This window comes from Lithobates pipiens, unplaced genomic scaffold (genome assembly GCF_037356315.1).
Source record: "Lithobates pipiens isolate NorthernLeopardFrog02 unplaced genomic scaffold, aLitPip1_a1.2 Scaffold_13, whole genome shotgun sequence".
Classification (NCBI taxonomy): Eukaryota; Metazoa; Chordata; class Amphibia; order Anura; family Ranidae; genus Lithobates; species Lithobates pipiens.
Genome location: NW_027507718.1, coordinates 514,434,914 through 514,507,002, shown reverse-complemented (window position 1 = coordinate 514,507,002; position 72,089 = coordinate 514,434,914). Strand labels below are relative to the sequence as shown.

Here is a 72,089-nt window from a genome sequence, read left to right as displayed (position 1 = left end):
AATTTTTTGGTCTTTTTTTATTTATTTATTTTTTATAAAAAAAATAAAAAACCCAGCAGTGATTAAATACCACCAAAAGAAAGCTCTATTTGTGCTAAGAAAATGATAAAAAATTTAATTTGGTACAGTGTTGTATGACCGCGCAATTGTCATTCAAAGAGCAACAACGCTGAAAGCTGAAAAATGGCCTGGGAAGCAGGAGGGGGGTAAGTGCCCTGTAGGCAAGTGGTTAAGGGTTAATAAGAATTAACTTTAAATTATTATTATTATTTTTTTTACTTGACAGGTTGCTTTAAACTGACTTCATCTGCATCTTCATCCCTTTGATCTGTAGATGAAAAAAAAGAAAGATACAAAAAGAAACTATGTTTCTTTTCATAGTGTTTTAACAGCTGAGTAATGTTGTTGATAAATATTTAACAATTCAGCTGTCAACAGGGGAGCCCCACTGACAGCTGACTGAGTCATTGGTTGTTAAGGACACAGTGGCCCTGCTCCTTAAAGAGGAACTGCAGTCTGCTCACATACATTTGTAATAAAAAAATCTTTGCCATTCTGAAGTTTCCCTCCAACCACTTTACATATTATTTTATATATACTGTGATTCAGTACCTGCCAAATATGCTGCAGAAATCTCCCTCCACTGAGTCTGGCTGCAGCCATTTTAACTGTCGGCACCTGAAGCTGCTGCCTGTTCACTTCCTGGATTTACACAGAGACACGCCTCCAGCTCTGCAGCTCTCATTGGCCCTCTTATGACTCACCCCCTTCCTTTCCTGGCAAACTCTAATGAGAGTGAGAGAGACTTACTTTGCCAGGAGATAGACGTCCGCCCCTTTGCTCGCTTCCCTTCCCGCGCACCCTGCAGGGCTTGTGCTGTGATCACCAACTTAATGAGACTCGGGTGATCACAGATCGGAGTAAGGGGTCGATTCCGGCCCCTTACCACGTGATCAGCTGTCAGCCAATGTAAGATCTGTAATTGTTTATTTTTCCTCCTCACGCTGATAGCGCGAGGAGAAAAAAAAAAAGCAGATCACCAGCTTCTGTGCAACGGACATCGTTCACGAAGAGAAAGAGGAGAAGCCGCCTCATCCAGTACCGTCTACCAGTGCCCACAGTGCCACGAATCAGTGCTGATCAGTGCATAAGTGCCAGCAATCAGTGCCACCTATCAATGCCCATGAGTGTCACCTTTTAATGCCCACCAGTGGTGCCAATCAGTGTCACCTAGAAATGCTGCCTATCAGTGTCACCTACCAGTGCCGATCAGTGGCCATCACTGCCACCTATCAGTGCCCATCACTGCCACCTATCAGTGCCCATCACTGCCACATATCAGTGCCAGCTGTCAGTGCCACTTATTAGTGCCCTTCAGTGCCACCCATCAGTGACACCTCTTAGTGCCCACCAATGCCATCTATCAGTGCCCACCAGTGGCACCTAATCAGTGTCCATCAGTGCCGCCTATTAGTGCCCATCAGTGCTGCCTTATCAGTGCCCATCAATGCAGCCTATCGGTACCCATCAGTGCAGCCTATCGGTGCCCATCAGTGCTGCCTATTAGTGCCCATCAGTGCTGCCTTATCAGTGCCCATCAATGCAGCCTATCAGTACCCATCAGTGCAGCCTATCGGTGCCCAACAGTGTAACCTCATCACCGTACATCAATGAAGGAGAAAAATTATCTGTTTTTTAAAATTTATTAACAAAATCTAAAACGGTTTTGTATTTTTTTTTTTCATTTTGGTCTTTTTAATTTTTTTTAACAAAAAATAAAAAACCACAGAGGTGATCAAATACCACCAAAAGAAAGCTCTATTTGTGGGAAAGAATGATAAAAATGTATTTGGATACAGTGTAGCATGACCGCGTAATTGTCGTTCAAAGAGTGACAACACTGAAAGCTGAAAATTGGTCTGAGCAGGAAGGGGGTTTAGGTGCCCGGTAAGCAAGTAGTTAATAGATGGAAAGATAAAAAAATTACTGAAGGTTTGCTTTAACAACCGATAATTGGCTGCTTTTTTATTTATTTATTTTTTTACATTTCAGCTGTCAGTGGGGGAATCCCGCTGACAGCGCAAAGAATTGAGCCTGAAAGTATCGGTTTCACAAGTCAATGCTTGGTATCGGCACCAACACCAATACCAGTATCTGTTTTTGGGCCACCCCTAGTTAAAACCCATTTTGTTTTTCTCGTGTCCTGAGATTCCCAAATTTAGAGAATTGTCCCCCGAGACAATTGTCATTAAAACAGTAGATGTTCCCCGACCTCGGTGACAACTGTAAAATGCTGGGTTTCCCATCATTTCCTGTTGCCAAGACAAATAGAGAGTCTCCGCTGGTAAGTCTCCCCTATGGTGGGTACCCAGAATCCGACTCCATCGTGTAACGCCACAGGAGCGCCAGGCCAAGTGATGAAAAATTGCTTGAATGACTAATGCCCGGTACACACGATGAGATTATCGGACGAACGATCGTCCGTTTTTTTTTCTTACATGATCGAATCTGATGAGTTTACTAAAGTCACAAAAATTCCCGTACCGCTGAAAAAAAAAATCGGAGGCGATGTCATGCGTTGTAATGCATTTGCATTGCATTTTTTCGAACGATAGCTGTACTGAATAAACTAAAATCGCACGGTCTGGCATCGTACAAAAGAAATTTTTAGCTCTTGTCCGATAGAATAATATCGGATGAACTGTCATGATCGGCTCTCGAAAGCTCTGGACTAACGATCCGATTATCGTACGATCGCTTTGAAATCGGTATTTTACGTACAATTTTCTCACCGTGCGTACGGGGCTTTGGACATTGATCGGACATTCCCACAACACAATCCATGGGATTTTTTTCCGACGGTTGTTGGCTCAAACTTGTCTTGCATACACACGGTCACACAAATTTGGTCAAAATTCCGAACGTCAAGAACGCGGTGACGTACGACGAGCCTCGAAAACTGAGGTTCAATAGCCAGTGCAGCTCTTCTGCTTGATTCCAAGCATGCGTGGCACTTTGTGTGTTGGAATTGTGTACACACACAATCGGAATTTCCGACAACGGATTTTGTCGTCGGAAAATTTGAGAACCAGATCTCAAATTTTGTGCGATGGAAATTCCGATGGAGAAAGTCCGATGAAGCCCACACACGGTCGAATTATCCGACAACACGGTCCGATCGGAATGTCCGACCGTGTGTACAAGAGCTTAAAGGGGTTGGAAACCCTCGTTTAAGAAAATAAAAATAAATAACAAACATGTCATACTTACCTCCACTGTGCAGTTCGTTTTGCACAGAGTGGCCCCCGATCGTCCTCTTCCGGGGTCCCCCCTGGCGGCACTGGTAGCTCCTCCCCCTCGCAACAGGTGTCCACATTGGAGAAGCGCCCTCCTTGGTGGACACCCATGCGGGAGCGCTCCCGAGTCCTGCTTCTGAGTGTATTCACACAGAGAGCGGGACTTGGCCCCGCCCCCTGGCTCCCACATCATTGGATTTGATCAACAGCAGCGGGAGCCAATGGCTGTGCTGCTATCAATCTATCCAATCAGGAGCCGAGACAAGGGGCAGAGAGCAAGAGCGTGCCATGGGAATGAACGGGCTCAGGTCAGTAATACGGGGGTGGGGGGCCGGTCAGTGTTAGAAGTTTTTTCACCTTAATGCATAGGAAGGAGAAAAAACACGAGGGTTTACAACCCCTTTAAGGTCTGACCTCGTATTATATGGTTTTGGTAAATCTGAAGACAAAAACTGCATCAAAAAAGTGTGTGATGGGGCCTTGCACTACGATCACATAAACAGTCGACGCGTTTCAGGAGCCAGCGCACTCCTTCGTCAGGGCTTGGTAGAGAGTGATAGGTGTCCCAGAAGCTGCACTTTAAGTCAAAGCCTGCTGTGTGATAGTGAATGGCTGTCTCAGCCTGAACCCCTGCCGGGCCACGCCCCCCCCAACGCATTTCACTCTGCCCAATGGAGCTTACTCATGGCGGTGGGCCCTTCACCAGGGCTTGCTGTCAGTGGACCCAATCAGACAATGAGCTTACTTGTGAATAGTAAACACTGAGACACTCGTTTTACTTATATTCCACGAATAAGAAAACTTGGTGTAATGCAGATCTGTCTGGTTACTCATTGGGGTTTATTTGCTAAAACTAGAGAGTGCAAAATCTGGTGCAGCTCTGCACAGAAACCAATCAGCTTCCAGGTTTTATCGCTAAAGCTTAATTGAACAAGCTGAAGTTAGAAGCTGATTGGCTACCATGCTGCACCACCTTCTACACTCTCCAGTGTTAGTAAATAGGTGCCTTTATTCTTACTATCAGCATCTCTCAAGCCCCTCCCCTAAGCCCAGACCATCCTAGACCTGCCTCCAGCCTGTGACTGGACAGTGAAAGAAGAAGCAGCTCAGTAATGATCTCCTCTCTTTGTCACTCAGCTCTTTCCTCCAATCAGCGTGCTTCATGTTGGCACGTGAACTGATTGGCTCCCTGTGCTGCTTCTTGCCTCTCACACTCCAGCCCTGCTGTGCAGGGACTGCAAAAGGCTGATTCCAGGTCCGATTTGTCACTCTCCAGTTTCAGTGAATCCACCCCTATTGAGTCTACTGAACCCAAGCCCTGATGAAAGGGGCCCCTGAAATGCGCTGATTGTTTTATGAGATAATATTATAAATAATTAAAGTGCATTGAAATCTTTCACTAAATCTTGCACGACTTTCCGTTCATGCTTTAACTGGTTGCCGCCCGCCCACCGTCATATGACGGCGTCCCAGAATGGCCGCTCTCGTGTGCCCGCGGGGGCCGCGCCACGTTGAAAGCACATGGCACGACCCCGATTTGTGGAAAGAGCCACGTCCACGGCTCTTTAAACATGTGATCGGCTGTGTTCAATCCCAGCCGTACACATGTAAACACGGAAGTGCCGGTATTTGGAGCTCCTCGCTTCACACTGACAGAGTGTGTGGCGAGGAGAGCCAATCAACGGCATCTCCACGCAGGGGCACATTTAGGAATGTAATCAGGGCACTGATCATCAGTGCCCTGAATACAATAATGAAAAACAGTGTCATAAATCAGTGCCCACCAATGCCAACAATCAGTGGCAGCAATCAGTGCCCACCACTGCCCACAAGTGCCACCAATCAGTGCCCATTAGCGATGCCAGTCAGTGCTGGCAATCAATGATGCCCATCAATGCCCATCACTGCTGTCGATCAATGCCCATCAGTGTCACCTATCAGTGCCACCCATCAATGCCCATCAGTGCCCATCAGTACCACCTACCTATGGTGCTGAGGATCACAGGAAAAAATATGTATTTCCTATGATTTACCACAGTAGAATTAATTACAGCAGTAGAAGACATTGGAGTTGATTTACTAAAACTAGAGAGTGCAACATTCTACAGCTGTAGCCAATCAGCTTCTAACTTCAGCTTGTTCAATTAAGCTTTGACTTAAAAACCTGGACGCTGATTGGTTTCTATGCAGAGCTGCACAAGATTTTCCACTCTCCAGTTTTTGTAAATCAACACAGTAGTACTTTAGGCTGGCCATACATTATACAATTTTCTTCTATAGATTTCCTTTAGATTTACCAAAACCATATAATATGAGGTCAAATCTGAACACTTTCAGTTTGTGTGCAATCAGGCAGGCCCTTGTACTGCACAGTTGAAGGTAAATCTAAAGTAAATTGAATAAGATAATTGTATGGTGTATGGCCAGCTTTAGTTGTGATGTAGTGAAAAGTAGTCATAGTCTTGACCTCCACGCTGTATAGGTGGATGAGCAGTAGTATATTAGCAGATACTATTGACATAGTGAGCTGTAGTAGCAAAGATTAAAGATTTAATATATAGCAGAAGTACATGTGGTAGTAAAAGTATTAGTAGTGAAGCAGTATTTATAGCAGCAGTAAGAGTGTTAATAGTGTATCAGTATATATAGCAGTAGTAAACGTGGTGGTAGTAGTAGTATTAGTATTGGAGTAGTATATATAGCAGTAGTAATAATATTAATAGTGTATCAGTATATATAGCAGTAGTAAACGTGGTAGTAATAGTATTAGTAGTGGATCAGTATATATAGTAGTAGTAATAATATTAATAGTGTACCAGTATATATAGCAGTAGTACATGTGGTAGTATGTTAGCAGTATATATAGCAGTAGTAAACATGGTAGTAATATTATTAGCAGTGTAGCAGTATATATAGCAGTAGTAAACATAGTAGTAATAACATTAGTAGTGGAGCAGTATATATAGAAGTAGTACACATAGTAGTAGAAGTATTAGTAGTGAAGCAATATATATAGTAATAGTAAACGTGGTAGTAGTAGTAGTGGAGCGGTATATATGTAGCAGTAGTACATGTGATAGTAATAGCATTAGTAGTGGAGCAGTATTTATAGCAGTAGTACATGTGGTGGTAGTAGTAGTATTAGTAGTGAAGCAATATTAATAGCAGTAGTAATATTATTAATAGTGTACCAGTATGTATAGTATTAGTAGTGTACCAGTATATATAGCAGTAGTACACGTGGTAGTCGTAGTACTAGTAGTGAAGCAGTATTTATAGCAGTAGTACAGGTGGTAGTAATAGTATTAATAGTGTACCAGTATATATAGTATTAGTAGTGTACTATTATATATAGCAGTAGTACATGTGGTAGTAATACTATTAGCAGTGTAGCCGTATATATAGCTGTAGTACACGTGGTAGTAATGGAATTAGTAGTGTAGCAGTATATATTGTTGTAGTAAACATTGTAGTAATAGTATAAGTAGTATAGCAGTATATATAGCAGTCGTACACATGGTAGTAATTGTATTAGTATTGATGTAGTGTAGAAGAAGGGGTCTTTGTCATCATTTTACATTCTGTGTAATCAGGGGTAAGAGTAGTAGTGTGTAGTATGATGTAGCATGGGACAGTAATTATTAGTAGTGAAAAGTAGTAGGAAAACATCAATCTTGTGTCTTTCCACCTCCAGGCAGAGTAGAGAGAGCAGGGGTATACACAGTGTGGTGTAGTTGATTACGAGCTGTAGTAAGTGTAGGTGTAGCAGATGTAGTAGCTGTATTAGAAAAGGTGTATTAAGATACATGAGAAGTACAGCTGAAATAACTTAGTGGGGTATAGCATGATATAGTACAATAGCAATAGATGTCATCGTAATGAGATGTAGTAAAGAGCAGTGTTCTAGTGTCACCCTGTGTCCAGGCAGTGTCAGGGAATCAGAACTAGGATGGGCAGTATCATGTAGTGCTATGTAGTAGTAGCAGTAGTTGCTAGTCATGGTGTAAGGTAACTGTATTAAAAAAGTTGTACTTTTATAGAATTGTAGTTTTATATAGTACCAGAATACTAAGGGCAGTGTTAGTATTAGTTATTAGTAGTGATACTGTGGGACGTAGGAAAAAAAAAAAGCTAGGCTATATTGCCTTCTTTTCTCCATGTTGTGCTAATGGAGGAGAAGAGGTCCCATGCATAGTAAAGTAAATGTACGGTAGTTAAAGTTATTAGTAATTTTTGTACTAGAGCTCACCTCTTCTCAACTCCTTGTTGTTTGGTTAGTAGCTACTAAGCAGGTAGAGTGCCCACTAGCACCGCTTTAAGGGGTAATTGTGGTATATAGTAGTTTTAATAAGAAGGTAACATTGTAGTAGTAGCTCTCCACATTGTCCCCAACCCTTAGCATTGAAGAAAGAGTAGTAGGACTGATAGTCAGTAGTAATCAGAAGTACTGTGAAATATAGTAACAAAGCCCCCAAACAGTATAGTAGAATTAGTGGTCTCTAGGAGCAAATTATCTATGTACATAGATATTTAGTTTTGGCCTTTAAGTGTTGTACCCCTCTGATAGTGTGAGAGGGTTTAGTAGTGGTAAACAGTTGTAGTACTATAACTGGTATATGGATATGTAGTAGGAGCCCTGAAATGCCTGCCCCAGTAGTATATTAAGAGTAGTTATACTGATATGTGCCAGAGACATACCCTGTTTCCCCTAAAATAAGACCTAGTGTGATTGTCGGTGATAGCTGCAATAAAAGCCCTACCCCCCAAATAAGCCCTAGTTAAAGTCCTTGTAGGTCTTCTTTTCAGGGTAGGGCTTATTTTTGAGGAAACAGAGTAGGGCTTATTTGGGTGGTAGGGCTTATATTGCAGCCAACACCGACAATCACGCTAGGTCTTATTTTAGGGGAAACAGGGTAGTAACAACTCTCTCGAGTCAACACACTTCCAGCACCATATTAGGGGGAATAGTAAAGATATTTAGAAATAATAGTATTTGTTAGAAGTCTTCCAGTTGTGTATACTGGTGTGTAACTATGTTATTTAATAGTAGTGGTAGTTGTTGTGAGATGTTCAGAGGGATAGAGCAGCAACTCTGTAGAGTTCCCCTGTCTCTTGCAGTGAATTAGGTGTAGTAGTATTAGTTGTTATTGCCAAAGTATTGGCAACTATTAAAGTATATTTCCATCTGTCTGGCTTCAGCAGTGCAGTGATTTTAGTAGTAGGATCTCCCTTCCCTCAAGGTAGGCATTAGAGGTAGTAATAAAGATATATAGCAGTATTTTTAGTTTGTGTCAGAAGTTCTGGGAAATGTAGTAGTAGTACCTACCCATGTTCCCCCAACTCTAGCAGTGTATAGAGGGTAGTATTGGTGGTTTCTGGCAGGAACTATAATTGGTAGAAGTTTGGGGAGATATAGTAGCAGCTCCTCACCTCTGTCAGTGTATATGAGGAAACTGTTGTGATATCAGACAGATTTGTGATGGTCAGAATTTCAGGGATATAAAGTAGCAACTCTCCAGGGTCTCCCCTCCCCAGCAACTCCTGACAGAAACCACTAATACTACCCCAGATGTCTACTGGAGGTGGGAGAACATAGAGAGCTGCATCTCCCTTAACTCCTGACAACCAATACTACTACTCATACTGCTACCCCTTTTTTGCCTAGAGGTAGGAGAGCATACAGAGCTGTTACTACATGTCCAGGAACATATAATAACTACAACCACTGCCAGCTACCACTACCACTCCAACACACTTTTAGAGGTGTGGGACATGATGATTAGCTTTTACATCTCTTTGACCCTCTGACAACCAATACCATTACTACTACTACCCCTAATATATTCCTGAAGGTGGGGGCAGTACAGGAGTTACAGTAGTTAGAAGTTCAGGGATAAGTAGTAGCAACTTTCTAGAGTCTCCCCACCTCCAGCAAGATATTAGGGGTAGTAATGGTAGTATTGGTTGTCAGTAGATGCAGTAGCAGTTTCATGTTCCCCTGTCTCCAGTAGTAGTGGTATTGAGCACTGGTTGTAGTTGGTAGAAATTGAAGTAGATTTCCATGTTGCAGTGCAGGGAGATGTAGAAGTGACTCCCTCTGTCCCCCAACCTCCAAAAGCATGTTGAGGGTAATAGTGGTATCTGCCATTTGTTGTAGTTGGTATAAGTTCAAGTAGATGTAGTAGAAGCTCTCTATGACCCTCCCACCTTCAGAAATATATTATGGGTAGTAGTAGTGGTGGTATTGGTTGTTAGAGGGTCAGGGAGATGTAGAAGCTAATCTCCATCTCCAAAAGTGTGTTGTGGTGGTAGTGGTATCTGGCAGTGGTTATAGTTATTAAAAGTTTCGGGAGATGTAGTAACGGCTCTGTATGACCTCCAAACTAAATATTAGGGGTAGCAGCATTAGTGGTAGGGTTGGTTGTCGGGAGTTCAGGGAGGTGTAGGAGCAGCTCTCCAATTCTCCCACCTCCAGCAGTCTATTTTTAGGGTAGTAGTATTGGTTTGCAGCAGGAGTTGTAGTTGATAGAAGTTCAGGAAGATGTATTAGCTGCTCATCAAGGTCTTCCCACCTCCATCAGTATATTATGGAAAGTAGTAGTAGTGGTAATATTGATTGTCAGAAGCACAGGGAGATGCAGTAGCAGCTTTTAATTTTCCCCCACTTCCAGAAGTCTACTGGGGGGTTGTAGTAGTGGTATCTGGTAGGATTTGTAGTTGGTAGAAGTTCAGGATGTAATAGCAGCTCATTGAGGTCTTCTCACCTCTATCAGTATATTTTGGATAGTAGTAGTGGGAATATTGTCAGAAGTTTAGGGAGATGCAGTAGCAGCTCTCCATTCCCCCACTTCCAGCAGTCTATTTGGGGTAGTAGTAGTGGTATCTGGCAGTGGTTATAGTTGGCAGAAGTTCACGGAGATGTTGTTGCCGTTATCCATGTTCCACCATTTCTAGCAGTGCATTGAGGGTAGTAGTGGTGCTAACTAGCAGGTGTTATAGTCAGTAAAAGTTCAGGAAGATAACAGCAGCTTTACATGTCCCCCCATCAGTCTTTTGAGAATAGTAATAGTATCTGGCAGGAGTTGTAGTTGGTAGCAGTTAAATAAGATGTATTAGCAGCTTTTCATTTTCTTCCACCAGTCTGGGGTAGAAGCTCCCCAGTCTCTCTGTCTCAAGCAGTCTATTGGGGTTGTGATAGTAGTGGTATCTGGCAGGAGTTGTAGTTGGTGGAAGTTGAAGGAGATACATTAGCAGCTCTTCATGTTTCTCCCCCAATCTATTGGGGTAGTAGTAGCGGTATCTGGCAGAGATTGTAGTTGGTAGAGGTTCAGAGTGATATATTTGTAGATATTCATGTTTCTCCAGCCCTCTAACAGGGGGAGTAGTAATGTTATCTGGTAGGATTTGTAGCTGGTAGAAGTGCAAGGAAATATAGTAGCAGCTCTCCATGTTCAAAGGGGCAGTAGTGGGCTCCTGAAGTTCAGGGAGATGTACCCCACTTCCAAAAATGTGTTGAATGTACTAGTGGTATTTGACAGTGGTTGAAATTGGTAAATGTTGATGTAGTAGCAGCTCTGTATAGTCCCCCATCTCCAGGAAAATATTAGGGGTAGTAGTGGTAGTAATGGCTATCAGAAGTTGATGAAGATGTAGTGCAGTTCCCCCACCTCTAGCAGTTTTTAGGGTAGTAGTAGTGGTTTCTGTCAGGAGTTGTAGTCAGTAGAAGTTCAGGGAGATGTAGTAGCAGTTCCTCAGGGTCTCCCCACTTACATCAGTATGTTAATGGCTGTGGTAGTATTGACTAGAAAAAGCACTCGACTAGAGATAAAGATGAGCAGAAACTACTAAACATTGCAGAAAGTTAGAGATCACAGTATATCATTTTGGTTAGACACATTGAAACATTGTAGCAAAAATACTATCTTAGATCTACAAATAATGCTTTGTTTTTTACATTTGATATAGTATTGCTACAATGTTTCAATATGTCTAATTAAAATGCTACACTGTGATCTCTAAGTTTATGCAATGTTTAGTAATTTCTGTTCATCTTTTCTCTAGTAGAGGGTGATTCTTTTTTCTTCAAGCTATTAGTTTAGGAATTGTGGAGCACAGGCTCATTATTGTTGCAATAGAACTTGTTAAATTACATAACTGTTTGATGTTGCAACTCTTTCTTGAGTGAAATAATGGTAGTGTTTATGGTCAGAAGAAGTTCCCCTGCTCCCAGCATGACATTGGGGTAGTAGTGGTATTTGCCATTAGTTGTAGGTGGAAGTTCTGAGAGATGTAGTAGCAGCTCTCCATGTTCCCCCACCGTTACCATGTATTGGGGGGGGGGGGGGTAGTAATAGTGATACTTGGCAGGAGTTGTAGTTTATAGCAGGTGGTGTAGAAGCAGTTCTCCGTGCCCCCCCCCCCCACATCCATCAGTGTATTGGAGGTAGTAGTAGTGGTATTTGACATGAGTTTTTAGCTGGTAGAAGTTTAGGGAGATGTAGTAGCTCGCCATGTTCCCCTAACTCCAGCAGTGTATGGAGGTTATTAGTAGTATGGGGCAGGAGCTGTAGTTGAATGAGGGGTTGAAGTTAATGGAGATGTAGTAGCAGCTTTCTATGTTCTAGCAGTATATTGGGGGTAGTAGTAGTGGAATCTGGCAGTGGCTGTAGTTGGTAGAAGCTGAAGGAGATGTATAACTGCTGCTTTCCATGTTCCTGTAGCAGTCTAGCAAAGGTAGTAGTTGTGGGATCTGGTAAGTGGTTGGTAGCAGATGAGGTAGATGTAGTAGAAGCTCTCTAGGTTTCTCCAGCAGTATATTGGGGTAGTAGTATTGAGATCTGGCAACAGTTGTAGTTGTTAGAAGTTAAATCAGATGTTAGTAGTAGTCGGATCTGGCAAAAGTTGTAGTTGGCATGAGTTGAAGGAGATGTAGTAGCAACTCTCCATTTTTACCAGCAGAATATTGGGGTAATAGCAGTGCTATCTGGAAGGAGTTGTAGTTGGCACAAGTTAAATGAGAACTTGTAGAAGCTCTTTTGAGTCTCTCTGTCTCCAGCAGTGTATTGGAGGTAGTAGTGATATCTGGTAGGAGTTATAGTTGGTAGATGTTAAGGCAGGTGTAGAAGCTGCTCTCCATGTCCTTCTAGCAGTTTATTGGGGGTAGTAGTAGCATCATCTAACAGAAGTTGTAATTGGGTGAAGTTAATGAAGATGTAGTAGCAGCTCTCCCTGTTATCTAGCAGTCAGTTGTGGGTAGTAGTGGGATCTGGCAGTGGTTATCGTTGGAGAAGTTGAAGGATATGTAGTAGAAGCTCCTCGTGTTCTACTATATTTGGCTATATTTGTGGTAGCAGTGCTGGGATCTGACAGTGGTTGTAGTTGGTAAATGTTGAAGGAGATGTAGTTGCATCTCTCCCTGTTTCTCTAGTAGTAAAATTGGAGTAGTAGTGATGATATCTTGCAGAAGCAGTACTTGGTAGACTTTAAGGAAGGTGAATTAGCAGTTCTCTATGTTCCTCTAGCAGTAAACTGGTGATAATAATAGTGCTATCTGACAGGAGTAGTAGTTGTTTAAAGTTTAGGTAGATATAGAAGCAGCTCTTCATGTCCCTCTAGCAGTGTATTGGGGGTAGTAGTAGCAGCATCTGACAGGAGTTGCAATCGGTAGAAGTTGAAAGAGATGTAGTAGCATTTCTCCCTGTCCCTCCAGCAGTCTGCTGGGGGTAGAAGTAGCGGGATCTGACAGTGGTTGTAGTCGGTAGAAATTGGTAGATGTAGTAGCAGCTTTCCCTGTAATATATTGGGGGTAGTAGTAGTGGGATCTGTCAGTGGTTGTAGTCGGTAGAAATTGGTAGATGTAGTAGCAGCTTTCCCTGTAATATATTGGGGGTAGTAGTAGTGGGATCTGTCAGTGGTTTTAGTCGGTAGAAGATAGTAGATGTAGTAGCAGCTCTCCCTGTAGTATATTGAGGGTAGTAGTAGTGGGATTTGTCAGTGGTTGTAGTCGGTAGATGTAGTAGCAGCTCTTCCTGTAGTATATTGGGGTAGTAGCATCTGTCAGTGGTTGTAGTCGGTAGATGTAGTAGCAGCTCTCCCTGTAGTATATTGGGGGTAGTAGTAGTGGGATCTGTCAGTGGTTGTAGTGGGTAGAAGTAGTAGCAGCTCTCCCTGTGGTATATTGGGGGTAGTAGTAGTGGTGGGATCTGTCAGTGGTTGTAGTCGGTAGATGTAGTATCAGCTCTCCCTGTAGTATATTGGGGGTAGTAGTAGTGGTGGGATCTGTCAGTGGTTGTAGTCGGTAGATGTAGTATAAGCTCTCCCTGTAGTATACTGGGGGATAGTAGTAGTGGTGGGTCTGTCAGTGGTTGTGGTCGGTAGATGTAGTAGCAGCTCTCCCTGTAGTATATTAGGGGTAGTAGTAGTAGTGGTGGGATCTGTCAGTGGTTGTAGTCGGTAGATGTAGTAGCAGCTCTTCCTGTAGTATATTGGGGTAGTAGCATCTGTCAGTGGTTGTAGTCGGTAGATGTAGTAGCAGCTCTCCCTGTAGTATATTGGGGGTAGTAGTAGTGGTGGGATCTGTCAGTGGTTGTAGTCGGTAGATGTAGTATAAGCTCTCCCTGTAGTATACTGGGGGATAGTAGTAGTGGTGGGTCTGTCAGTGGTTGTGGTCGGTAGATGTAGTAGCAGCTCGCCCCGTAGTATATTGGGGGTAGTAGTAGTAGTGGTGGGATCTGTCAGTGGTTGTAGTCGGTAGATGTAGTAACAGCTCTCCCGAGTCTCTCCGCCTCCAGCAGTGTAGTAGGAGGGAGGGTGGGGGGAGTAGTGAGTATCCTCCCCTCCTCTATATATAGCAGAGTGTTGGTACCTGGAGCTCACACACTGCTGTACTGTACAGGGATGACTGACGCTCCGCTCTGCCTCTCCTCCAGGTGCTGCTGAGCCCGGCTCCCTCCTCCTCCTCCTCCTCCTCCTCCTCCTCCCGGCTCCGCTCCCCCGGCCGGCTCGCCATGCTGTTTGATAGCTTTGATCTGGTGTCGGTGCTGACCACCCTCGCCGCCTGCCTGGTCTCCGTGGCTCTTCTCCTCGCCGTGTCCCAGCAACTCTGGCAACTGCGCTGGGCGGCCACCCGGGACAAGAGCTGCAAGCTGCCCATTCCTAAAGGCTCTATGGGCTTCCCACTGGTGGGGGAGACTTTCCACTGGATACTGCAGGTAAGTCATCCTGCACCCCCTGTCATGTATGTCACCCTGCACCCCCTGTCTGTCGCCCTGCACCCCCTGTCATGTATGTCACCCCTGTCCCCACTCATGGAAACTTTCCCTGCACCCTCTGTCCTGTTTGTCACCCCTGTCCCCACTCATGACAATGTCTCAAACACCTTCCCTGCACTCAGGGTCCTGTCTATTACTTCTGTCCCCACTCATGGAAACTTTCCCTGCACTCAGTGCGCTGTCTGTCACTTCTGTCCCCACTCATGACAATATCTATGAAGCTTTCCCTGCATTCAGTGTCCTGTTTATTATTTCTGTCCCCACTCATGACAATGTCACTCAAACTTTCCATGCACTCAGTAGTAGACCTCTGTCATGGAAACTTTTCCCCCACACTCACTGCCTATCACCTCTGTCCCCACTCCTGAAAAATATTGTTCCCCTGCACTCAGTGTCCTCTCTATTACCTCTATCCCCACTCATAACAATATCACTGAAACGTTCCCTGTACTCAGTGTCCTGTCTGCCACCTCTGTCCCCACTCAAGACAATGTTGCTCACACCTTCCCTGCACTCAATGTCCTGTCTGTCACCTCTGTCCCCACTCATGGCAATGTCACTCAACGTTTCCTGCACTCAATGTCATGTGTGCCGCCTCTAACCCCACTCATGGCAATGTCACTCACACTTTTCATGTGCTCAGTGTCCTGTCTTTTATTTCTGTCTGCACTCATGATATTGTCACTCAAACTTTTCCTTCACTCAGTGTCCTGTGTGCCACCTCTGTCCTCACTCATGACAATGTCACTCAACTTTCCCTGCACTCAGTGTCCTGTGTGCCACTTCTGTCCCCACTGGTGACAATGTTACTCAAACTTTCCATGTGCTCAGTGTCCTGTCTTGTACTTCTGTCCCCACTCATGACAATGTCACTCAAACTTTTCCTGCACTTAATATCCTGCCTATTACTTCTGTCCCCACTCATTACAACTTTCCCTGCACTCAGTGTTCTCTCTACTACTTCTGTCCCCACTCATGGAAACGTATCCCTGCACTCACCTCTGTCCCCAGGGAAACGTTGTTCCCCAGCAGTGTCCTCTCTATCACCTCTGTCCCCACTCTTGACAAAATCACGAAAACTTAAACTCAGTGCCCTCTCCATTACTTTCTTCATTCATTGGTGACAATATCACTAACACTTTCCATGCACTTAGTGTCCTGTCTGTCACCTCTGTTCCCACTCATGAAAATATCACTGAACCCTTTAACTGTCTGCCACTTCTATCCCTATTCATAACAAAGTCTCTCAAACTTTAGGTGTGCTGTCTGGCACTTCTGTCCCCACTCCTGACAGTATCACTAAAACCTTCCCTGCACTCAGTGTTCAGTCTGTCACATCTGTACCCACTGGTGACACTATCACTAAGACTTTCCCTTGTACTTAATGTCCTGTATGTCAGTTCTGTCCCCACTCATGACAACATAATTTCAAGATTTTTCCTGCACTCAGTGTCCTGTCTGTTGTCCCAACTCATGACAAACGTTCCCTGCACCCAGTGTCCTCTCACCTATCCTCACTCGTGATAATATTACTGAAAATCTAGCCTGCACACAAGCTGTCCTTTCTGTAACTTCTGCCCCCACTCATGACAATATCCGTGAAACTTTCCCTGCTTTCAGTTTTCTGTCTGTCATTTCTGTCCCATTCGAAACAACGTATCTCCACCTCCCCTCTGCGTTAATTGTACTGTCTGCCACTTCTGTCCCCACTCATGACAATATCGGTAAAACTTTTCCTGTTCTCAGTGTCCTATCTGTCATTTCTGTCCCCACTCATGACAATGCCATTAAAACGATTGCACGTTTGTGTGTCATCATGCCAATGCGTTTTGATCTGCCTCTGCTGTCTCTGCCTGCTCCCTCTGTGTTGTCACTCGTGATCGCTTCCACAAACTTTTGCTTACTTCTTCTAAAGAGTGAAATGATTGCCCTTGTACAGTCAGTTATTGGTCACATTGTCAGTGTTTTAGCCCACTGGTGATATTATAACGATTCCTTACACTGGCCACCAGTAAGGTCCCTCTTGATGTTATTCTGTCACCCGTGAAATTGTCACGACTATATTTGTAACTGCTTATGGAGTTACTGCTGGTACTACTACTTTGTGCACTGAAATGCGTGAAATCACCACTGGTGACATTGTAACGAATTGTTTTTGGTGCCCCGCCTGTGCCTTCTGCATATTGTACCGGTAATTGAGAATTTTATTTGTACTGACACCCCGATCCCTCCTAATGCCCCCTCCCTCCCGCCCCCCACTCGTGTTACTATCCTGTAGCTTTCCATTGCTCTATTACGTGAACTTTATGCCACTCCTGCTCATATCACTACTATCTGTGTTCTGTATTTGTATTTTGCTAACTTTATATATATATTTGTTGATTAGTAATGTTTAGTGTGTTTTGCACGCATGAATTGTCACTGGTGAAATATCCGTACCTTACTGTATACTCAGTGTGCCGTCACTGGTGACATTCCACGTCTCCCTCTCTCCCGACTCTTATAATATGTCTAGTAATGACCCACGGAGTCCCCTGATATTGTCAGCCCTGTCCCCGGTACTGCACAGCAATTGCCAGCAGTGACCACTCCTATGTTGGCCCCACTGGCGATTTTATCACGGACACCCAGTAGACAGGGCTTATTCTTTCTTCCCTGTAGTTTTTTTTCATGTGGTATTAATTGTTATCCACCCGTGCCCCCCTCTGTCACTAGTGAGATTCCCTCCATCCTCCTCATTCCCCGCGCGTGTCCGTGCTGTCTGAAATAGCGGCTGTACACTGTGGGGTTGTCCCCAGAGATGTCCATGTCGTACTGCCTTCCCTGACCCACTTCCCTGCCTCTGCCCCGGGCACTGTCACCCCTTGCCCTGCCTGTCACCCCACTGTAACTCCAGGCCCCCACCCGTGTCTGGAACATTGATGTGACTGACATCTGCAGAGTGGACGGAACGTCTTCATCCAAAACCCAGATTGTTACATTGTATCAGCTCGTGTATACCTACCTGTGTGATATCGGGGGAACCTACCTATTTATCAGTGTGATATCAGGAGACCTACCTGTGTTATATCAGGGGAGCTACCTACTTATCTGCCTACTCATCCATACCTGCCATTCTACATCGACTTACTATAAACCATATAATATATATACCTACCATATATCTGTCCATTTCTCTCTCTCTCTCCCTCCCCCCCCCCTCTCTCTCCCCCTCTCTGTCTCTCTCCTCTCTTTCTCTCTCCCTCTCTCCCCCTTCTCTCTCTCTCTCTTCTCTCTCTCTCTCCTCTTCCTCTTTCTCCTCTCTCACTCTCTTCTCTCTCTCTCTCTCTCTCTCTCTCTATCTCTCCCTCTCCTCTCACTCTCTCCTTCTCTCTCTTCTCTCTCTCTCCCATCTCTCTCACTCTCTTCTCTCTCTCTCTCCTTCTATCTCTCTCCCTCCTTCTCTCACTCTCCTCTCTCTCTTCTCTCTCTCTCTTCTCTCTCTCTCTCCTCTCTCACTCTCTTCTCTCTCTCTCCTCTCCCTCTTATTCTCTCTCTCTCCTCTCACTCTCTTCTCTCTCTCTCTCTCACTCTCTTCTCTCTCTCTCTCTCTCTCTCTCTCTCTCTCTCTCTCTCTCTCTCTCTCTCTCTCTCTCTCTTCTCTCTCCGTCTATCTCTCTCCCTCCTTCTCTCACTCTCCTCTCTCTCTCCTCTCTCTCACTCTCTCTCTCTCTCCCCTTCTCTCTTCTCTCTCTCTCCTTCTATCTCTCACTCTCTCACTATCTTCTCTCTCTCTTTCTCTCTCTCTCTCTCTCTCTCTCTCTCTCCTCTCTCACACTCTCTGCTCTCTCTCTCTTCTCTCTCTCTCTCTCTCTCTCTCTCACACACTCTTTTCTCTCTCCTTCTCTCTCACTCTTTCCTCTCTCACTCTCACTCTCTTCTCTCTCTCTCTCACTCTCTTCTCTCTCTCTCTCACTCTCTCTCTCTCTCTCTCTCTCTCTCTCTCTCTCTCTCTATCTCTATCCCTCTCCCTCTCTCTCTCTCTCTCTCTCTCTCTCTCTCTCTCTCCCCGTCTATCTCTCTCCCTCCTTCTCTCACTCTCCTCTCTCTCTTCTCTCTCTCTCCTCTCTCTCACTCTCTCTCTCTCTCTCTCCCCCTTCTCTCTCTCTCTCTCTCCCCTTCTCTCTCTCTCCTTTCTATCTCTCACTCTCTCACTATCTTCTCTCTCTCCTCCCTCTCTCTCACTCTCTTCTCTCTCTCTCTCACTCTCTTTTCTCTCTCTCTCACTCTCTGTCTCACTCTCTTCTCTCTCTCTCTCTCCCCCCACCCCCCCTTAGTTACAGTCAGCCTGCAGTAGGACCTCCTGTCTATTTGTGGAATGGAAGGTAATTGGTGTTTGATGTTGGTAATGACATGTGAATGATGTGAGAGTTTCCTAGAAAGATCCAATGGAATGAAATCCCCACAGATCAACAGTGCAGAATATCACACAGTGTTCCCTGTTGGAATGTAAGCTCCCTGGTTCAGGGATCTTCCCTTGGTGGGGGAAGACCATTGGCTGGCAGTGCAGGGCCTGTTTATGGGCACAGCTGGTACACAGGCATGCCAGAATGTGTTTTTGGTCCAGACTGGGTGGTGGCAGGAGTCAGGAAAGGGAAAGGGTTAACACCCCATCTACTACTTGTAGTAGTAATAATAACAACAATGATAGAAATATTATTATTATGTCTATGATTGTTGTTGTTATTATTATTATTATTATTATTATTTATAATAATAATAATATATTATTATTGTTTTTATTATTATTATTATTATTATAATTAACAATAATAATAATAACAACAACTATAATAATAATAATAATAGACGTAGTGACATCAGGCCAGCTTGGTGGGCCCCACACCCCATAAAGCAGTCAGTCTGGGCAGCGCATGCGGCGGACAGCTGGTGTTGAGCGATGGCCAGGCTGCTTGGCATTGCTGCTTTAAGGCCCAGTGAAGGGGTGTGAGTGGTCCGGAGGCAGGTAAGAATCAGGGCTGGCGAGTGTCTGAGCTCCAGGCTGGGGAGGGATGGATTGCCACCTCTGGGCCCGGCCTCCTCCTCCTCCTCCTCCTCCCTGGACCTTCATCAGCCCCAGTAACCCTTCATCACCCTCACCTGAAGCTGCCCTTAAAGGGACTTTCTTTATAGAATGACCCCCCCCCCCTTTTGTTATATTGCACCCCTTCTGCACAGATCAGTATTCCTGTAGAATTTGTAAAGTGCTTTCAGGTGGGATTAGTTCACTTTTTTTACTTTTTAGGTGACATTTTTTCATTTTGGCACCATCCTATCGCAATTGTGCGTTCAAATAGATTATTTAAAAAAAAAGGCAGTTCGGACATTTTTTGTTTCTTCCATTCCATCAGGACACCGGACTGGCCATAAGAAGGGAAGGTTATTCAACCCTTGCCCTGCCAATCCATCAAAGCCTTTCTTTAGAGAATGACCCCCCCCCCCCCCTTTTGTTACATTGTATCTCTTCCCTGCTTTTAATAAAACAAATGTAACAAAAAAATGGCAGTTGACTTTCTAAAGCTCTGTGTATCATAAACAAATGAGAATGTATTTATAAATAAAATGCATGTTTTTTTTTTTACCTTAGTTGCATCTTTAGTTCACACTGCCGTGACTTGGGATCCGACCTACGACACCCCAAGTCGCATGACATGTGAAATGATTAGTCAATGAGAGCGGTCTTAATTAGCTACTGAAGTCGCTGTGACTTTATAAAACTACTTCAAGGCGACTTTTATCTGACTTGTGCCCATAGGGGGTTATTTACAAAAGGCAAATCCACTTTGCACTACAAGTGCACCTTGAAGTGCAGTCGCTATAAATCTGAGGGGTAGATCTGAAAGGAGGGGAAGCTCTGCTGATTTTATCATCCAATCATGTGCAAGCTAAAATGCTCTTTTTTATTTTCCTTGCATGTCCCCCTCGGATCTACAGCGACTTTACTTTCAAGTGCACTTTCAGTTGTAGTGCAAAGTGGATTTGCCTTTAGTAAATAACTCCCATAGACTTTAAAGGAAGTCGCTTCCGAGTCCGATCCTCATCTATATTGATGTAATTTAGACCCGACATTACAGGAAAGATTACCGGGGCGTTCCCTGAGACTGTGTTCACACTGATGCGGTGTGAGAACCACAACCATTCCTGCACAGGCTCCGCACCGCATCAGGAATCGCAGGCAGTTCACACCGCCCCAAAATTGGTTCGCAGAATGCAGTGCAAACTGTGGAATCAGATGGAAATCGGATCACATGGGTCTGAACACCCATACAAACCCAATATCAGTGCAGGTCAAAAAAAAAAAAAGTCTTGCACCATTTTGGTGTGAATGCGATGCGATTTTAGCCATACAAACTGTATGGCTGAATTCGCAATGCAATGTGATGTGCACAGGAATGCTGTGCGAATCACATGTGATGTCTGCAATTGCATCAGTGTGAACCCAGCCTTAAAGTTTCCTCAAAGGGGCTTCAAAGTTGCATCAAGTTGTACTCCAGCAAATCGCCAGGAAGTCGCTGGCAAAGTTGCACCTAAGTCGCACGACTTGCAGCTTGCGGAGTGTGAACAAGCCTAAGTCTTTTGATCTCCTGCTGCCTCTTTGCAGCCATTTCCTGTCCACGTGCGCTCCAGCAATAGCTGAAATGGGAACTTGTAGTCTCTATTACAGGGATATGCAATTAGATGACCGCCAGCTGTTGAAGCTGTATGTTGTTCCTTCTTCTTTCTCTTCTCCTGCTTCTTTTTCTTCTTGTTCTTCTCCTCCTTCTTCCTTTCTTCTTCTCCTTCTTTTTCTTCTTCTTCTTCTCCTCCTTCTTCTTTTTTCTTCTTCTTCCCCTCCTTCTCTTCTTTTTCTTCTTCTCCTCCTTCTTCTTTTTCTTCTCCTCCTTTTTCTTTTTCTTCTTCCTCTTCTTCTTCTCCTCCTCCTTCTTCTTTTTCTTCTTCTCCTTCTTTTTCTTCTCCTCCTTCTTTTCTTCTTCTTCTTCTTTTTCTTCTTTCTTCTTCTTCTTTTTCTTCTCCTCCTTCTGCGCTTTCTTCTCCTTCTTCTTTTTCTTCGTCTTCTTCATCTTCTTCTTCATCTTCTCCTGCTCTTCTCCTTCTTCTTCTTCATCTTTTTCACCTCCTTCTTCTTTTTCATCTCCTTCTTCTTCTTTTTCATCTCCTTCTTCTTTCTTTTTCATCTACTTCTTCTTCTTTTTCATCTACTTCTTCTTAATTTTCTTCTTCTCTCTCTTCTTTTTCTTTATCTTCTTCTTTGTCTTCTCCTGCTTCTTCATCTCCTACTTCTTCTTCATTTTCTTCTTCTATGTCTTTTTCTTTATGTTTCTCTTCTCCTTCTTTGTCTGCTTCGTCTTCTCTTTCATATTATTATTTGGGGAACTGAAATATTATTGTCAGGATTTCTTTATATCAAAACACAGACAATTGTGCATGTGATACAATTTCACACCTGCAAGTTGAATGTTAGTTACATAGTTATATAGTAAGGCTGAAAAAAAGAACATCCCTAAGATCCCTTCTTGAAGCCAGATTGCTGAGAAGAACCTTAAAGTTTGCCTTACACCTGGAGTCTACAAAGTTTTTCATATTGCAATATGCTTTCAGGCTGCGGTAACCCCCTCTCTCTGACAGCAGAAAGGCTGCAAAAATATTACTCCAAGTTTTCTTGCTCTTGTGTGTAAGCTTATTGTGGGCTGCAAATCCAGTCTCAGAACCTTGTCTACCCTATGATGTCATGACTACAGAGAATACAGACTGATTGAACGCGTCTCTGCCTCATCGTTACCCCCCCCCCCCCCCACCCCACTTCTCTTCAGCTACAAGTCTGCAGAGCACCATCCTTTAAATTGACCAGTTACCATCAGGATTCTACAAAGTGTGGGACTTTGTTGGGTTCAGGCAAGTAGAAATTGTTCTGAGCTTGGACAGATAAATGTGGATTCATCAACTTCAGAGCCATTAACCTTCCAGGTTCAGGTAGAAAATGAAACGCGCTCAAGACTCAAGAGCTGACCACCTGTGACAGCCTTTCTCAACAAGGGTTCCATGGAACCTCGGGGTTCCTCCAGAGGTTTCTAGGGGTTCCTTGAAAAGAGAGCATTGTCAGGTTGATCTTCTGCCTACCCTACTGACCACCAATGTTAGAGGACAATACAATTTTCTTTTCTCTCCATTATTATTATTTGTTTAATTTATGATTATGAAGGAAATGCATTCTTTTATATAAAATTCTGTACAAACTCTGTACAACTATCACACTGATGTAGCATGGTAGGTCTGATCATTGTAGTGGGGGTTTCCCCCCAGACCTGAACACATTTTTAAGGGTTGCTCCATTGTGAAAAGGTCAAGAAATAGTGTCTATGGTTTGGCAATCACTGACTGCCTTACTATATTTCCCAGACTTGTCATCTACTGACTAGCTCCCACACCAAGTCTTTTGAAATCCATGTTCAACAGGTTGCAGCACCACCATCTCTTAGTTCCCAAGCTAGCCTAGTCCATGAAAGGAAGGTTTCACAGCACAGGTTGTAGTTACAAGAGGCTCAGTGCAGCCTTAACCATACACAGTTGTGATGGAATTCTGATCCATGCAACCTGGGCAGCACAGTGGTGTAGTGGTTAGCACTCTCACCTAGCAGTAAGAAGGGTCGCTGGTTCAAATCCCAACCACAACACCACCTGCCTGGAGTTTGCATGTTCTCCCTGTGCCTGCGTGGGTTCCTCCGGGTACTCCGGTTTCCTCCCACAATCCAAAGACATGCAGGTAGGTTAATTGGCTTCTGTCCAAAATTGGCCCTAGTATATGAATGGGGACCTTGGATTGTGGGCTCCTTGAGGGTAGGGACTGACATGAGTGTGCAATGTACAGGGATAGGAACAATTGTAGATACTCACTCAGGTTGAACTGGATGGACTGGTGTCTTTATTCAACCTAACTAACTATGAACCTACCTCTCACGGTCAAACGGATACCAGAAGGACCACCAGAAACTTGCGAAATCTATCTGCCTTGGATCTGATAAGGCTCACATATAGGTAAATTGTCCATAATATCTTGATATTGGCCAATTGGATACTGGATCTCCTGAATAGCAAAGCTCAGGCTGAAGCCAGTAATTGCTTGTGGTTATGCAGATAGGAGGAGTTAGCATAGTGATAGCTCCTTGCTGTGTTGCTACATTTTCAAGGTCCAGCCTGAGGGGTATGTTCTTGACCAAGCTTTGGTTTAGAAGACCAGCTGAGTAGAACCACCTGTTGGGCTAGACAATTTACACACTGTATACAGGGCTGGGACAAGGGGTGGGCAGGAGGTGCAGCTGCCCCGGGCACTGTGGGGATTTGGGGGGTTGTGCTATGTTATAAGAGACGCTTTGGAGGTGAGGAGGGGTTTGAACTAGGGGGTTGGATTTGCGTTAGGAAGGGGGAGTGGTGAGGGGATTGTGCTAGGAGGGGTGATTGTAGGATTTGTGCTAAGAGGGGAAATTTGAGGGAGAGGATTAGTGCTAGGAGAGGGTATTTGGAGGGATTTGGAAGGGGGGTAGAGTATTTGGGAAGGGAGAGGATTTGAGCTGGGAGGGGGGATTTGTACTGGAAGAGTGGGGATTTTTGTTTGGGGAGAATTTTGGCTTGCAAAGGGAATTTATGCTTAGAAGGTAAGTGTGAAGGCTAGTGCCCAATTTTTTTTTGGGGGGGGGGTATTGTTTCTGACACATAATGATCATCCATTTTTGGTGGTGGTGGGGGGGGGGGGGGGGGGGGGGGGGCTCTGCTCGGCATCTTAGCCCTGGGCTCTAGATGACCTTGCACTGGCAGTGACTGTATATAATACAATAGTACTGGTTAACACTGTTCATTACAAGCAAGTGATAGCCTGAAAAGGTTTTAGGACAGTGATGTTCGCTGCTGTGACACCCCTTATACCTGCTAGAGAATTAGTATGACTGACTGCTGGGCAACTAGCATTGTCCAAAGGAGATCAGCAATGGCAGTATTTTTTTTATGCACAAGTAGGCCAATGTTTTTTTAGACGGAGTTGTAGTAAGCATTTTAGCCAGCAGGGGTCAGAATTTCTGTCCCACAGTAATCGGTTATTCACAAATAACTATGTATTGGAGAATGTGGGCGCACCTGTAAACAAAACACCAGAAAAAAATAAAAATCGAATTTTTCATCAATTTTATTTATTTTTCATTTTTTTATTTGCTTTAAGATAATACTAGAAATTAATTAATTAAATTAAAATAATATTTTTTTTTCAATTCATTCAATTAATTTCAGTAAAACAATGTCTAGAATGTTCTTTATTCTTTAACTTTTGCTTATTGTTTTTTTTTCTTTCTCCATGTTGCAATTTTTTTTTTTTTTTTTTTTTTTGGTAATCCGTAGGGCTTCCCCCCGATGCTAATTAAAATGACAGTTTTTTTAATAGAATTTTTAAAATAGCTATTCCATAAAAAAATTGTGTAGGTCTTTTTTTTGTGCCCCGATGCTATTTAAATTGAAACATTTTTGATTAGAATTTTTGAATGGCTAGTCCCCACCCCCTCCCAGATGACGCTGCACCAGAATGCGGCCGTCTCTAAATTTCACACAGGATTTTCTCCAGAGTGTGAAATATTTTATAGCGACCACATAATCTGTTATATCCAGAGGGTTAATGCAAATCCTCCGTTAAAAATTAAGAAAATAACATTCGACAACAAAAAAAAAAGTATTATTTTTATTTTAAAGTAAAATCTATCCATTGCTATTTTTTTTTTTTTTTTTATATAACCGAGGTACCAGAAAGGGTATTCCATTTTCCACAGGCTCCATCCAAAAACAGTTCAAGGCTAAAAATACAAAACGTTGTGTAAATTGGACTCGGGTCGAAAATCCTACCACATAAAGGTGGTCTTTGTACTGCAGTGGAAATGTTGGACAAATATCTCTTTATTAATGGCACAAAAAACTACTTTAATTATATTTGCGTAGATCAGAAACTCAGTCACCTGAACTTTGAGAATTCACAACCACAGGTCTGTTTGCCTCGGGACTCTGGAGTAATTTTTTTTTTTTCTGCATGCCATGGAGCTGTTTAGATTACGTAGGTATTTATTATATTAACGGGTATTTGTTTTTATAGGCTCATGCTCGGTGTAGAGCTGCGACACAGAGAATGGAAGGGCAGAACCGCGCAACTTGCAGTCCGTTTCTCTTTTTTTTTTTTTTCGGTTAAACGACAGAACTGTTAAAATGAACAAAAAATAAAAAAATAACCCACGAACGCAATAATCCAAAAATAATAAACCGAAATTCCAAGAAATGCTGTCAGAGGAATCTACAGGCTGCTTTTGCTGGCCTCTTTCTGAAAATGCTCGTTGCCTGGCTTTTATGCTAATCCTATCATCTGCCTAAGCAGCTTTCTCTTTGGTAACTGCGTTGTCGGACAAAAGAAGTAAAAAAGGAAGGGGGGTTTCTTGTCTGACCTCACAGCTAGACTTAGTACTTAGGAGGATGGGACAAAGTCTTATGCCGCGTACACACGACCGGACTTTCTGGCAGAAAAGGTCTGACTGTTTTCCCGACAGACTTTCAGGGGAGTTACGATGGACTTCCAAACGAACGGACTTGCTCACACACAAACGGACTAAAGTCAGTTCGAAAGTCCGTTCCATTTTGAACGTGATGACGTACGACGGGACTAGAAAAGGAAGTTCAATAGCCAGTAGCCAATAGCTGCCCTTGCGTCGTATTTGGTCCGTCGGACCATCATACAGATCAACGGTTTTCCCGATAGGAATTGAGTCCATTGGACAGATTGGAAACATTTTCTATTTTTAGGTCCGTCTGAATTTTAAAAAAAAAAAACGATTGGGCTATCCCACACACCTTCGGACTATCTGACGGAATGATTCCGTCTGACCTATACGGGCTATGAACTTCTTTGTTCTAGTCCGGTTGTACGCCATCACATTCAAATCCGTCGGACTTTGGTGTGATTGTGTGTGGCCAAGTCCGCTCATTCAAAAAAAAAATCGGAATTCCACCGAAAGTCTGTCGGGAAGACCATCGGACCTAGTCCGTCGAAAAGTCCGGCCATGTGTACGCGGCATTAGACAGCACCTAGGAGCTCTCAACCAGAGAGCCAGGTGAACTAGCAGCTGGGAACTCTCAACCAGAGAACCTTAGGGTTCCTCCAGTGTTTGTTAGGGGGTTCCATTGGAAGCCATAACTCAAGGAACCCCCTTTTGTGCTCTAGTCTTGTGCTCATGGGACTCTGGGCTAACCCAATGGCACCTTAGTTGAGAAACACTGACTTACACCATAGAGCAACTCTAGGGTTCCTCCAGAGGTTGCTGGGGGTTCCTTGAGTTGTGGCAGATTGACTTCCCATTCAATGCTGTTTGCATAACTCCCGGCCCAATGCCAACTGGCAGTGCAATTGGCAGCATGATGATCCAGTGATCTTTTTTAGCTGTCTGTAAGGGTTTAGTTCTACCTGCTGGCCAACAATGTAACTGGCATTTTCCTACTGACTCCCAATTCATTATTTTTAGTAGGGGTACCCCAATACTTAAAAATTATCTTAGGGTTCCACTGGGGTAAATGTGTTATGAAAAAATGGAGAGACAACCAGAGTTCCATGGAACCCTAGTTTTCTGGGGGTCTATTGTAAGCCATAGCTCAAGGAACTTTCGAGGTTCCTACCTGGTTCACAGAGTCCTCTCATCCATTTCTGATCCAAGGCAAACTTTTTCTTGTGGTCACGGGACCCCGGGTTAACCCAACGGTACCTTAGTTGTGAAAAACTAGCTTACACCCTAGGGTTCCTCCAGAGGTTGCTGGTGGTTCCTTGACCTGTGGCAGAATGCTACTTGCAGAACTCTGGGTCCAATGCCAACTGTCAGAGCAAGTGGAAAGATCTTTTTTAGCTGTCTGTAAGGGTTTCATTCTTCCTGCAGGTATTCTTCCCACTGACCCCAGTTAGTTATTTTTAGACTGGGTTCCTCAAGACCTAAAAATTACCTCAAAGATTCCACTGGGGTAAAAATGTTGTGAAGGACTGCCATGGAGACACAACCAGAATTCTGTGTAAACCTAAGGTTCCTCCAGAGGTTGCTGGGGGTTCCTTGAGCTGTCTGTAATGCCGCGTACACACAACAGGACTTATGTCCGACAGACTTCCGAAGGAGTTCTGCCGGAGTTCTGACAGAGTTCTGACGGACTTTCCGAATGAGCGGACTTGGCCACACACAATCACACCAAACTCCGACGGATTCGAACGTGATGACGTACGACTGGACTCGAATAAGGAAGTTCATAGCCAGTAGCCAATAGCTGCCCTAGCGTCGGTTTTAGTCCGTCGGAATAGCATACACATGAGCAAATTTTTCGGTAGGAACTGGGTCCGGCGGAGTTCCGTCGGAAAAATTTGAAGCATGTTCCATTTTCTAAAGTCTGTCAGACTTTTGCGAATCAAAAGTCCGTTGCAGCCCACACACGATCGAATAGTCTGCCAGAATCATTCCGTCAGACTTTGGATGTTGAAAAGTCCGCTCGTGTGTACGGGGCTTAAAGGTTTAGTTCTTCCTGCTGGCCAACAATGTAATGGGCATTCTTCCTACTGACCCCCAATTCATTATTTTTAGCATTGGTTCCCAAAGATCTAAAAATTAGCTCTGGATTTTCACTGGGGTAAAAATGTTGGGAAAGAGAGCGATCTGTAAGTGGTGGAAGGACCTAGCAGTGCCAATAAGTTTTGGCAAAGCACCTAAAAGTTTTTATATTGCGCCAAATTTTTAATCCAATCTCCAAATTGCTGCATTGGAATTTTTGGGCGGAAAGTCTCCCATGGAGAGCCTTGGAGAGACAACCAGAATTCTGTGCAAACCTAAGGTTCCTCCAGAGATTGCTGGGGGTTCCTTGAGCTGTCTATAAGGGTTTAGTTCTTTCTGCTGGCCAACAACGTAACGGACATTCTTCCTACTGACCCTCAAATCATTATTTTTAGCAGGGGTTCCCCAAAATCGAAAAAATAAATTTGCTCTGGGGTTCCACTGGGTTAAAAATGTTGGGAAAGAGTACAATGTAAAAGTGCTTATATTGCACCAAATTTCTAATCCAATCTCCAATTTTCTACATTGGAATTTTGAGACATCAACATTAGGAAATAGCGATAGGAAGAAAACACAGGAAAGACTTCTTAACTAAGTATTTTATACTTTTGCATTTTCGCTGGGAGAGGGGGGATGGGGGGGTTTTAGGAGACCTTACGCAAATCTGGTTGAACTTTAAGATGTTTTTACTCTGTCTCGGCGTGTTTGTGTGTTTAATGACACAGTGAATGCCATGCGCTGGGTCGGGCCATGTAGCCCGAGCCGCAGAGGAACAAATTCCATCATTTCACGTCTCACAATGCCCTTTAAGTCTCGCCTTGCCCTACGCGAAGCCTGTGCGAAGCGTCAGACAGCGGCGGAGTTCCCAGGACATTCAGCCTACTCTTCGTAGGGAAAACTTGTAATCACGCCGATTTGCTCCTCTGTGACCTTTCACACCCTGACTGTAGCTCCGTCTGTGACCCCCCACCCCACCCCAAACAATGCACCTTTCACTATTCCGCCTGCCAGTCTGCAGAGCCAGACACTTCTGTTTCTCAGAGCCGAGTCCCCCCTACGCGGCCAAGCCTCCCCAGCCCTAACACCGACCTGCCTGTATCTGCCTGGGGCCAGTTGGCAGATCGCACACGGGGGCCATCGCTGGGTACCGGCGGCTCTGCCAACTCTCCGTTATTAGCAAGGATGTCATCCCTCTCCTAAAAATATTATGACACTAATGAAACACTTCTGCAGGAATCCTACTCAGGCTGCCGAAATCCTATTCCATTCCAGTCTTATTCTATAATTAAATATGTCAATATTCTGCGCTGGACGGTGAGTGGCGCACGCAGGAAGACTGCTTTGTAGATTTTTTGCTTTAGGCTCCATTCGCACTTGACCGACTTGTCGTGCGACTTTGGACACAATAAAGTCGCATTACAAGTCGCAGCCACATTGGTTTCAATGGACTTAAAGTCTCCACGACTTTAAAAAAGGTTTAGTGCGCTGCTTTAATGCGATTTGAGTGCCATAGACTGCAATGTAAATTCTCAAAAGTTGCATCTCAAAACGTCCCACGAAAGGTGCAGTTCAGCTTGTTTGCATCTCCACCCCCACTGCTACATTTGTCAAATTTTTTTGGGGGGTGAGGCGCGGGTACCTGATTTTGACAGGTACCCACTCCCACTTCCGGGTCAGATCGCTGCAGCAATCTTTGAGGCTGTTCGGCCCCTCCTCCTACCCCTCACAGCCTTTAGGGACACACACAGGCGCCAGAAGATTATGGGTCTATCCACAACCGGCTATGAAGTCGGAAGGCTTCACTGCCAGATTCCCTTACCTTAAATGCCTGCGCCTGGCCTTGAAGCTGATTTAAGATTTGCCTCGGGTGGGGACATCACCGGATCCCTGGACAGGTAAGTGTCCTTATATTAAAAGTCAGGAGCTACAGGATTTGTAGCTGCCGACTTTTCATTTTTTGGAGGGGAGCCTGGGGCTCCTCTTTAATGTTTCTCAATGCGACAGTTGTGGAACAGCCAAAGTCGCACACCCATCCAAAGTTGCTTCAAAGTTGCATCAAAGTCGCAATGCAGGACTTTGGAGACCCACAAGTGTGAATGGAGACTTATGGGTTTTATTGAAAGTGGAACTCCAGATAAAATCTTTTTTTTTCACATTTTTGAGTAGGGCGGGGAAGGCTGTCTAGTAGTCCTCATGCCTGGTTCTCACCAGTTCGGCTTTAAAATTGTGCAGGTCAGTGCAATTTGCACCTCCCATTTCATTGCGGCTTGCGACTTTAACAGAAGTCTATGCAAGTCACAATGAAATTGGAAAAAAAGTCATGCAGGAACCTTCTTCAAAGCCGCTGTGACATGAGTCACAGCAGGTTGAATGGTTCCATTGCTGGCAATGGGGTGTGATTTTGGAACTGTCAAATCGCTTGACAGATTGCACCGGTGTGAACAAGGACTCAAGGTCCATAAAGATATGGATGAGTGAGTTTAGACTGAAGGAGCTTGACTGGCCTGCACGGAGTCCTGACCTCAACCCAATAGAACACCTTTAGGATGAATTAGAGTGGAGACTGCAAGCCAGGCCTTCTCTTCCAACATCAATGCCCGACCTAACAAATGCACTTCTAGAAGAATGGTCAAACGTTCCCATAGACACACTCCTAAACCTTGTGGACAGCCTTCCCAGAAGAGTTGAAGCTGTTATAGCTGCAAAGGGTGGGCCAACTCAATATTGAACCCTACAGACTAAGACTGGGATGTCATTAAAGGTCATGTGCGTGTAAAGGCAGGCGTCCCAATACTTTTGGTAGTATAGTGTGTATAAAACTCATGTTTTAGTAAATTCTCACAGTGCCTCCTTGGTAGCATTAGAAGCCAAATGTTTGATTCTATTCTCCAGCCCAGAGTTGTCTTCTAAAGCTTCAAACTCATCTGCTGAACAATTACAAGATCTATTCGTTTTCTCTTTTTTTTTGCCTTTCCTTGTTCCTGTTTTTCCTTCTTTATCAACATGCTAATGATATTATTAAAGAAAACCTTTCCATTTTCATGACATGCCTAATGTTAGACCCAGAGATATCATCACCGGGTCTCTGAGCTTCTCTATGCAATGCAGGCAGATCATGGCTGGTGGTAGGAGTCGGTTGTACATAGCTTCCTGATGCCTGCAGTGGGATGGCTCTTGGGAGTGATTATGCAAATATGAAAATGCCCTCATCATGCCCTGCTGACCCCATCCCCTGCACTAATGACTCCATCCTTTGCCCTACTGACATCTGTCCTATACTCAGCTGACCCCATCCTTGCCCTGCTGACCTCATCTTATGCCTCACTGAACCCATCCTCTGCCCCATTGACCACATGCTCTGCCCTATTGACCATGTCCTCTGCCGTACTGACCAATCCTGTGCCCTTCTGACCCCATCCCCTGCCCCACTGATCCCATTCTCTGCCCTACTGACCAATCCTGTGCCCTGCTGACCCCATCCCCTGCTCCACTGATCCCATTCTATGCCCTACTGACCCCTGTCCTGTGCCCTACTGACCCCTGTCCTGTGCCCTACTGACCCCTGTCCTGTGCCCCACTGACCCCATCCTGTGCCCTGCTGACCCCATCCCCTGCCCCACTGACCTCATGCTCTTCCCTACTAACTCATATCCTCTGGCCTGCTGACCCAATCCCCTGCACTAATGACCCCCTCCTTTGCCCTACTGACATCTATCCAATACCCTGCCGACCCCATCCTCTGACCTGCTGGCCTCGTCCTATGCCTTGCTGACCCCATCCTCTGCCCCATTGACCACATGGCATGCCCAACTGACCCTGTCCTCTGCGCTGCTGACCAATCCTGTGCCCTGCTGACTCCATGCCCTGCCCCACTGACCCCATTCTCTGCCCTGCTGACCCTATCCCCTGTACTAATGACCCCCTCCTTTGCCCTACTGACATCTGTACAATAACCTGCTGACCCCATCTTCTTCCCTGCTGACCTCGTCCTATGCCTCGCTGACCCCATCCTCTGCCCCACTGACTACATGGCATGCCCTACTGACCCTGTCCTCTGCTCTGCTGACCAATCCTGTGCCTTTCTGACTCCATTCCCTGCCCCACTGACCCAAATCTCTGCCCTACTGACTCATATCCTCTGCCCTGCTGACCGCATCCCCTGCGCCACTAACCCTATACTCTGCCATATTTACTCATGTTCTATACCCTGCTGACCCCATCCTATATCCCGCTAACCCCATCCTCTGCCCCATTGTCCACAGGACATGCCCTACTGACCCTGTCCTCTGTCCTGCTGACTAATTCTGTACCCTGCTGACCCCATCCTCTGCCCGATTGACCACATGTTCTGCCGTACTGACCCTGTCTTCGACCCCACTGACCCCATCCCCTGCCCCACTGAATCTATCCTCTGCCCTGCTGACCCCATACCCTGCCACACTGACCCCATGCTCTGCCCTACTGACTCATATCCTCTGCCCTGCTGACCCCATCCCCTGGGTGGATGTCAGCATCCACTAACACCAACCTACCTGAGTTATAAGTGGTGTGAGGAGGCTTCTCCTGGAAGCAGTCAAGATCTTTAACCCAAAGATGAAATCATCCTCATGTCTTGTATCTAAAACAATCACTTGGTGACCCCAGGGCAAGTCTCTCATTAGATAGGTCTACAGCTCCCTCTAAAGGCCACCCCAGAACTATCGCGCCCTTGTTCATAGACCTCTGCAGTGAGGGACACAGAACCTTTGGATGCCAACCCTTCCTTTAGAACGAACTGGAGACACCTAGGAGTGTTTTTTTGTCCTTTAAAAAGGCTGCTGTCCCTGGGGGAGGGGGGGTATGGGAGCTCTATGGAAATCATTGAACGTTCAGCATAAAATCATATTTGCGCTTGTTAATCTTATTTACATCTGAGAGTGTTGGCTTGTACAGGGCCGGGGGGCCGGGGGGGGCCTCACAAATTATACACGGTGCAGCGGCCGGGGATACAATAAGTCCTTGTGCTGCGCTCCTCGCTGTCGTGATGTTTAATGCAGATTCCCAGCAAGAAGTGGCGGCTTGTGTGTTCTACGGAGCAGGAGAGGTGAGGGCGGAGGTGACTGTGTGTAGGGCAATACAGTCCCCCCCTGTCCTTCCCCTGGCCCTTTGTCCCCGTTGTGGCCCCTAGATCCCCCCCGTCCCTCACTCCTCCATAATTGTCCCACTGGTGCGTCGATAGAAGTGTTTATTCATGGGGTTATGTTGCTAGAGAGCCGACTCAATGAATATTCGCTACTTTTCAGCTGGACTCACATCGTGTTTTTTTTGTTTCCCTATCAAGTAAACTTCCACGACATTTTGAAAAATTTGGATGTTCCCATTCTTGGATTCAGAGGACTTAGGACTTATTAAACGCGTTCAGTTGCAAATGCTGCGTTATGTTTTGACATGTTCAGACCCAGTCTGCCTGGGCAGTATGGTCACCTGCTGACTTGGCACCAGCCACTCTTCAATAGTGGCGGCTGGTGCTCAAAAAAATTTATTTTTTTTGGGGGGGGGGGGGGGGGGGTCTCAAACAAACTGTAAACAACAACCCATCAATTGCTGCCACTGTGCCATCAAGCGCAGCAACTGTGACCATCAAATGCAGCCACTGTGCCCATCAAACCCAGCCACTGTGCCCATCAAACGCAGCCACTGTGCTCATCAAGCGCAGCCACTGTGCCATCAAATGCAGCTACTGTACCCATCAATTGCCGCCAGTGTGCCCATCATTTGCTGCCAGTGTGGCCATCAATTGCCGCTACTGTGCCCCATCAAATGCTGCCAGTGTGGCCATCATATGCTGCTACTGTACCCCATCAAATGCTGCCAGTGTACCCATCAATTGCCGCTACTGTGCCCCATCAAATGCTGCCAGTGTGGCCATCAATTGGCGCTACTGTGTCCCATCAAATGCTACCAGTGTACCCATCAATTGCCGCTACTGTGCCCCATCAAATGCTGCCAGTGTGCCCATCAATTGCTGCTAGTGTGGGCATCAATTGCCGTTATTGTGCCCTATCAAATGCTGCCAGTATGGCCATCAGTTGGCGCTACAATGCCCCATCAAATGCTGCCAGTGTACCCATCAATTGCCGCTACTGTGCCCCATCTAATGCTGCCAGTGTGCCTATCAATTGCCGCTACTGTGCCCCATCAAATGCTGCCAGTGTGCATCACTCAGCACTTACCTTTCTCACAGTGGGTCATCGACGGCGTCCTGCACGCTCCTCGATGTCTTCTCCTGTCCTCTCTCTCAGGTGTCCAATCACAGCACCTGACGTTTAAGCCAATCAGGTGGCAGGTAAAAGACCTGAGCACCTGATTGGCTGAGAGGTGGTTCAGTGTTAGCAAAGCGCATTCCTTCGCTTTGCTAACACACAGCTAAGTACAGCATTGTGCCCGCTGTTCACCTATTTCGGGCGGGGGGGAGGCGCCAGCAGGAACCCAGCCAAGATTCGAGCTGTGTATGGGCAGGCTGAATGTACCAAGTTGATCGATCAACGGAGTTTGGTACAACCAGCATGCCGAGTTGTACCTGTGATTATTGCTAGGAATAATCACTGCCTTCTCCTGGCAGTTGGGCGGGGGAGGGCAGGAGAAGCCATCCCTCCGGGAGAAGACAATGGCCCAGCAGGAGGGATTGCCTCACCAACACTGTCTGTGTTGATGGGAGAATCAAGCAAATTTCTTTCCTGCAACCTGTGGTTGCCCGAAAGAAATTTGCTCCATGTATGGCCGGCCTTAAACTGGTTCTAAAGGCTGAAGGTTATTTTTACCTTAATGCATAATACATACCTGAGCCCAATCTCAATTCAGCAGTGTGCATGAGAGCGGTGTCTCTCTCCCTCCTCATAGGCTCAGAGACAACAGCAGGAGCCATTGGTTCCCACAGCTGTTAATCACAGCCAGTAAGGAGGGAACAGTGGGGTAGGGCCGAGACGTGCTTTGTGTGTCACTGGACAAACAGAGCGCGGCTCGGGAGGGAGCCCCCAAAAGTGCCTCCGCAGCAAGCAATTTGAGGGGAGCAGCTAGGATTAGCCGGCAGAGGACCCAAGAAAAGGAGGATTGTGTAAAACAATTGCATAGAGCAGTATAACATGTTCATAGCTCCCAACTGTCCCTGATTTCGAGGGACTGTCCCTGATTTGGAACAAAGTCCCTCTTTCCTCCTTATTTGTCCCTCATTTTGGTCTGATCTATATAGTTGTATATAAAAAGCACTATTTATGTTTTAAAAAGTGTTTCCTGATGCTAAACCTTTTATCCAATTTCTAAATTGCTGCATTTGAAAATTTCAAAAGCCAATATAAATGAATGGTAGTGGTAAAAAAAAAAAAAGTTTAACTAATATTTTTTGTATAATTCTCCTTTAAGGGGGCGTGGCAGGGAGGTGTGTCCTATCCCTACATACTTTTGCTAATAAGTGTCCCACGTTCCCATCTCAAAAAGTTGGGAGGTATGCATGTTTATTATTATATATATAAATATATGGGTTTACAATCACTTTACATGGGAGGGGGGAAGAGGAAAATACCAAAATCATATTAGTAAACAAGTCCTAATTGCCCAAAACTGCCACTAGATGTCAGAATGCTATTAAAAAAATTATAACCTTATGCAGGGCAATCTTAATAGCATCATGGGCCCCTGGGCAAAGTAATGCAATGGGACCCCTACTAGCCTGTGCAAATGTATGTACCTACTCTCAAAACCTAAAGTATAAATGGTTGATGGAATTAAACATATATTCATTAGTACTTTTAAGAAAAATCAATGTTAATCAATAAGGGCACAGTACAGGAGGAAAGCTGAAGGGCATAGTGGGGGAGGAGTCAAGAGGGTACAGGGGGATCAGGAGGGCACAATACTGGTATCAGGACAGCACAGTACAGGTTCAGGGATGCTTCCTGGGACACGGCCATCCCGGGACGGTTTAGTAAAAAGCGTGACTGTCCCGGCAAATCCGGGACGGGTGGCATGTATGATGCAATGCAAGCTTATCATGGGGCTCCCATGCACCTGCGGCCCATTGACAGTGCCCAGGGGTGTCCATGCATTAAGATAGCACCCGATCTTATGCAGTTTAATACAAAATAGAAATATACATGAGAGTGGGGCAGAACATGTTGCCCATATCTCTATGAATGTACGATGACTTCATGAGTAGTGCCGATTTTTGGCTTAGAATTAATCTTTAAAGAATTTCTTGGATAAAAGGTTGCATAAGCATTAGAACACTATAGGTAATGATAGGTAATAAGGATCAACGGGTTTCTCAACCAGGGTTCCTCCAGAGGTTGCTAGGGGTTCCTTAAACAATGACCAATTTTTGCCGCTCAGATAAGTTCCCAGTGACACCGATGAACTTTTTAGCTATCTGTAGGGAATTCTTCCCCAAGACCACCGATGTAAGGAGCATTCTTCCACTGACCATCCCACTGATGTATCATGAGTTGTAGATATAGCATATTTTTAACAGGGGTTCCCCGAGACCCAAAGGTTATTTCAAGGGTTCCTGCGTGTTGAAAAGGTTGAGAAAGTCTGGTATACAACATACAACATATAAAAAAGTTACATAGACATGAGAGTTTTCAGGACCGATTAGCAGCTTTTGGCAGTCAAGTGCTCAGGGGCTACCTGAGTGCAGACCAAGTGCATGCTGGGTAATGGGATCAGTGCTAACTTTCCTCCAAACCGTTTTCCCCCCCTTGTCTTCCCCTCTCGTTTTTCCATTGATTTCTTCTTCTTCTTCTTTGGCAGGGCTCAAATTTCCAGTCTTCTCGGAGAGAGAAATATGGAAACGTCTTCAAGACTCACTTGCTGGGCCGCCCCCTGATTAGGGTGACGGGGGCTGAAAGTGTCCGGAAGATTCTGATGGGGGAGCACCACCTGGTCAGCGCTGAGTGGCCCCGCAGCACCCGGATGTTACTGGGGCCCAACAGTCTCGCCAACTCCATAGGAGACATCCACCGACACAAGAGGAAGGTGAGAGGCAAAAATGTTCTTCCGTTACCAGGGAGGATACACATGTTAATATTGAAACGAGTCCACCAAACTCACACAACGTTTGTTTCTTGGATCACCTAACTCTCCTCTCCTGAAACACTCGGCACTGCTGGAGGACTCTGCTCCTTCTTCTACCTCTCCTCTCCTGAAATACTCTGCACTGCTGGATGACTCTGCTCCTTCTTCTGCCTCTCCTCTCCTGAAATACTCTGCACTGCTGGAGGACTCTGCTCCTTCCTCTATCTAACTCTCCTCTCCTAAAACACTCTGCACTGCTGGAGGACTCTGCTCCTTCCTTTACCTCTCCTCTCCTGAAATACTCTGCACTGCTGGAGGACTCTTTCTTCTTCGACCTCTCCTCTCCTGAAATACTCTACTCTGCTGGTGGACTCTGCTCCTTCTTCCACCTCTCCTCTCCTGAAATACTCTGTACTGCTGAAGGACTCTGCTCCTTCCTCTATCTAACTCTCCTCTCCCGAAATACTCTGCACTGCTGGAGGATTCTTCCTCCTTCCTCTAACTCTCCTCTCCTGAAATACTCTTCACTGCTGGAGGACTCTGTTCCTTCTTCTACCTCTCCTCTCCTGAAATACTCTGCACTTCTGGAGGACTCTGCACCTTCCTCTATCTAACTCTCCTCTCCCGAAATACTCTGCACTGCTGGAGGATTCTTCCTCCTTCCTCTAACTCTCCTCTCCTGAAATACTCTTCACTGCTGGAGGACTCTGCTCCTTCTTCTATCTAATGTCGCGTACACACGACCGGACTTTCTGGCAGACTAGGTCCAACGGTCTTCCCAAAGGACTTTCGATGGAGTTCAGACGGACTTCCAAACAAACAGACTTGCCCACGAATGAACGCACTAAGTCCGTTCAAAAATCCATTCGTTTTGAACGTAATGGTGTAAGACAGGACTGGAAAAGGAAGTTCAATAGCCAGTAGCCAATAGCTGCCATTGCGTCATATTTGGTCCGTTGGACCAGCATACAGACGAATGGTTTTCCCAATAGGAATTGACTCCGTCGGACAGATTTGAAACATGTTCTATGTCTAGGTCCGTCTGATTTTTTTATATCAAAACGATCGGATTATCTCACACACGATCGGAATGTCCGATAGACTGATCCCGTCGGACCTAGTCTGCCAGAAAGTCCGGTCATGTGTACGCGGCATAACTCTCCTCTCCTGAAACACTCTGCACTGCTGAATGACTCTGCTCCTTCTTCTATCTAACGCTCCTCTCCTGAAATACCCTGCTCTGGTGGAGGACTCTGCTCCTTCTTTATCTAACTCTCCTGAAATACTCTGCTGGAGGACTCTGCTCCTTCTTTATCTAACTCTTCTGAAATACTCTGCTGGAGGACTCTGCTCCTTCCTCTATTTAACTCTCCTCTCCTGAAATACTCTGCTGGAGGACTCTGCTCCTTCTTCTAACTCTCCTCTCCTGAAATACTCTGCTGGAGGACTCTGCTCCTTCTTCTAACTCTCCTCTCCTGAAATACTCTGCTGGAGGACTCTGCTCCTTCTTCTAACTCTCCTCTCCTGAAATACTCTGCTGGAGGACTCTGCTCCTTCTTCTAACTCTCCTCTCCTGAAATACTCTGCTGGAGGACTCTGCTCTTTCTTCTAACTCTCCTCTCCTGAAATACTCTGCTGGAGGACTCTGCTCCTTCTTCTAACTCTCCTCTCCTGAAATACTCTGCTCTGCTGAATGACTCTGCTCCTTCTTCTACCTCTCCTCTCCTGAAATACTCTGCACTGCTGTAGGACTCTGCTCCTTCCTCTATCTAACTCTCATCTCCTGAAATACTCTGCACTGCTGGAGGACTCTGTTCCTTCCTCTATCTAACTCTCGTGAAATATTCTGCTCTGCTGGAGGACTCTGTTTCTTCCTCTATCTAACTCTCCTCTCCTGAAATATTTTACTCTGCTGGTGGACTCTGTTTCTTCCTCTATCTAACTCTCCTCTCCTGAAATACTCTGCGCTGCTCGAGGACTCTTCACCTACCTCTATAACTCTCTTCTCCTGACATGCTCTGCTTTATTGTACTGTCATTGTAGTAAAATGACTTTGGAAAGCATCAGAGGAGATGCTTAGTCCTCTCGCCCCGCTGTGCTGGGATTCTGGATTCAATTTCCACCTGATTTCCACCCGACCATTATACTTCCCAAAATTTATTTTGGAAAGTATAATGGGAGGCTATGGCAAAGCTGCTTAAAATCCGGGTTTGCCTTTAAGACAAGGGTCTTACATGACAATACAAGAGATGAGGAATTTCTGCCGTTGTCTTTTCTTGGCCGGGAACTGGGTGTCCCAGAACGCGCTGATTGCAAGATAGGGGCACGGTGTTCCTGGAGTGATAGATCTATGTGGGATTGTTCTCACCCCGGCTTCTGCTGTCTGTGTGGGTCTGTACTTTGCCTGGATACATTGTATACTGTATAGGATACCTAGGATACATTGGATACATTGTATAAGATACCTAGGATACATTGGATACATTGTATAGGATACCTAGGATACATTGGATACATTAGATACATTGGATAGATTGTATTGGACACCTAGAATACATTGGATACATTATGTTGAATAGTTACATTGTAAAAAATAGATTATGCCTGGGAAAGAAAAATATATAACATTATTTCTGAACTCACCCCACTTGCCCAAAAGTTTTTCTTTAACCCCAAAAATTAAAATTCTCACACACATTACATAATACCTCTAATAAATGTCCATGTCTTACCTCCATTCATATCCACATACCTGTTGACTTCATATTTCTGATGGGGGGCCGAGAACGCTTTCTAGTTGGCACTGAAATTCCCTGTGCATTGTTGGTCCTGCACTGTGCCCAAGTGTATACAATGCCCCGCGGCTCCTTGCCTCCCGCTTACTCTATCGTTCCCAGACTAAGCCGGGGGAATACTATTTCAGTAGGACAATTATCAGCAGAACCAAAGAGTACATTTTAGTTCATCGCAGGTAACCTTCTTTTACGTGATTGTCAGCTTGGGTGTGGGCTAGATCACATGACCTCTGTCTATCTTCATCGTTGTGGATGTTTCACAGCTTAGAGCAGCTTTTCAGAAACTTTTAATTCTAGAGGAACCCTTCAAATAAGTTTCAGGCTTGAGGAATTAACTTTTTTGCAAAAGGTAGAGTACCCCTTTAACACTGAGAAGTGTACCGTTGTCCTTCAATAATGTTACCAGGCTTTGCAGCACCTTGTGTAGGGTGATTGCTTTCCTTATCTTATCCTTTGCACTTTGGTCCTGGTATATCCTCAACGACCCTGACCTTGCAGGCTGAGTCACCATGAAAGAAAAGCTGTCTTCACCATGGAACAATGAGGTCAATATCAAAGTCTCTCGACTTTTCTTACGGCTTCAACTTAATGCCTTGTTTTGTTTTGTGACTTAGGTTTTTCATCCTTAAGGCCTCATGTACACCGCTGCTGGTAAACGGACGTTCAGAGGCAGTTGGACGCTTTTTTTTAGCTGCCCCTGAACTCATCCAATGTTATCTTATGTGGACATGTACACAGGTTCGTTTAACCCCCCCGGCAGTATTCCCGAGTCTGGCTCAGGGGGGAAAATTCAGTACCATTAGCGGTAACCCCTCAGGATCGCATCGCAGGATGCAGGAGAAGGTTACTTACCTTGTCCCCTGGATCCAGCGATGTCCCACCGCAGTGCAAGTGGCTCGTCCTCCACTCGATCTATCACATCGCCGAGCTCCGTTCCCTGCGAGCGTTGCGACGCACGGAGACGGAGAATGGCGCCAAATTCAAAAAGTTAAACACACACATTACATACAGTATAATGTAATCTTACAGATTCTATTGCTGTATGTAATTATTTCACCTCCCCTTTGTCCCTAGTGTTCTGCCCAGTGTCCTGCATGCAGTTTTATATTATAAAACCTGTTCTTTCTGCCTGGAAACTGGAGATTGTCCATACCAACCAAAACTGTTCCTTTACATCAAAAATTATTTTAGACCAGCTAGAAAACAGCGATAATAAATTGGAATTGAGGGATAGCGATTTGTGGGGAGATCCGTCATCAAATACTGAACAGTAATGACAGCGACAATTCTGCAACTGAGCAAATTTCTGTGTTTTCGATTTGATTACATTATTGAATATTTTTTTATTATTATTATATTATTATTTGGTATAATTATTTATAGTTATTTATTATATTATAATTTATGATTTAATTTTTCAAACTTTATCATACCCGGGATGTCTGCTAGACTCTGGTTTGGACAGATTTAAGTGAGTTATTCTTAAGAATTACAGGACTACAATATAAAATGCCAAATTTTCATGCAAAATAATTGTACCGCTTTCAGCACCTAAAATCTGAAATAATCCTATCGCCAGGGAGGTTAATGTCCTTTAGAGGCTTTTCTTTGAAGGCAAAAAAATTAGTTCAGAGCCGAAGTTTCTGACGTTTCAGACATAACCGCGTTTAGCAGCATTTCGTTTACAGGCGTTTAAAATTTTTGTCTATTTTGGAAAAAAAAAAAGTTATATATTTTTTCAAATGCTTCTAAATGCAAATGCAGCTAAACATGGTATATAAATGCGGCAAAACGGATGTTTTAAATGTGGTTTATTATCTGTCAAGTTAAATTGTTCAGGAGAGGTTGTATATTACATTAAGCCTCTTTATCTTTGTGTATAGAATGCATGAAGGTAAAAAAAAAAAAAAACCTTCAGCCCTTAGAACCACTTTAACTGGTGCTGGCATAAGGCAACCCATTCATTTTAATTAGGCTTTCAATGCAGGGCAACATAAGTCCAGAACTTAATGAGGTGTATGTAGAGTACAGTTCTCTACATTTCATCCTGTGAAAGTGCGTTAGTATTTCATTAAATAATAAAAAAAAAAAATCTATTTTTTTTCTGCTAAAAAAATTTGTAAAAAAATAATAAATAATAAAAGAAATAGTAAAAAATAAAAACTATTGACACCGTCCACTGCCATTTGTTCTGTCCGAATGGAGGAACAACAAATGCTATTTGGCTTTTTTCTTGTGTTGTACATATGGTTTCTTAATGACCTAAAATGGAAAATAACATATCTGGCCACTAGATGGTGCTAAGTACCATAAGAAATGACTTCCACCTAGTGGCCGAACGTGGTATTTTCCATTTTAAGTCAATGAAAAATGTTCTTCCAGGACAGGAAATAGCCTAATAAACCTTTGTCTTTTTTGCCCTTTCACCAGACAAAACGCACTGGTCTTTCTCTGCACTTGATCAATGGCAATTGCAGTTTTTTTTTTAATGTGCCCTGTTTACCCCACAGTGCTGCCTTGAGGTGGGTTGCATTTTTCTGCAATGCAGCGGGGCTCACCGGAAGTCACCATTGGTTTCTTAATCGCAGCTCTAGCTGAGGTACAAAGAAGTTAAATGCAATGCCGCTTTGACATGCCTTGTGATGTCATAATGCAAGGCACCGCCCTACTGCTGGCAAACAATGGTTGGGACCATTTTGGCATGTGGCAAGTGTGAACGGGCCCTAGCATTTTCACACATGTAAGAACTTTTGCTGCAATACATACTGCTTATTATATGTATACACACATGGGGGTCAATTCATTGGGGGTTACCATTTTTTATTAGCCATTATTTAACTAATGAATTGACCCCTCCTGGTCCTTTTGGGATTTTAGGGGATAGTAAAATTCAAGCACCCTGTTGAGCATCATAAGCATTGGATGCCAGTGGCGGCTGGTGCTCCATTTTATTTGGGGGACGGCAAACAACCCCCCCCCCCCCCGCCGGGTCCGCACAGACCCCATCCAGGTTGCAGTGTTCCGTCAGAATACGGCGAGTTTCTGGCCCATGTCTTGAATGAGGTTGGCCACCTGCTGCTGGTACGAGAGCTGCTTGTCTGGATCCACGCTGGCGTGGCAGGATGGCGTGCCTTCTAGCTGCCCCCGGGTGAAGTACCAGCGGCCTGAAAGGAGAGGACGATCTCGGGTCGCCTATTCTTATGGAACACCGGCTTTTTCTCCCGGCCAATTTGGTCTCAAGACCCGCCCCCTGTCCTGATTGGAAGGAGAAGCTGGAAGACATAACGTACCGGTGACCCCACAATAGGGATAAAACTTTTTTGCGGAAGGGAGTCTAACAAGACACGTGGCCACTCATTAGAATTAGAAGTAAAGAGGTTTAACCTTAAACTACGTAGAGGGTTCTTTACTGTAAGAGTGGCAAGGATGTGGAATTCCCTTCCACAGGCGGTGGTCTCATCGGGGGGGGGGGGCATTGATAGTTTCAAGAAACGATTAGATAAGCACCTGAACGATCTCAACATACAGGGATATACAATGTAATACTGACATATAATCACACACATGGGGTTGGACTTTATGGACTTGTGTCTTTTTTCAACCTCACCTACTATGTAACTATATAACAATAGTGAATATTGATTAATGTCACAAGTGGGTGGGCTTGGGGCGCAGTGCTCTGCGCCTCGAGTTCAACATTTTTGAAGCCAATTAGAGCCTCTTGTGCTTAAAAAAAAAAAAAAAAAACTCATAGAAATCTATTTGTCCGGTGCCCCTCATGGAGATTAGGGGGGCGGCGCCCCCTGCGCCCCTAACAGCCCCCGCTGTTGGATGCATTTATTTATACATAGAACGTTCCTGAAGCTTTTCAGCAGTCCTTTAAGCTGACTTTATTGCCAGGAGGCAGAGTTCCAGATCACATGGCCACTGTGATTGCCTGTCACAGTGGTCACATGATCTGCAGCCCATCCCACTGGCTCCCCATCTCTCTCCTGCCAGGCCCCTCCCACAGCTCTGTTCTCTGCACAAGCTATGTACAGCACAGTGATGACAGCACTGCTACTTTTACAAGGCAATATCTGGGTTTGCAAAGGCATTTGCTGCTAACAAAGTGGATTTCTATCCTTTGTGGCTATGGAGGGGGAATATATTTTAAATGAAAAGTTGTTGCACCCGGAGTTTGGCTTTAAGACGCTATTATTTGTGCTCATGGGAGTGCGTGCGTCGTCATTGGCGTGACAGAGGTCTACGGCTCGTTCTTGGCACATAAAAGGTGGTACCGGCGGGGAACTTGGCAGCTCTGCGAATGCGAAGCACGCTGCAGAAGGAGGAATTTGCTGGGGCAGTGAAAGGGTTAATTGGCTTGTCGGAAGCGCGCCGTGGCAGTTTCGCGTCCCAGTCCTTGCTGGTGGCAGTAAAACAATAGCTGCCCCTCTTAGGAGATCTCTTACCGCTTCTCATGTGTGTGTATGCTACTTGTGGCACGTGCAGTGTGAACTGCAGTAACCCAGGAGCTCAACCCCCCCCCCCTCCTTACCAGTCCGGACTGCTCCCTTAAAGCGGCAATCCTCCTGTAGTCTAGCTTCACCATCAGCCTCTTTTTATAGCTGCCGCAAGAGAACCAGTCACCGAGCTTACCGCAACCAAATCATTTTTATTTATTTCCTACAAGCACTTCCAGAAAAATTTACCCATCCTCGGAAAGTCACCAATTCCGCTAGTGCCTAGAGAGTCTTCCTCTGATACAAAAAGGGTACGCCACTTGCCCCCCAACTATAGCTGGCCATCACGGTAATGCCGCGTACACACAATCGGAATTTTCATCGGAAAAAGCTCTGATTGTTTTCCCGACGGAATTCGGCTCAAGCTGTCTTGCCTACACACGGTCACACCAAATTCTGATCGTTTATAACGCGGTGACGTACAACACGTACGACGGGACTAGAAAAAGGAAGTTCAATAGCCAGTAGCCAATAGCTTCTGTCTCGTAGTTGAATCTGAGCATGCGTGATTTTTGGCATGTCGGAATTGCATACACACGATCAGAATTACCGATAGAAAGTTTTTCTGTCGGGAAAATTGAGAACATGCTATCAATTTTTGGCTGGCGGAAATTCGGACAGCTAAATTCCGATGGAGCATACGGTTGCAATTTCCGATGAAAAGCTCTCATCGGTCTTTTTCTGGCCAGAATTTCTGACCGTGTGTGCGCGGCATTAGAAGCATTGGAAGGCTAACAACAGTTATAAACAAGGTCAAGGATAAATTCTTCCTCTGCCACACTTGCTGGGCAGCCACCATTGGCTCATTCACCTCAGTCCACGCATGTTACGCGTTACAAAACGTGTGGCCTCTTTACACAACAATATGCATGTTCGGTGGGAGCAGGGCCCCATTCACACCTGAGCAACATAAAGGCGTGATCATAGGGTTTCTATTATATTCAAAGGAGCCTGAGCGTTGGGTCACTTGAAGCTTGGCACTCGAAAAAGTTCATGAGCTGTGTTTTGGCCAAAAAAAATTTTTTTTATATGTTTTCTTTGCCTAGTACCTACCTTTACATTGGCTAAAAATAATAAAAAAATAAAAATCCCCAACTACTTAAAGACATCCTACAAACCCCCTATAGGCTCACATAATGGTAGCATAACTGGTATGATATACACCATATTGTCAAAAGTATTGGGACACCTGCCTTTACACGCACATGAACTTTAATGGCATCCCATTCTTAGTCCGTAGGGTTCAATATTGAGTTGGCCCACCCTTTGCAGCTATAACAGCTTCACCTCTACTGGGAAGGCTGCGCACAAGGTTTAGGAGTGTGTCTATGGGAATTTTTGACCATTCTTTCAGAAGCCAGGTCAGGCACTGATGTTGGAGGAGCAGGCCTGGCTCGCAGTCTGCGGTCTAATTCATCCCAAAGGTGTTCTGTCGGGTTGAGGTCAGGATTCTATGCAGGCCAGTCAAGCTCCTCCACTCCAAACTCACCCATCCATGTCTTTCTGGACATTGAGCCCTCGTTCACACCAATGTAATTTGTCAAGCGATTTGACAGTTCCAAATTGCATGACTAGTCGCACCCTATTACCAGCAAAGGAACCATTTAAATTGCTCCGACTCATGTCACAGCGGCTTTGAAGAAGGTTCCTGCACTACTTTTTTTTTCCAATTTCATTGTGACTTACATAGTCTTCTGTTAAACAAAGTCACAAGCCTCAATGAAATGGGAGGTGCAAATTGCATCGATCTGCGCAATTTTAAAGCCGAACTGGTGTAAACCAGGGCTGAGGACTACTAGACAGCCTTCCCCGCCCTACTCCAAAAGTTACACTTTCAATAAAATGCATAAGCCTCTATTCACACTTGTGGGACTCCAAAGTCGTGCAATTTCCATTGCACAGGCCAGTCAAGTTTCCGCTACTCCAAACTCGCTCATCCATGTCTTTATGGACCTTGCATTGTGCACTGGTGCGCAGTTGGAACAGGAAGGGGCCACCCCCAAAGTGTTCCCACAAAGTTGGGTGCATGAAATTTTCCAAAATGTCTTGGTATGCTGACGCCTTAAGAGTTCCCATCACTGGAACTAAGGGGCCAAGTCCAACCCCTGAATAACAACCCCACACCATAATCCCCCCTCCACCAAATGATTTGGACCAGTTGATGGGCAATAATGCGTAAGTCTTTTTAACTCTCTGGCTCTCCCTTTCTGGGTTGCATTAATTTGTGACTTTTATGGAGTTCAGCTTTCAACAGCAATTCCAGGCAAGCCTTGGGAACCACCAATCACCTTCAGACATTATGAGGTGGTATGACTCAGATTGGTGGAGTTGAGAAACTTATTAGAGCTGTTTTTTTGTATTACTATTTATTGTTATTAATTTTATGTAAGAATTCCTTTCATGGCCATGAGGGGTGTTCCAGCATCCACAGCAGGTGCTTTCCAGGATCACCAGAGTACAGACCTAGAAGATACTAATAAAGTAGGTTCCATCTTCTATGCATCTCAAGTCTTCATTTTCAGTGTTGACTGGAGAGTACATTTGACAAGATGCCCTGCACACCCTGAGCCATGAGGAACTTTTTTTTGTTGGAACCCATAAAAGCACCACTGTTTTATATCCTACATGTTTACTTTATATAGTGATTGACCTCATTTAAAGTCCCGCTGACCACTTTCCTTTCTCTTTGTCTAAAATTTGGGATGGAGGTCAATTACTTTTGGTGCCACATCATGGACCACATCATTCTTTATCGAGCCATGACAACGAAACCATCAGTGGTTGGCATGGCAATCCTCGCCTTAAAGAGATTATACAGAAGAAAGTTGACAAGCAGAGCAGAACAATAAAAATGCTAAAATGTCTGGCTCAGGGTAATTAGGCAAACCTGAAAATAGACCTTCTTCATAGAACTGGTTTGTCTGTGCCACGTGTTACATAGTCAGATTAAGCCTCCCCGTCTCCTCTGCTCCGCAGCACGTGAGTTGGGATATGTCAGAGGTTCCTTGGGTAGCAGCAACAGGAGGTCACACCCAAATGCTGGAGGGAGATCAATATAAGCAGAGCGGCTTACCTGGGAGAGATCCGTGCATTGAAAAGTGTGCTTTCTAAAACCTGCCACATTCCCCCCCCCCCCTCCCCCAACAAAAAAAAAAATCTATTCTGTTTTCTTTTATAGTATCAAATTGATCAGATTATTGTAGTAAGGCAATATACAGATTATGGATGGTGTGGAAAGTGTGGTAGCTATTCATTAGGTCCAGCTGGGGCTGAAGTCTTCTATGTCTAGGATTTAATAGAATTGTATGATGATCATGTCCACTGGTCGTCCATGTTGGAGGTGTAGCATTCTATGTATAGAGTGTAAAAAAATTATATTATGATCGTGTCCAGTTGGGGCTGAAGTCTTTTATGTGTAGAGTATAATAGAACTGTATGATGATTATGTCTAGTTGTCGGCCATGTTGGAGGTGTAGTGTTCTATGTATGGAGTATAATAGAATTGTACGATGATCATGCCCAGTGGTGGGTTATGTTGGAAGTGTAGTGTTCTATGTATGGAGTATAATAGAATTGTACGATGATCATGCCCAGTGGTGGGTTATGTTGGAAGTGTAGTGTTCTATGTATAGAGTGCGATATACTGTAATTGTATGCTGATCATGTCCAGTGGTCAGCCATGTTGGAGGTGTAGTGTTCTGTGTATGGAGTATAATAGAATTGTATGATGATCATGTCCAGTGGTGGGTCATGTTGGAGGTGTAGTGTTCTATATATAGAATATAATGGAATTGTATGATAATCATGTTCAGTGGTGGGTCATGTTGGGGGTGTAGTGTTCTATGTATGGAGTGTAATAGAACTGTATGATGATCATGCCCAATGGTGGGTCATGTTGGGGGCGTAGTGCTCTATGTATAGAGTGTAATAGAATTGAATAATGATCATGTCCAGTGGTTGGTCATGCTGGAGGTGTAGTGTTCTATGTATAGTGTGTAATAGAATTGTATGATGATCATGTCTAGTGGTTGATCATTTTGCAGGTGTAGTATTCTATGTATAGAGTGTAATAGAATTGTATAATGATCATGTCCACTGGTCGGCCATGTTGGGAGGTGTAGTGTTCTATGTATTGAGTGTAATAGAATATATCATGATCATGTCCAGTGGTGGGTCATGTTGGAGGTGTAGTGTTCTATGTATAGAGTGTAATATATATCATGATCATGTCCAGTGGTCGGCCATGTTGGGGGAGTAGTGTTCTATGTATGGAGTGTAATAGAATTGTATAATGATCATGTCCAGTGGTGGGTCATGTTGGGGGGGTGTAGTGTTCTATGTATGGAGTGCAATAGAATTGTATGATGGTCATGTCCAGTGGTGGGTCATGTTGGAGGTGCAATGTTCTATGTATAGAGTGTAATAAAATTGTGTTATGATCAGGGCTAGTGATTGGCCATTTTGAAGGTGTAGTGTTCTATGTATGGAGTGTAATAGAATTTTATGTTGAATATGTCCAGTGTCGGTCATGTTGGGAGTTGTAGTGTTCTATGTTTTGAGTGTAATATATATCATGATCATGTCCAGTGGTCGGCCATGTTGGGGGAGTAGTGTTCTATGTATGGAGTGTAAAAGAATTGTATGACAATCATGTCCAGTGGTCGGCCATGTTGGGGGTGTAGTGTTCTATATATATATAATATAATGGAATTGTTCAGTCGGTGATCATGTCCAGTTGTTGAACATGCTGGATATAAAGTGTTCTATGTACAACACAACTGTTTAATATCACATTGAATTTTCAACTTATGCGAATGTGATAATGTGGCCTCCTAATCCTTGTGCAAAGAGCAATGATAACGCAATCTGCAGTATTGGAGCTAAACCAATCAAATTTCAGTTTGCTGCAGTCTCTGCCGAGATCATTTCTGATTGGCTGCACTAATTGCTCTTTGCACCCGCGCCGAGTGAACCTGAAAGCGTCCACATCATGTATAGGTCCGCATACACAAGAGCGGCGTCTGGGAAAATTGTTTTCAGATGTTGGCAGTTCTCTGCTATTATTACATAATTCTCATATTAGGGTCTGGCTCCCGAAAAGGAGAATTTTGTCTATCAGAAAAGAAAAATCACTGTTTGGTCCGTTTGGTTTAGTTTTCAGCTGTTTAAAGTTTACAGCAATTTAGTAGACTTTAAGATTCCCGTATTATTCTAAACCTTGCTTATGTTACTGAACTGCCGCTTTCATCTTCATGGATTTAGAACGTTTAGAGGAAATCACAAGAACTGTTTGTTTCTAAAATCTCTGTTTCAGACAAAAATGTACGGAAATATTTGAATATTTAAAATTTGCTCCTCTGCATTTCATGGCTCTCTCCAAAGACATGCTGGTGCGTTCATTGGCTCCTGTCTAAATTGGCCCTTGTATGTGTATGATGTGAGTTAGGGACCTTAGGTTGTAAGATCCTTGAGCACAGGGACTGATATGAATGTACAATATAATAATATGTACATTTTGGCCACTATATAAATACCTGTAATAAATAAAAAAATAAAATGAATCTGAAACAGGAAGACTCATCATGGTGCCAAAGTAGCTTTCTCTGCTGCATGAGCCTTGTTTTAGGGAAGATATCATAAGAATTGTTTTAGGACCAATTCACACCATGAATCGCACAGGAACGTGCTTGTACATTGTTTTAAGGAAGTTAAAGTATCTGTAAAAGCTGAAGATTTTTTACCTTTATGCAGTGCATCAAGGAAAAAAGAAAACTTCTGTGTGCTGCTCTCCCCATATCCCCCCCCCCCAATACTCACCCGAGCCCCCTCTCGATCCAGCGATGTGCACAGGAGCCTCGACTGCCCTAGGTCTCTCTTTCCTCATTGGCTGAGACAGCAGCAATAACAGCCAGTGAGCCAATGAGGAGAGAGCTGGGGGCTGGGCCCAGTCACAGCTCTATGTGTCTTATGGATGCTTAGAGTGGGACTCGGGAGCGCACATGCACCAGTGCCCCCATAACAAGTGGATTGCTGTTGGAAGCACTGGTCATGGGGGAGGAACCAGGAGTGCTGGCGAGGGACGCGAGAAGAGGAGGATCTGGGCTCCTCTGTGCAAAACCATTACACAGAGCAGGTAAGTATAACATGTTTGTTATTTAAAAAAAAATGAACCCTTAATATCACTTTAACAGACACATTGTTTCTTTTAGGAAAAGTAATAGATAGGTACTGCATTTCTTTTTAGGCTTGTTTTCCCACTGCTGTGACCCAAAAGTCCTGCAATTTTCTTGCAACTTAATGTGACTTTCATGCAACTTTGATGTTTTGCACCTTTGGCAAATCATACCAGTACAGAGTGTGACACATATTATTGACCTAACAAAACCCTTTGAAGTCGCAGCCAAGGTTGCAAAGATAAGACAAAAAAAATGACTTCCTTGTGACTTTTGTGATTTTAACATTGCATTCACTCATGTCACAAGGAAGACGCAGCAAAGTAGTGCAGGAACTAATTTTTATTTCTTGTTTGTTGCTATGACTTGCGTCTCAACAATTAAGACGGCGCCCATTGAAGGTAGGAGATACATTGGGTTAGGGAAGGTAAGAGATACATTGGGTTAGGAAAGGTAAGCGGTACTTTGGGTTACAGAAGGTTGGAGATACATCAGGTTAGGGAAGGCAACAAATACAGTGGGTTAGGGAAGGTAGGAGATACATTAGGTTAGGGAAGGTAAGATATACATTGGGTTAGGAAAGGTAAGAGATACCATTCCTAAAACCAATAATTGGGGGTCATTGGGAAGAATTCTTCCATACAGTGGTGGTCAGAAAGCCACCCTTACAGACACCTAAAAAAAATCACTGGTATCATGCAGCTGGCCCTGCCAAGTTACATTTACCCCGTGACTTTGCAGGCACCATAAAAAGAGAGGAACTCCTAGCAACCTTTGGAGGAACCCTAAATCTCCGCAGAACCCTCATTAAGAATTGCTGCTCTAGAACTTACGCATAATATGATTATCACACTTATCCACAATAAGTTAAAAAGCCTAGAGCAACCCAATGCTTGCAAACCAGCCAATGTTCTAATCATACAGCTCACCCATATGCATACAACCTCATATGTCCAGGAGGGGGAGAACTAATGCTTTAGCCGCTTAAGGACCAGGCGCCATCATTATACTGTGGTAGGTTGATTCTTCTGGGTGAATCGCCGTAGGTGTACATTGGCCCATTTAAGTGTGATAGGCGTGACTCGCGATCGCTCCACTGAGAGATGCGGTCATGATCAAGATGTTGATTGCATAGTGACTTTTTAGGAATCCAGGCAAAATGACCTTCGGGTTTGGCTGGCCAATCAACGGTTTGTTCTTCGGCAGTCTCCTACTGTCAACTGAAAAAAAAAACCTTAGACAGAGGCCACGTGACTTGTGCCCTGGCACTGGCCACTTGACTGACCATGGAAAGAATGCAGAGTTTGGCAAATAATTGATTGTTTTGTTTTTTACGGTCATTTTGATATCACCACAATATACGCAACGCTTTACATATACAGTATATTGTATATTCACATCAGTCCCTGCCCTTCAAGGAGCTTACATTCTAAGGTCCCTACCTCACAGTCATACATACTAGGGCCAATGAACTTACCAGCATGTCTTTGGAGAGTGGTAGGAAACCCACGCAAGCACAGCATGCAACATGCAAACTCTATGCAGATGGTGTCCTGGTTGGGTTTTGAACCGAGGATCCCAGTGCTGCAAGGAAGACTTTATAGCAGATAGTAGGAATGTTCTTTGACTTTGACCCAATTTAATGGTGGAAAAGTTAAACTTTTCAGTATCGATCCCTTTCCTTAAACCTAGAACAGTTGAATGTGTTCTCTGCAACAGGAATAACAAGTTAGTTAATTCTTAGCAATAGAAACGTGATCCAACAAACACAAGGTCAGCAAAAGGTCTTTATTAATGTGGCATTAAATTGTGCCAAAATACCACATCTTAAGTACGCCACTAGTGTAACAATCATGTTTTAGAGAAAGCGTTGGTTATCTAATTCCAAGTGGACATGGCAGTTCATTTCGTACTCAAAGCTTGTATCAAATCCAGCCAGGAATAATCTGGTAGCAACGTCTCCAAAAAAATAAAATAAAAAAATTGGCAGCACACATATTCGACATTCGAAGTGCGAACGCTTTAGGCTGAACTTCACAAAACGGACACTAGAGGGTGCACTGCTTGTATTTTACACGGATCCCAGATCTGGTTTGATACTTTTTAATTGCTCGAGTTTCTTTTTCCAGCTGTATGTTTTTAAAGTGTTGATTTTAAATGGCTGCGCTGTTCCTGAGTGACTTGTGCTTTGTCTAGCAAGGTGTTACTATAAAAAATAATACATGTGGTAAAAAAAAAAAAAAAAAAAAAAAGGGCAGACCTGACTTTTTATTATTTGTATTATCATACAGTGTATATAGTGGCAACAGTTTGCACAGCGCTTTGCAAAATAAAAGGAGACAGTACAGTTACCATACAATGCAATTTAAGACAAGAGGGGAAAAAACTGGCCATAGATGAGTCGGTTTTTGGGTTGAATGGAAAAAAACTGATCTGTTCAAGTTCAAGGTGGATGGAGGAATTCTAATGGTGGGGTAGTCGCCCTGCTGTACACAGATCAGTGCTGCAGGGCAGTTGTACAGAAGTCAATGGGTTAATCGACTTCTGTTCCACCCCAGTGCCCATATGTGGACTGAAATTCAACTGGTTCCTGCTGAACCAGATGAATTTCGATCCATCTATGGGCAGCTTAGGGAGGGACCTGCACCCAAGAGCTTGCAATCTAAAACAGGGATCTCCAAACTTTCTAAACAAAGGGGCCAGTTTACTGCACTTCAGACTGGATGGTGGCCATTGGAAGTAGAAATTGTCCTGGCGTTAGTGGGAGTAAACAATGCCTCTTTAGTACTAGGGGGAGGATAATACCCCATCATTGGTGTCAGTTGGACGAATAGTACCCTGTCAGTGTCAGTGGGAGGGATAATGCCTTGTCATTGGTGTCAGTGGGAGGAATAGTGCCCTGTTGGTGTCAGTGGGAGGAATAGTGCCTTGTCATTGGTGTCAGTGGGAGAAATAGTGCCTCATCGTTGGTGTCAGTGGGAGTAATAGTGCCCCATTGTTGGTTTCAGTGCAAGAAATAGTGCCTCATCGTTGGTGTCAGTGGGAGGAATAGTGCCCCATTGTTGTCAGTGGGAGGAATAGTGCCCCATTGTTGTCAGTGGGAGGAATAGTGCCCCATTGTTGTCAGTGGGAGGAATAGTGCCCCATTGTTGTCAGCGGGAGGAATAGTGCCTCATCGTTGGTGTCAGTTGGAGGAATAGTGCCCATTGATATCAGTGGAAGGAATAGTGCCCCATCATTGGTGTCAGTTGGAGGAATAGTGCCCTGTCATTGGTATCAGTGGGGAGAATAGTGCCCGGTTGTTGGTGTCAGTGGAAGAAAAAGTGTTCCATCAATGGTGTCAGTTTGAGAAATATTGCCCCCCCCCCCCATCATTGGCATCAACGGAAAAAATAGTGCTCCATTGTTGATGTCAGTAGCAGGAATTATGCCACATTGTTGGTGTCAGTGGGAGGAAAAGTGCCCAAAGGGCCAGGTAAAGGCATCCAAAGGGCCGCAGTTTGGAGACCTTTTTGCCATGAGCCGCGGTGTCCTGCAGCATCCTTTTCTTAAGACCATAGCGCGTTCAGTTCAGCAACTTTCAAATGTACTCAGCAGCAGTTGAGACAGGTTGTGCTATGACAGGGAAGCAAAAGCATGGAAGTATCCCAATGACTTACAGACCAAGGAGAAAAATGGGTTGTTTGGATAAAAAAATAATAGAACTTGAGATTTCAAAAACTTTAATATTGTTAAAAACTAAAAACTATTGTTGGCCTACAGGTTAAAAAAAAGCCACCAAAGACACTTAAGAACTCCGAAACGCCATGAATGCTGCAAGCAATGCTCAGAATTAGGAGCATTACAAGAGGCTGTTCATGGCCGTGCTTACACAAAAGTATAATAAGTGCCCATCTTCACCTATTAAGGCCCATTTACTTCCATATGAAGCATTAATGTATGTTATGTGGCCCGTTAATGTGTGTTGCATTAAGGCATCCCAATGAAATGAATTGTCTGCCAACATACCCCAAATGGACATATGCAAGCACAATATTCCCAACGCACACATTCCTGAAATGTCTGTAAATGTAACTGGATGCTGCAGCGACCACCGGCTGGATACCGCAGACTTCCAAAGCAGAACGTATGTCACCAGCAGACCAAGGATCTCCAAAGCATGCCTGATGAAGGGGTTCTGCAAGGCTCCAAAAGGGTTCTTCTGTCATTATGATGTGATCTCTGAATAAAGCTTTGGACCTGCTTTGGAGATCCTTGGTGTGCTGGTGACATGCTTTCTCCAAATAGACATGCAATACACTACCGCTTGACTACTGTGCATTGTCCTGCATTGCGACTCGTGTGCTGGGGTGCCATTCATCATAAGGGACACCACAACAAAGTAAAGCGTGTTACATAAATTACCACAACAGGTTAGTGTTTAATGGGCCCTAAGTTGAGTACTACTTACATGATGCCAATACTTATTATAGGTAATAGTTTAGCTAAAGATACACTCCACCAAAGGAAGACAGTTGGCCATAGTGAGATTCATTAGGAACAGTTTTATTAACTTGCCAACCATACAAATGAAAGCTTGCATTTTTCTGTCTCTTGAGTTAGCCAATGCATGTCAGGACTTTAACACCAAATATTCTGCAAACAAAACCCAGCAAACAAGACGTATGGTGAACGTGTCTCCTAAGCCAGGAAAGTCTTACATGTATAGACGCCTGCTGACTACGGGGGAAATTTTCACATTTACACATTACTTGTGTTTCTTGTTCAGACTGACAAATCTCCTCCCTCATTTTGGGTTTCTGCTCTCCAATCCCTCATGTTTCAAGGAGCTGAACTTTATTTTGGCTCACCAAGGAGTACGCTTACATTACATTACACACAAGGTTCCGCACTTGCCAAACAGCACTGTAGGCCGGCTAGGCCAGAACCTGGCTTGGCTCGCCTTTCTGCAGTAGGCGTAGCTTCCCCTTGCTGTTGATTTTATAGTGTCTTCTTCTGCCATGAATAAGTCTGAATGAATCTTGAGCTTGATGAATATATTGTGTTCTTGTCTGCCTCTCATAGGTGTTCTCGAAAATATTCAGCCATGAAGCGTTGGAGACCTACCTCCCGAAAATACAGCTGGTCATCCAAGACACATTACGGGTGTGGAGCAGCAGTCCCGATCCTATCAATGTCTACTGTGAGGCTCAGAAGCTGACCTTCCGCATGGCCATCAGGGTTCTGCTGGGTTTCAGGCTCTCTGACGAGGAACTGAATATCTTGTTCCGGGTGTTTCAACAGTTTGTCGAAAATGTATTCTCGCTGCCAGTGGATATCCCTTTCAGTGGTTATAGAAGGGTAGGTATCCATAAATCTTTTGCAGTCTTTGAAAGTAGTCAATGCATTTTTAAGAATTAAGAGAGAGGTTCTGTGTAAAAGATCAATTCACCCGAAAATTCATATTTCAGTTTTTGGTAGATGCTGGAGATTTAAACCACCTAGGATTTCCCAGCTCTGTACACCTGCACCCCAAAAATGAGAAAAAGTTCCATGGATGCCGGTACCGCCACTTGGGGCCAGGTCCCAGGAAAATGTGGATGACTTATTGTTATTTACTCCAAGTGGGCAGTGTATGTCAGGGCACAGTCTGTCCCCTTTCCCTTGGGGACCATGTGCCCGTCACATACTGCACACATGTATGACAGGCCACTGGTGCATGGGGTGATTAGGCACACCCAGCGCACCCAGTGTGCCGGCCTATGAGAGTAGAAGCCTGTGCATGTCCCACACTCCTACAGCAGCCCTTCCCTTGTCTCTTCCTGTAAATCAAGATCAGCTGGGATTGGTTTTCCGAGCCAGTTGTTACTGTTCAGCCACACTGAGAAGGCCCACAGATGTCATGGATGTTTATGCAATGGTCTTTCTGTAATATAGCCCTGTTGTAGTTGGCCCTTTGACCCTTGTATTAAGGTGTGCTAAGCCTGGACAGCTCAAGGATAAACTTTATACTGCACATGTGTAAATCACGTGTTCCCTCTCACATTAATTGTCCTTTTTTTTAAAGAGGCCACAAGAGCACCAAGGGATTTGAACTTTTTACATCTTTCCAATCCAACCACCTGAACTTGCAAGTTGGCCTCCTGACCAGGTGGACTGGATGCGATTGATCTTTCTGCCCCTATACTAGGGCCAGAGGTGTAAATAGAATCTTCAGGGCTCTGCAACCATGAAGGTTCTCCTGGCTGTAGGGGTCCATTGGTCCTTGGGGCCCTTTGCAGGAGCCACAAGCACTCTTTCCTCTGGTCCCGGGAGCCCTCCCCTCCAAGCTCAGGGCCTTCACACTGATCTTGGGGCCCTTTCCTCCTGTCGTGGGGCCCTTTATAAGCCCCGTTTCACTCTGCAGCGACATGTCATGTGACACATAGGGGTTAATTTACTAAAACAGAAGAGTGCAAGATCTGGTGCAGCTGAGCATGGTAGCCAATCAGCTTTTAAACATAAGCTTGTTCAATTAATCTTTTCAGAGCTGTACAAGATTTTGCACTCTCCATTTTTCATAAAGTCGCATGACAAATTAAAACAAGTTAATTTCAGTGGGTGCCATCTTAATTAATGTGACTCAAGTCTCAGTGGAAAAAAAAAGATTCCTGCACTGTTTCTACGACTTTAGTATGATTTGAGTGCCATAGACTGCAATGTTAGATCACAAAAGTCACAATCAAGTCGTCGCATGAAAATGGCAAGGAAATCGCAAGCACATCGCATTACTTTGGGTTTGCAGCAGTGTGGACCGAGCCTTACAATGGTCCCACAGCAGGGCCCATTCACATGTTCTGCATCGAGCCCCCTTCCTGCCTATTGGGGGGGGGGGGGTCCTCTCATGGTGGCGGAAGGCCAGGGCATAGTCCCAAGTGCGACCTTTGCAACCCAGGTAGTTCCCCCACAGAGTGCCCCAATGGGTTACCATGCACATAAAAAAAAATGCAACTACGGTTGTCTCCGAGTGACATCAAAAGTGATTCATCCTGTAATGATTTACGGCGTCCTGATGTGTCAGTTTTGCTTATAAATATTTTAGGATAATGAGGTTTATAGGCTAAGCCGCTCATATAAAAGAGGCATGAACGAGAACAGGAGCAAGTCATGAGAGAGACCGCATTCCAGGCAGATGACTAATGGATAAAACCAATTAATTTTTTAGTTCAGGATTAAGTCAAATGCTGCTTAAGTCATGGAACGTAGAAACCTTTTTTTGTTCTCTGATCACCTCTGAAATACCTGCTGCTTTAATAGATTTTAGGGCAGTACGAGACGTCAGTACGAGACATGAAGAACCTCGTAAAAAAAGAACTTCTTGGCGTTCACTCAGACAAGTGTCATATCAACCATTTTTTATTTTTTTGGGGGGGAGGAGGGAATGTTGTTAAAGACTTACTATTATCAAAATAGTCAAAGGTAATTTTATAGTTATCTGTGGACTGTGGTGGCCGGTATCGCCCACCATCCATAATCCCTGTCTATGTTCTCTCCCTCATTGTGGAGTTTTGGGGTTTCTTGCCCTCATTGGAGTGTTCCTGCTCCTCTTTTTGATGTTATTTCATATGATGTTTGTTTATCATCATATAAAATAAACTAAAAAGGGCATTGAAGTCTGTTCATATAAATAATGTGGAGGATATGATATTCTAAAGGAGTTATCAGGATTCCTCTTGGTGCCATATACATTAGAATGGTGATATGCTATTCTTTGATAAGGTATTAGCATTTTGTTAAAGTGTAGCACTAATAGCAGTGGTAGTTGCAATGGGGTAGCCATAAGCCATTGGACTGAGATGCTTAGGGCTATCCCATGTGCATGTTTGACCACTAGAAGTACTAAAGAGCCAGCTGGTTTTTAGGAGACCCTATGACCAATTCAGAGGCAAAACTAGAACCCTCAGGTCCCCCCAGTGCAAGAAACCTTGAAGGGCCCCCCTGACCACCAGGGACCTTTCCATCAGTCCCACTTCCTTTCCATTGGTCCTGGGGGCCCTTCCCTTCCCTTTGAGCCTGGGGCCCTTCCACCCAAACCCTTTGAAACCATGAAGGGCCCCCCTGACTACCAGGGCCCTTTGCATCGGTCCCAGGTCCTTTCCATTGGTCCTGGGGGCCCTTCCTTTTGAGCCTGGGACCCTTCCACCCAAGCCCTGGGCCCTTCCTAACGATCCCAGGGGCCCTTTATAAGCTGCGACTTGTCATGCATCTTTTGACACCATTCAATTCCACATTTATTTCATTGGTTACCATCCCAATGAGTGCAACCCAAGTAGCAGCGACAAATAAAAAAAAAAAGGTTCCTGCACTACTTTTCTGTGACTTTGGTGCAATTTGAGTGCCATAGACTGCAATGTCAAATCACAAAAGTCGCAAAGCCTACTGGTTGAACTGGATGGACTGGTGTCTTTTTCCCTAACTCTTGTTTCTAACTATGTAACTAGGGGGTAGATTTACTGAAACTAAAGCCCCCCCCTCCCCCCGACCGCCAGGACCCTTCCCACTAAACCTGAAGCCCTTTACTCCCCTAGTGGGGCCCTTTATAAGGCTAGGTTCACATTGCTGTGACATATCAAGCAACTTGCGACACATAGGGGTTGATTTACTAAAACCGGGGAGTGCAAAATCTGGTGCAGCTGTGCATGGTAACCAATCAGCTTCTAACTTCAGCTTGTTCGATTAAGCTTTGACAAGAAAAAAAACTGGAAGCTGATTAGTTTCTTTGCAGAGTTGCTCCAGTTTTAGTAAATTAACCCCTATGCAACTATGCAAGCAAGTCGCAAAGAACATGGCAAACAAGTAGCACCACTTTGGGTTGCAGCAGTGTGAACCGAGCCTTACTGCTCCGAAGCGGGACTCTTTCACATGTTCTACAGTGGGTTTCATTCCTACTGTCTTGGGGCCCCCCACAGTGGCAGAACGCATGTCACAAGTGCAACCTTTTGCGACCCCGGTAGTTTCGCCACTGGACCAACTTAAAAAATTGCAGCCAAATACACAGAAAAAAAATAACTTTCAAATGCTAACATGCAGAAAATCTTACAATACATGAATCACGCCTCTGAACTGTGCGATTCCAGCATATCAGAAGTAATATGTTTATATGCAAATCTTAATTAGTGAATCAGCAGATCTTCTGATTTGATCCAAAGGGCTAATTATCATTTTGCAGTGATCTTCCAACCTGGCCAATTATAGCCCCCTCCTTGCACGTTTTAACCCAGCTTGGCTTGAAGGATTCCCTCCTTGTCTTGCAATTTATAGCCCTCCTTTCCAACTTTCACCTTCCTATGGTCATTGTGTGAGTCCTACAGAGTGGTGGCAGACTCTGGGATGGGCGAATGTCTCCTACCCTTTGTCAGCAACACATCACCCATCTAAGGTGAGCCTTAATATGATTAAGGACATGATGTAACTGAAAAAAGAAGCATTTTCAACCACTCCTCAATAGACCAAACATTGACAAGACATGGCCATAGATATTTATCTCCCTCTTCTAGCTGCTACAGATACTTAGTTGATGGTGCAGTACATATAGATTTGTAGGCATACCCTCTGACCACAGTAGAATGCATTTACTAAATTCTGTGTAAAATCCAAAAAAATGTACCTTCTATTGGCTATTTAACTTAGAAAAGTGGAAAATCTGTAGAGTGACATTCTGTTTATGTGCTTCATCCAGGGTATGCAAGCACGTGAGACGCTGCTGAAAGGTTTGGAGAAGGCGATCCAGGAGAAGCTGCAGAACACTCAGGGGAAGGACTACACGGATGCCCTAGATGTCCTTATCGAGAGTGGCAAGGAGCACGGCAATGAGCTGACCATGCAGGAACTGATGGTAATTATCCTTCTGTGAAATGCCAACCGAAAAAAGATTTTAGAGCCTTAATACACATTTAAATGAACCTGTATCAGGCAAAGCACATGGTTATGTTAACCAGTTGTTTTTTGGTTGGCTATTGTCCATATTGGTGGCAGATTTTCCCAAGCAGCGTCCCCTATATTCAAAGTTATTTTAGCATGTGATTTTCTCTGTTGCTTGCTGTTCCATTGTTGGTTTATTTCATCAATATATGAATTGGTGTATGTGCCCACTGGTGGCCATCTGTATTGCAGGGAATGTGGTGATTAGCCCCTCTCCTAAATGGCTGCAGAGATAAACTCATTGTTGTTTGTCATGCTGAAGGTGTTCAGCCCTCTCAGTGCAAGTTTATGAGTTGAGTTTGATAAAACACAATAAAACTGGCCCTATGCTAAACGATTTTCCATCCACACAAATGGCATGGATGGAGGAATTGCCATGACATTGCTGATAGTTCCAACTGTCAGAATACCCAAATAGTGCCTATAGCTAGATGCCTACTGGCGCTGTTATGCTGACAAGCCGGCAGATCCATCCACTGTAGTCTCTGGTAACTTGGTCATAGTCTCTGGTAACTTGGTCGTAGTCTCTGGTAACTTGGTCGTAGTCTCTGGTAACTTGGTCGTAGTCTCTGGTAACTTGGTCATAGTGTCTGATAACTTGGTCGTAGTCTCTGGTAACTTGGTCATAGTGTCTGGTAACTTGGTCGTAGTCTCTGGTAACTTGGTCATAGTGTCTGGTAACTTGGTCGTAGTCTCTGGTAACTTGGTCATAGTGTCTGGTAACTTGGTCGTAGTCTCTGGTAACTTGGTCATAGTGTCTGGTAACTTGGTCATAGTGTCTGATAACTTGGTCGTAGTCTCTGGTAACTTGGTCATAGTGTCTGGTAACTTGGTCGTAGTCTCTGGTAACTTGGTCATAGTGTCTGGTAACTTGGTCATAGTGTCTGGTAACTTGGTCGTAGTCTCTGGTAACTTGGTCATAGTGTCTGGTAACTTGGTCGTAGAGTCTGGTAGCTTGGCTGTAGTCTCTGGTATATTGGCAGTAGTCTCTGTTAGCTAGACAACAACCTCTGTCTCTTATAGCTTGGTAGCAATCTCTGATCGCTTGGCAGAAGACTCTGGTAGCTTGACAGCAGTCTCTAGTAGCTTGGTGGAATTCTATGGTAGCTTGACAGAAGTATTCAGACGATTGGCAGCCATAGCTGTAAGCTTGGCGGCAGTCTTTGGTAGCTTGTCATAGTCTCTGGTAACTTGGTTATAGTCTCTGGTAACTTGGTCATAGTGTCTGGTAACTTGGTCGTAGTCTCTGGTAACTTGGTTATAGTCTCTGGTAACTTGGCCGTAGTGTCTGGTAGCTTTCCCGTAGTCTCTGGTTGCTTGGCAGCAGTCTCTGGTAGCCAGACAACAATCTCTGGTTGCTTGGCACAGTCTCTGTTAGCTTGGTAGCAATCTCTGATCAGTTGGCAGAAGCCTCTGGTAGCTTGACAGCAGTCTCTAGTAGCTTGGCGGAGGTCTATGGTAGCTTGACAAAAGTACTCCGATGATTGGCAGCCATCGCTGTTAACTTGGCGGCAGTCTTTCGTAGCTTTTGGAAGTCTCTGATAGCTTGGCAGAACTCTCTGGATGCTTGACAGCAGTCTCTGGTAGCTAGAAAGCAGCCTCTGGTGGCAGTCTCTGGTCACTTGGCAGAAGCCTCTGGTCACTTGGCAGAAGCCTCTGGTAGCTTGAAAGTAGGCTCTGGTAGCTTGGCAGAAGTCTCTGGTCACTTGGCAGCAATCTCTGATTGTTTGGTGACAGTCTCTGGCATATGTGGGGCATGAGAGTGTCTTCGTCCCAGAATATATACATACAGAGAGAGAAATGCCCAAGGGACTTTCAGAGACACAAGCCAAAAAGTATAAAATGTACAACATGTATTAAATATTTAAACATATATTATACATACTGCTAAAATTGTTCTGGTAAACACAAACACATATACATAGATATCCATAATTACATAGATGAAAGCTTAGTTTACAATCCAGAGGGTGGATGCTTATGCAACACATTTCTCAACGCATTTCACGAGACAGTGCTCACTTCCTCAGGAGAGATATATATATAAACGTCTGAAACTAGAGACAAGGTTGTTAGGAAAAAAAACAAAGGGGGGGGGGGGGGGGAATAAAGGTGGAATTCACCATAATCCTCTTAAACTCCAAAAATGGTTAGCAGTCATATGGATTCTTAGTATCTGGTCAGCAATATCCTCTGTTTTGTAACCACAGTTAGCTAGAACACTAAACACATCAGTGGACTTGAGGGCTCATGACCACTGAAAATTCTGGTCTGTTGTTGGCTTAAAGTGAACTTGGGATTTGCCCATGCCGTATAGTATATCCAGGTTCCCAACATTTTATCCATACCTTCGTTTTACTCCCCACTGCTCCATTTATACACTGGAAGCAATATCCTATTTAAGTTACAAGTTATGGGAGTTGTAGCTCACACAGGCCTATAGGCTCCCTATAAATCGGTGATGATTGATTCTCTGTGACATGGAGGAGACCATGTTACTCTATGGCAGCCATTCTCAACCAGGGTTCCGTGGAAGTTCCTCTAGAAGTTGCTAGGGGTACCTTGAGCTGTGGCTGATGAACAACTTTTTTGATGGTGCCTACAGAGTTCAAGGTTCAGCATCACAAAGCCAGCAGCATGACACAAAATATATTTTTAGCTGTCTTTAAGGGTGGCATTCTGAACACCATTTTAAGGGGAACATGTTTCCTATTGACCCCCAGTGTAATGGGCATTGTTCTATTGAACCCTGATGAATTTGTTTTAGTAAGGGTTTCTCAAGACTTGAAAAATAATTTTTGGGGTTCCTCTAGGGAAAAAAGGTTGAGAAAGCCTGATCTATGGGGTTGACTTACTAAAGTCAAATTGACTTTGCACTTTGCAAAATGCAGTTGCACTCTGCAAGCACAGTTGCTCCCAGGACTTAATAAATGAGGTAAAGCTCCACCTTGCAAAGAATACCTAATAACATGCAAGGAAACAAACAACGGAAAAAAAAAAATTGGATGCTGGAAGTCAGCAGAACTTCTGCTCATTTACTAAGCTCTGGAGTACCTGCTCTTGCAGAGTACAACTGAACTTGCAAAATGCACAGTCTGTTTGCCTTTAGTAAATCAATCCCTATATTCCCTTAGACTCCAGGTGCTGAATGGCAATGGAGTAAAAACAATAAAAAAAAGAAGGTTTGTTCTGCTATATGGAGGTGTTAAAGCAAACCTGTTGCTCTACACTGAATGAAAGCACCTACTAAGTTCTTGACTCCAGTGAGGAAATGTTTTTGTCTGTTGCACTCTCCAAGAGGATAGAAAAGTTGGTTGACTGCCATTGGGGTCTATGGGCCACACAGGCAGCATATAATTCTGGCACCGTGAAAAATGAGACCTATACTGTAGTTCAGAACGGCTAAATCATTGGCAGGATGAGTACTAAATTTTTTAGCCCATCGATTATTGATGTCGACCTTGTCTTTCTATCCCCTCGCTGGGCATGGGAAGAGGCTGGCAGGGTACGTATCTTGCATGTACTTGCCTAGCAGCGAGCAGTTTGTCTAATCAAGAGATTAGCTGGTTCACAGTGCTGGATGCAGGTCTGATTACATCATATGGTAGTAATGGCAGCTAAATTAGTGACATGTTGGGGAAGCTTGCCCAGTGCACTTGGCACCATCCCAGGCAGCTCTCCATGCCAAGTACCCAGGCTGGCTGTACACTCCTAGCTCCTGATCAGCCGGGGAATGTTCTTGTGATGTGCAACGTGATGGCCTTTGTTGGCACACTGCATAGCTGGAACCTTTTTTTTTTTTTCTGGTTCCAAGTTCCAGGGCTGTCGTTTTCATAAGACCGTTAGATATGAACCATTATATGGCATGTTAAAAATAAATAATTTATCATATCAACATTTAAAAGTAACTAGCTACAACCACAAAACCATCACTACAATAAATAAATGACAACGTTGTCCCTCTCAAACACAGAATTCTAGACCACACTACCAAATGGTCTTCCCATATTGCACCAGTGTATTGATATGAAATTTAAATGCTCAAAAGTAACAGCCTTACAAGTCAACTACACAGCAGTCATAGGTACATTATATTGTTAAAAGTACTTTAATGGCATCCCGGTCTTAGTCTGTAGGGTTCAATGTTGAGTTGGCCCACCCTTTGCAGCTATAACAGCTTCAACTCTTCTGGGAAGGCCGTCTACAAGGTTTAGGAGTGTGTCTATGGGAATGTTTGAGGTCAGACACTGATTTTGGACGAGAAGGCCTGGCTCACAGTCATCCCAAATGTGTTCTATCGGGTTGAGGTCAGGATTTTGTGAAGGGCCAGTCAAGCACCTCCACTCCAAACTCGCCCACCCATGCCAGCAAAGGAACCATTCAAATTGCTGCGACTCATGTCACAATGGCTTTGAAGAAGGTTCCTGCATGACTTTTTTTTCCAATTTCATTGTGACTTGACACAATGAAATGGGAGGTGCAAGTCACACCTATCTGCACGATTTTAAAGCCGCATTGGTATGAACCAGGGCTGAGGACTACTAGACAGCCTTCTCCGCCCTACTCCAAAAGTTCCACTTTCAATAAAATCCATAAGCCTCTATTCACACTTGTGGGACTTCAAAGTCGTGCAATTTCCATTGCACAAGCCAGTCAAGTTCCGCCACCCCAAACTCGCTCATCCATGTCTTTATGGACCTTGCTTTGTGCACTGGTCCAAATCATTTGGTGGGGGGTTGGGATTATGGTTTGGGGTTGTTTTTCAGGGGTTGGGCAATTTTTGGGGAACAGTTTGGGGATGGCCCCTTCCTGTTCCAATATGGACAGTGCACAAAGCAAGGTCCATAAAGACATGGATGAGTGAGTTTGGGGTGGAGGAACTTGACTGGCCTCCACAGAGCCCTAAACCCCAACTCAGTAGGACACATTTGGGAGGAATTAGAGCAGGCCTTCTCATCTAACATCAGTGCCTGATCAAAGCTTAAAGGTTACCATACACAGCTGTACCAGATTCCAAGTGCTCCAGTTATAGTAAAACCCCCATTAAGTGATGTAGCGAGAATCAAGGTGGTGATGGCAGAAGAAGCCAACAACACCATCTCCCTTATTTCTGTATTGACAGTTTATCATTTCTTATGCAATATTGCATGTGCTATATTTATAGGTGTGCGCAGCCTATTGCATTAGGGTGTGCACCCCAAAGCTCAAACACACATTACTGATCTTGCATGATGTTCATTCAGAAAGAGAAGGGGCTAATAAATACATATTTACCGGCCCCTTCCCTCACTCATCCTAAAACAGCCCCGCAGCAACATCTGGAAGGAGGAGGGAGCCAGGGAAGTAGGGAGAATCTGTGCGCACGCCTATGGCTATAATTACAATCCCCCCGGGAAAATTGCAATTCCTCTTTAAAAAACTGTTATTTTTATTTTCTCCTGTACAGGATGGGACTCTGGAGCTGATCTTTGCTGCCCATGCCACCACCGCCAGTGCTAGCACATCGCTTATCATGCAGCTGCTGAAGCATCCAGCTGTTTTGGAGAAGCTGAGGGAAGAGCTGCGCAGCAATGGGATCCTGCACAATGGCTGCGTCTGCGAGGGGGCACTACGTGTGGACACCATTACCACCCTTCCTTACCTGGACTGCGTCATCAAAGAGCTGCTGCGGCTTTACAGCCCAGTCTCTGGAGGCTACCGGACCGTGCTGCAGACCTTTGAGCTGGATGTGAGTATTCATAGTTAACCATCTGGGCTTGGATTAAACAAGGTCTTTTCATTTTAAGAAGTGTCAGGGAGATTGATGGTTTTATTCATTGAGGAAAGAATCTGCACAGGCTTGCTCCACTGTGAGGCAAATGGGATGGTCACACACCAGGATCGGAAATCCAAGTGGAAATCTTTTTTTTGCAGTAAAATCCACCAAACACAGTCACAGGAGCTGGGAACAAATGTTAACGCATTTCATGCTAAACTGCGCTTAATCAGTTATGGTCATAATTAAGCGCAGTATAGTGTAAAAATCGTTAGCAAGATTTCTACTTGGATTTCCAATCCCGGTGTGCGGCTATTCCATTTGCCTCATGGCGTTTCTTGGTTTCCAAGCTGGGCCTACACCCAGTTTTGGGTCTGCCTATTGGGCACTGGGTGCCTACCTGGGGCAATGCATCTATAAATTGAACTTTCCAGGCCTGCTCTTGGTTCAAAGAATGGTAATGACTTCATGACTTCATTGCACCATTATACAGTATATTATGTAAAATGATAGTGTGTGGGCAGGAGATGTGCACTTTGGAATAGTAAAAAAAGTAAGGTTAAAAACATCCTCAGGAATTTACAACCTCATAACTCACAATAATCGGAAAAAAAAACCTTATAAAGTGTTGTCCAATTTTCTCTAATGGGGAAAAATTCCCATAATCAATAATCCACATCTAATAATTATCTATCATTTTTTAGCCAGCCAGTTATATTTTGTGCATTGAAAAACACATCCAGGCCTATTTTGAGTCGTTCTCTCTTTTCCCAACATAGAAGTGGCTTGTAAGGGAGGTCCAAGAGAGCCCCCTTGCTAGTAAGCTTGAGTGCCTTCTTTAGGGCCGATTGGTGGTCTGCGGTTAACATCACAAAACAACATCCAGTTGAAACCTGATTCAGAGAAACCCACCCAATCAATTATTTTATCTGAGTATAATAATATCAGGAGTGTATAGAGCAGGGGACTCCAAATTTTCTAAACAAATGGCCAGTTTACTGTCCTTCAAACCTTAAGAGAGGGCGCACTGTGGCCAATGGGAGAAAATGTCCTGGCCTCAGTGGGAGTAAACAATGCTCCATGATTGGTATTAGGGGGAGGAATAGTGCCCTATCATTGGTGTCAATGGGAGAAATAGTGCTCCATTATTGATGTCAATGGGAGGAGTAGTGCCCTATTATTGGTGACAATGGGAGGATTAGTGCCCCATCATTAGTGTCAATGGGAGGATTAGTGCCCCATCATGGTGTTAGTGGGAGAATTAGTGCCCCATAATTGGTGTCAATGGTAAGATTAGTGACCCATATTTGGCATCAATGGGAGGAATAGTATGCCATCATTGGTGTTGGTGGGAGAGATAGTGCCCCATTGTTGTCAGTGGCAGAAACTATATCAGCAACAGCGAGGGAAGTAATGTCCCATTTCTCATTGATTTTATTTCTTGATAAAAGCAAGCAAAGGGCCCCAGTTTGGAGACCGCTGGTATAGAGGATGTACATTTTTTGTAACTGGCTTTTGTACATTGCTCATCACAATTGTGAAAAGTAGAAGAGCCAAACAGTAAAGATAAGATAGTATATTCCCTGATAAAATAGGGCATATACACAATTAGCTCACCAATGCGTTACACTAGAGACCCTATTGTGTACCTCCATTTCTCCTCCTACTCCTCCATGCACCTGTAGCATTACCTATTTGCAAGCAGCCAAACAAGGATTTAGAGAAGCCTTTCTCAACCTTTTTGTTATACCCCAGAGGAAGCTTAAACTAATTTTCAGATCCCAGGGAACCCTTGCTAAAGCCAATTCATTGTAAGTCAGTGCAAACAATGCCCCCCAGAACTGTGGCCAATGGGAAAAATGTTCCCTTTACAGTAGTGATCAGAATGTCATCCTTACAGAGAGTTAAAAGGATCGTCGGTGTGATGCAGCTGGCTCTGACAATAGGTATTGGCACCGGAGCTATAAGGTCAACATCCACTGGGAGATTCATCAGCAACTGCTCATGGAACTCCTAGGAACCTCTGGAGGAACCCTAAGATTCTGTGGAATCCTGGTTGAGAATGGCTGACGTAGAGTCAAAAACAACAGTATGGATACATTGCCAAACTTATGCCACTGTTCCACTTTGGCTTGTGCTTTAGACTACTGGTGATGATCACAACAGTTGTGAAGCCCGTCCTAAACTCTTTACTTGCTGTAAAGACATCTAAGTACCTTCTACTCACATCCTTCACTAATTGCACCCTTCATCTTATATGTTGTAGAATAGGCACTATATAGGTACATTATATACACAAACCAAACCGATAATGAAAAAAAACAACCAAATGGTTTTGTGTATTCACCTCAAGCAGCTTTGTTAAAAAATACATGTTAAAGTACCATAGAGCTTTGAATTGTAGCGAGTGAACTTTTACTAACAGAAATATTATCTCTTACCTCTCTAGGGTTGCCAGATCCCAAAAGGATGGAGCGTCTTATACAGCATCCGGGACACTCACGACACATCTCCGGTCTTCAAGGATGCTGATGTCTTTGACCCAGACCGCTTTGGGCAAGACCGTACAGAAGACAAAGATGGCAGGTTTCACTACTTGCCCTTTGGTGGTGGAGTACGGAACTGTTTGGGTAAACAGTTGGCCAAGCTTTTTTTGAAGACCTTGGCCATTGAGCTGGCCAGCATGAGCAGGTTTGAGCTGGCCACCAGAACTTTCCCAAAAGTCCTACCGGTGCCGGTGGTCCACCCAGCTGATGAACTCAAGGTCAGGTTTTATGGACTAGATTCCAACCAAAATGAAATTGTGACGGAAACAGAAGCCATGCTTGGTGCAACTGTGTAGCCATCAAGGCCTTCAATATCCTTTCCCTGAAAAAAAAATAAAAATAAAACAAACTGGGAAACAAGCACACAGTCAAAATCAAAGCTAGATGGTAACAAGAAAGAAAAATATATCCATGAACAATACTAACTTATGTATACCGAGCCACCAAACCGTGACTATATTTCTGTGGAATGTTTAACTTAAATATATTAACATATATACATTAAGTGACAAAAAAAAGCTGATCCAGGTCCTATCTTCATGAATCCTGCTGCAGAAAGGACACTTGGAGATCACTGGCTGGGCAAGGACTTCACTTAAGGATTTTTGGAGAGCTGGTGGATCTCCTTGTCGAGGGATTCTTGGGTGGTCTCCCAATGTTTACAAGACCTACCCCTGTTGTTGCTTTCTTGTCTGTACTCCAGAAGTTGTTTCAGTGTTACTCATATCAGTGATACCAGGGTTTCCTACTCTTGTTTATATACCTGCCTTATTTTGTTTTCTTCGAGATTAAAAAAAAAAAAAAAAAAAAAAAAAAAAAAGCTTTTCAAGAAAAGCTTGCAATGACGGGTCATTATATTGAGTGTTCTTTAGCATGCTAGCAGTCACAGGATTTACAATATGATCATAGAAGTAAGTTGACATCTAGATTGGATGACCCAACTAAAGCACTGGAAACAGAACGTGTGTTTTTTTTCCAGCCAGACAATAGATTGAGGTGAAACTAAAGGTGGACACCACTTATAGATACTCCTATCTTATTCACATACCTTCATGAGCAAAATGGTTGGGCTGGTCCTTGGCCAATCTATTCTCAGCTAGAGATCAAAGCAATCTATGACAGTGGCAGTGCCTTCAGGACCAGTGGACAGGCAAAACGCATCATTGCAAAGGTCTTTGCCTACAGAGTCGATGTAATTGTCTGTACTGGAATTTTACGGTTGTTTTGTTTTCTTGCCATGGTGAGCCCACCTGAATCTAGCGTATGACAATACATACATTTCAGTTTCATTTTTTTTTTTTAATCCTTTTGTGTATGACTGTCTTTAATATTAGAGGCCAGTGCCTTAATTTAGCAAGGTCTACTCTTCTTTCCTAATAAGCAGACCTTTACATTCCCTCAAATCCGTCCACAAGTCGTGAGCCAGCACTTGGTCTGCTTTCCTTAACTTCCTTGCGCATTCCATCGGGGTTACCCATATTATTTTATTAACCATTTTCCTGATGGTCAGTGGCCTTTAAAATTACTGGTTAGAGTACAAGGCCATCAGATTTATTATTTTATTTTTTTTCTCTAACATTGTTTTATATGAGTTACGTAATTTTCTCTGATAATGTTGGCCATAGTCCAGTAGACATTTGGTGGACCAGATTTGAGTGAGATCTCTTTAAGTCTAAAGTTGTACGATCATGTCAGTACTTGTAATAGAAAACTGTTCATATTGCTGTTCAAAAGTGGTGCTAAAATGACCAACCAGACCCAAAAAAAATTTCGACAGAACATTGCTAACATTTTTTCGAGAAGGTCTGGAAATCCAGTTGGCTAGTCAACCAGTGTTGACCTATCAACAAAGACCCACATAGATTCCACACACGGTCCATACCATACCGCGAAAGATGTGTGCAATTTAATACTTTATGTTATTCTGCCCCCTGATAAATTTAACCCTTTCTCTTTGGCGCTTGGGTCCCATGCGACAATACTAAAGCTGAAATGAGACATCTCAAATTCTGTAAATCTATTTTTGCCAGTCCAAATATTGCGGGCTTAGTTCCCATTCTTTGCATGGGTCATCAATTATCTAGTCTTGCTTATTGATTGTAGGAATTTTAAATGTATACATTGTAAAATCTTTGCTACAACTTGCGTATAGATCTTTACATTTTAATATTGTTACACTCAAACGTAAAACAGTACTTACGCATTATCCCTATCAGACAAGCACTTGATTTGTTTGTGGCAAAGGAGTTTATAAATGATTTAATTTGACTTTTATTTTTTTTTGATTATTTTTTTTTCATTTTGTCTGTTTTTTTTCTTTTTTTTTCAATTATATTTATTTTTTGATTTTGTCTGAAATGTATTTTTTCTTTTTTTTTTTATTGTCTGGTATTTCTTTTGCTCTCTTTTCTTGGTCTTATGCTTAAAATACACCATCAGCTCGTGTAGGATTACGCCTGGATTTATTTTTATGTGGATATGTTGTTATCTAATACTACAGTAAGCTAGATTATAAAAAATAAATAAAAAATAAGGTTAGATTTTAGGTGGAATATGTAAGTCACTGGAGTGCAACTTTTTACACTACCCTGTGTATTATTTATATACTATTTATTCACTATATTAAAAAAAAAAATTAATAAATCAAAATACAGGTTGGGTGAAACTTAACTTTGTGCTAACTGTTATGTTTTAAAGAGGCGCAGTTAGCAGTTTTGACTCATAAGCTGATTACCAGGGAATTTAAACATTTTTCTTTATATTTCAATGCTCAAAATCTCACCTCTAAATGTTTACCTTAAAAAAAAAAATCTAAAAAAAAATCTGCTCATTCATTGAGTTTATTCATCGCGAGGGGTGAGCGAATTATAAATAAGGACCAAACTCTATAAAAAGCTCAGAGGCCTTTTATATATATATATATATCTACTAAGATACACGTCTACATAAATCTGTAGAGATGCACCTATCTATATAGTTTTATAAGATCTATATTCATCATAAAATAGGTGCCTAAGAATGCTGAATGCTCTTTTTTTTTTTCCACCACTTTAATGCCTCGGTTAAGCTGCCACAGTCAGCTGTTTGCCGGATGCTGGCAAATAGCGTTAAATCCTAAAATTTAGCTTTCC

At 44.0% G+C, this 72,089-nt stretch overlaps 1 protein-coding gene across 1 annotated transcript; it reads left to right on the top strand.

Moving 5' to 3' along the window:
• Positions 1 to 14,161: 14,161 nt before the first annotated feature.
• CYP26B1 (cytochrome P450 family 26 subfamily B member 1) lies at positions 14,162 to 69,778 on the top strand. The gene is made up of 6 exons (XM_077478072.1): positions 14,162 to 14,506; positions 36,985 to 37,209; positions 55,783 to 56,058; positions 60,416 to 60,571; positions 66,104 to 66,385; positions 68,862 to 69,778. Exons 1-6 carry the CDS (start codon positions 14,303 to 14,305, stop codon positions 69,252 to 69,254), a joined length of 1,536 nt encoding a protein of 511 aa, XP_077334198.1. The 5' UTR covers positions 14,162 to 14,302; the 3' UTR covers positions 69,255 to 69,778.
• The last annotated feature ends 2,311 nt before the right edge of the window (positions 69,779 to 72,089 follow it).

Bases quoted from the DNA above. Each gene is read 5' to 3' on its own strand.
- CYP26B1 (XM_077478072.1), top strand. From the start codon at position 14,303: ATGCTGTTTGATAGCTTTGATCTGGTGTCGGTGCTGACCACCCTCGCC. The intron at 14,507-36,984 runs GTAAGTCATCCT...CTTCTTTGGCAG, and splicing joins CTTTCCACTGGATACTGCAG to GGCTCAAATTTCCAGTCTTC. The intron at 66,386-68,861 runs GTGAGTATTCAT...TTACCTCTCTAG, and splicing joins TGCAGACCTTTGAGCTGGAT to GGTTGCCAGATCCCAAAAGG.